The sequence below is a fragment of the Xiphias gladius genome, chromosome 4 (assembly GCF_016859285.1).
Source record: "Xiphias gladius isolate SHS-SW01 ecotype Sanya breed wild chromosome 4, ASM1685928v1, whole genome shotgun sequence".
In the NCBI taxonomy this organism is placed as follows: Eukaryota; Metazoa; Chordata; class Actinopteri; order Istiophoriformes; family Xiphiidae; genus Xiphias; species Xiphias gladius.
In genome coordinates, this window is record NC_053403.1 from 21929849 (window position 1) to 22001937 (window position 72089).

The 72089-nt window shown below is 39.2% G+C and overlaps 1 pseudogene; it reads left to right on the top strand.

The window, feature by feature from the left end:
* The first annotated feature begins 22195 nt into the window (after positions 1-22195).
* Positions 22196-37746, top strand: LOC120789370 (annotated as a pseudogene).
* The last annotated feature ends 34343 nt before the right edge of the window (positions 37747-72089 follow it).

Genomic DNA, 72089 nt, shown 5'->3' on the forward strand with positions numbered 1-72089 from the left:
TGAACATACGCCCGTACCAAAGAGCTGGTTGTGGGGAGGTCCGTTTGCAGGAATGTCAGCTATAAGGAATGGGCGATGGGTAAACTATTTGTGATACAATCAGCAAAGATTTATCAGTTACACCATGCAAGCGATAGAGGGGGTAAGAGAACAGCTGCATGCCACCAATTCTATGACACTTCAGAATAGATTCATCCTTGACACTATGTTAGCTGAAGAGCAAGGACTGTGCATGCACATTGGGAATGAGGAAGAATGTTGCACAGTTATCCCAATGCAAACTGGAAAGGATTGTGATATTACAAAGGCGTTAGCAAATCTGAAAAACCTAAGAGATGAACATCTCAGAAATATAAAGGGAGAACCAGAGAGGTGGTCATGGTGAGAGTGGTTATGGACCTCATCTTGGAAGCCCTGACCAGGGCTTCCAAGATTCCCTTAATCGAGTCAGTTATAAGAATGGTGACTACGATAGCTTGCCAATATATGGTGTTTCCACAGAAGAAAGCGCTTGATAGTCATAAAGACAGGGATGCCACTGATAGTGACATTTGTGCAATGGAATCAGGTGAGACAATTAGTCGGCAAAAACTTACCTAAAACTTCAAACTTATGGAAAAAGAAATATCATATGATAAAGATAAAAAAAATTGGCTTCACTACTATATAGGGGACATATCAGAGGAAAACCTATTGGTTGATGAATTTGGAAAAGGGGAGGTAGACCCCGTTTTTTTTTTTTTTTGCCCAATAAAAAGGATAGGCAATAACTGGTCAATAAAAACCCACACCTGGGTGGAAAAAAGAGATAATAGATTGTAATTGTAGGGAGCCCATAGTGCCCGAAGTCACAGTACTGGAGACAAGATGCTTGCTGAGATGGCTTATAACATTCCAGTATCTAGCCTTTTCAGACTGGTGCTCTAGAGACCCCAACCTCTTTATAGGGTATCATGTCATTACCACAGTATGGAAAAGGCTTAGTGTGATCAAGTTTATGATAGGGAAGACATCATCTGGACAAACACTCCACGTGGTCTGGAAACCAAACTGGAGCAGTTCCCCTCATAGATGGACCCAAAATACTAACATTGCTGTGCATCATAAGTGCTAGTAACCTCTCCAAAGCAATGGCCTGCAGTAGTGTGTAAAATACTTGGGCTGAAGACAGAGACAACGGCATTGACTACTAGTTGTACTAAAGCAATTGACATTTTCCAGTGAGGCAATAAAAGGATTAAGTTAAATCCTATATGTAATAACCTATGATACAATGTAATTGTTTGAACCTTATCCTGGTGATTTTTGCCATGTCTGGTCGCTCTTTTACAAAAAATAAACTTGTTTTAATGTTTTAATTGTTACCAATTTACAGTTTGCTTGCTTAACATATGTTAGCAAAAAAACAGTATTCCCGCAATATTTATGTTTATTGATTAGGGACAACACAGCTTTTACTCCATCCACGCCAAACAGGGAGGAGATCAAGATCTTTTAGTTCAGTTCTCTAGATATTTTTTCATATCTCTGTCCACTTTTGCTTATTTCTGCTTTTATTTTGTTCATTCACACTTCAATGATTCAGCTTGTCTTGGATCTAAGTTTTATTAGTTCATTCTTTATCATTATATCCACTATATCATTCTGTATAGTGGACTGCGTTACGACACTGTTGGAGGATCATAACTGCTGTTGTTGTGCTGCTGACATGGAGCTTTGCATGTTGTTAGCTAGCTAGCTGTAGTGTAGGTGCAGCCTGTGCTGTGTTTGTATGGAGTCATAAAGCCTAGAGGTAAACTCGAATTTATAGATTTATTTGAAACATTTTCAACATGTCTCATTTTGTGCCATCCAGTGTCTGTTTGCATTTACTTGCATCTTTGCATTGACTTGATTTCTGAATAGTTTGACATTGTGGGAAATACACTCATGGGCTCACGGTTGTCACACCAAAGACCATAGTTTACATCCAAAGTCTCGCCTGTGGTTACACTTTCTGTATTAAACCAGACCATGATCTCCCAAACCTTAACCAAGTGCTGTGAGTGCCTAAACATAACCATAAAAAGTTTAATAGGCCTAAACTTGATAAACAAGCAAATGCAGTAGGTGTTATCTTTTTTCCATCTTGACTTCCATCATTTTAAAAATTGTCATTTCTTTTGATGGTGTGAATCTATCATTTGTGAACATGGGTCATTAGTTCACAGCATGGATATTTCATATTGTGGCTACATTGAGAAGATTGATTGCCAGAGGATCTTTAATGATTGGGATCAATCCTGACTCCCTCTCTGAGAATACATTTCTTTCCTCTTTTTCACTCACCCTTCAATTAGCATTATCCTTCAGACAAGCAAGATTCATGAGTGACTTTGAAGTATGACACCCCCTGTTGTAATATTTCTGACATGGTGTAACACCATGTGACAGAAACACTGAAAAGCCCAGGTTTGCCAAGGGAGAGATTCAATGTAAATTTTAATCTCAGTAATTTCATTAGTGTCTAAGAGATGAATGATAACACATGCAGAGGAAGCTGTGTCCTGCAGCTCATGTATCAAACTTCCAATATCCCATATCTCTCAGTCTATATCTACAGTATCTGTGCATTTGTCTGTCTGTCTGTTCACTCTTGACTCTCTTTGAGTGTGCTCATGTTCTGGAATCATGAGATGGTCTGTGTCCTTGGGATGTCCTCCCACGGGATGTGCTATTCCCACTCCTTTTGTAAGTCTTTCATCAGATAGAAATAATATGGATAGAACAATATGGAATACAGAGGAGGAGAATTAAAATGAAACTAGGGTGAGATAAAAGTAAGATCAAAGGAGTTTGCACTTCCATATATAATTTTTATTTGAAATCATGACTCTTAAATAAAACATTTTAGATAATAATGATATACTCTGTTGTATATGTAAATGAATAATTGAAGCTGTTATTTTGTAAAAACAATATTTTTCCAAAAATAATGTAAAAACCTTCATTGAGATAAACAGTTACTGGCGCTAACATCCAGTCAGGTACCGTTAAACCATTGATGATGAGGATGCAATGAGATGACAAGATTAAAAGAGCACCGGCCAAACCTCAAAAAAACAAAAACCATGTAGAAAACGAGATGGAAATATGAAATTTATGTTTGTTTCATGAATTAATTGGAAAAAGGTTATAGACTCCTCATTGCTACAAAAAGATCTGATGTTTTCATCTGCTGCAATTCTTCATTTCCTCAGTGGAAGCTTCAGGGGATATTTTAGTCACATATTTCATGTATGCCATGATTTATTCGGTAAATCTGTTTCTATTGCACTTTGACCTCAGCCAAGCATAAAACCTTTTTGCATTATTTCAAGTTTATACATATTTCTGGCCTTTCCCCTCAGGATGTTTTATGTACAATGTACACTACCTCCACAACACCCAACAACTGACAGACAGTTAGTGACTAGGTGGTTAACATAGTGCAGCATTTAGCAGACAAAGTGCCAGATATTTTTGTAATGAGTCGAGAAAGACCAGAATAGAGCTAAAATTCTTGAAAATTGAACTAAATTTGTCAGGTCATCAAACATGTGACTGTAAATGAATGGTAAGGTTACTTACTGGCTGGTAGCTACATGTATATAGGCAACTATCATTAACTCTATTACTCTTAACTCTACTTTTAACTCATTATTAAGATGAGCCCGCCTGCACTAGTTTGTAACAGTATGTGGTAGTGTATATGCATGTGTGTTTATATGTGTGTCTATCTCCATTCTTCTGTTTGCTTGCTCACACAGCTACATTACATCATTGCAGATGCACTTTTTAAGCAATATCTTGTCATTGTTCTGCTACAGTACGCCGCATGAATTCCTGCTCTTCTCTCTCATGCTTCTCTACATGCCTTTCAATCTGTTTGGGCAGCAGCAGCAGCAGCAGCAGCAGCAGCAGCATTTAGCAGCGCACTGGACCCTTTGACAGCAGTGATTCCTTAGCACAACAGAACATAGAGCCCAGGGGCTTCATGTACAAAGCCTTGTGTAGCGTTCATACTGAAACATAGCGTATGCATGAAGCTGGAAAACGCACCAAAAAAATTCAGATGTATGAAACCATGTGCATGCAGGATCTCATGCACATTTTCTTTGTAGATCCCAATCAACGTGAAATTGAGTTCATATGCATGAGCACCACACTCCACCCTCTCTCTGCCCTAAATTTAATATGCTAATGACTATAAATAAACCTGGGCTACCCCTCATTTCAGAATCAGGAAAAACTGCAAAAGCAAGCAGCTGTTCAGCAAAAAAAAAAAGTGTGTGCGATTTGGAGGTGCCGCTTTCAGAGGTTGGGTTCAGGAAAAAGACTTTATTTGGCACTCTGTCCTCTGGAATTAATAATAAAAGAAAAAAAATGTGTGTTATTGTGGTGGTTTAGGAGAATTGCACAGTAAATGAAATAAAAAAGAAGTGGTTCAACATTAAGGTCGATGTTAGGCGGAGGACTGGAGTCGAGAGGGGCAGGAGTCAAGCTTATGCCATTTGAACAGAGGGGTATTGGCGGGATGTGAGGGAGACTCTAATTGCCTACAAGATCGTAGTGAAGGAAAAGAAATATCTATTTATTTGGGAAACCTACTAGATTTTCATTTATAATATGCTTTATGCAATAGCCTTACCACAGCATTAAAAGTAAAAAGATTTTTTTCAGCTGCTTACCGTTTATATTGTTGTCATTACATGTAGACGGGTCAGGCAAAAGGTGAGACTATCCAAATCTTTTCCAACATTATGTATTAATTTATCGAAGTAAATGACTCAAATGAACAAGAAATGGCTACTCAGAAAGTGCTGATTCTTTAGTTTAACGGGAAAAAAATAACATGTCTGTAGCTTAAACCAATGAGGAGTAATGATGCTCTAAAGACAACGTGATATTTGGGGGCATATCCCATGGGCTTCAAAGGGTTTCAAGTTGCCTTTGAATTCATTTCTGTCGCATTTGTGCATCTCATTTTATTTTCTATGGTTATCCCATACTGTAGCTGTATATCACGGATGATCCCGTACCATACAGTTGGCATGGCACAGCTCAAGGACAACTGGCACAGTCCTGACCAGTCTGCCAGTTCCCTCTGGAATGCCCCTGTTGCTAAGAAGTACTTATACTTGTAAGGGAACAGGCAATGTGTGACTCCTCACGGTTTCCCTCTCCAAAGCCGGACCCAACTCAGCACACAGTTCCAGTTATCTATAGATGCTCATTTATCTAGACTGACATTTTAAAAACATTAATGTAAAAGTGTCAGGGTTAGCTCAACAGATGAATAATGCTGTATTTGCAACTTCAGTCCTAAAAGTCCTACAGCAGGCAAAGACTCAAAGCACAGAACATGAAATATAGTCCTATCTATAAATCTATCAAAATGGGTGCCATTTCGGTCTGTGGGTCTGGTAACATAACTGTAATATATTACCAGATGATGCATATCATTCTAAATTTTTTTTCATTTCTTGACTGTTTCTGTACAGTATCAAAATAAAGGCCCTAAATATTACTAGCAGGCTGTACAAACTACAGTACATTGTTGAACAAGTTATACTTTTACAAACATTCTTACATGAGCTCAAAATAATTTTTTCAGAGGAAAATCATGAACTCACTCTCTCTTCTGGATGCAGCCTGCATGCTTAGACACACACACCTGGAACTCAACACAGCATTCTATCTCCCCTCTAAATTAGGCAGAAGCATGCCAAATGGACACAACTTATTGAAATAGTCAGCAAACACAAATGTGATTCTATCAGTCAGTGTACTGTATCACCACTTATGCTGCCCCATTGCTCAGCGTTACCCTCAGTGTGGTGGGGATATCACACACCTAACACGTTCTGCCAGTATACAAGAATCAATCTTTATGATCTACAAGAACCATACAAAATCATCTTCCATCAACCTTAGTTTGCTAGCTTAATTACTGGTATCCATTTTTGTATTTTATCAATGTTTTTTAAGATATTTATCCTACACATAGGCAACATTACACACCTCAGCAGTCATTGGTTCCTCGGTACTGCTGCTTCCTTGTGCCTGACGTCTTACAAAAGTTCTGCAGTCTCATGTGTTCTACCTTTCAAGCTGATCTGAAAATGGCAGTGTTAACTCAACAAAAAGAAACAGCTATTACAGTACCAATTCCACAAGCTAATCATATCACGCTATCTCAAAAGCCCCAAAACAATCTCTACCATTGTTCCCCTATCTACAAATATTTGCATATTCGAATTAATAGAATAAACTACACGTTGTTCTTAATTCAGTGTGAAAAAGCATTTCAACATAATGCCTTAGTATGTATAAAAACATCTGGTAATAGAAAAACTAGTACGTGAGAGTTGACGGAATGCTAACAGTTTCATTCCCTGTGCAGGGTGGTCATCAGAAGGACATTTTTTTTCTCTTAGGACAGTACAACACAAGTGTGTGTGTGTCTCTGTGAAGGCAAACTTATGAAAATCAATCCCTGTCCTTTGGTAATGCAGGAGGAAGTTCAGGCTTGTTCCATCGGACTGTCTCCACCAAGAATTTTCATAGCAGCTCTTGGCCAGGGGCATACATAGTAAAGAAATTATCGTGTGACGTTGTGCCCCTGGAGACCTGCTGTCATGATCAGGACCACACACTTGGCCTGGTTCTTTTCTGGAGCTCCACCATAATACCTGTGCACACTACATGTTTCAGACGTAGCTGGTATCGGCATCACATGCTGCCCAGATCTTGATCCCTTTTGTCCCAGGGTTTACTTAGCATATACTGTGTGAATGGGCAGTGACCTTTGAAAGTGACCAGACATTCATTCACCATAATGTCTGGACTGATATTGTAGATGACTGGCAGACACTTCACCCACATGTATCAAACCTCTTGGATTGCAGCAAGCTTGTTGTGTCAACAACAGCTAAGTCAGGGATCTCTACGGTAAAAACGGATCACCTTATACAACATATGAAATATCTGAAAAAATCCCTGACCAGACTCTGCATGCCATAATGAGAGGTGAATTCATCTGTATAAACCAGACAGAATCAACAGACCTGGTATATATCCTTCCAATTCTCTTTGAACACCTGTCTCCCCTCCAAGTTTGTCACATGATTTAATGTCTGAGAATGTTATCAGTCCTGGTTATGGCATACATTGTTGGTGCTGGGATCATCCAGATAACCTTCTTAGTTGAAAGTTTGCCTCTCCTCTCAGATGGGATAAAGACCAGGACAAATCTCCCATTCTTTGACCTGAAGGTAAGAGGTTTAGCAGGGCCCTCTTCCTCATCACTTGATAGTTCTTCATCAGTTGTCTCATGGCCTGGATCCTATTATGTGTTCTTCTGACAATTCCTTTTCTAATGCATCTTCATTGTCAGTTTCATCCTGTCCTCTCTCCTCCTCACCGGTGTCATGATCAAAGATCTGATCAAGAGCCTCACGCAGAGCTGCGAGATAGGATGATTGAAACAATGTTGCAATTGTTTGAGAGAATGACAATATTCTCATAACCTATAGGTATAATATTTTATCTGGATGCGGTGGTTCACACGGGGTGGTCCTGGGAAATGCCAAAGGGAAGGTCTGTGTTTGCGTGTGTGTGGGTGTGTGTGCACTTTTGTGGTGGTCTGGGAATAGAAGTCTGTCCATTTGATGATTAGATATGTTTCTAAACATAACTCTCAATTTTATACTCCGCTCATAATTGTAGTCTTTGAAATGGAGAGGAAAACACTCCCACATTGCTCAAAATGGCACTGTGCTGGTCATGTTTTGGAGCTCACCCAGTCAGTGGTGTCAGGTTATAAAGGCCACCATGATTAAATGTTTGAATGTGATTGGACACTACCAGTAATCTGGTAGCCAAGGAGCTGATGAATTAACCAGCGATGGTAAAGCATGAATGAATCAGCTGATGTCAGTCAGATAATCCAAGTATGACTTCATATTCTGCATCAACAAACAAAATACTTCATAGATAGTTATGGCTACAATAATGGCTATGGTTGAGATTAGGGTTCGATAAATTATCACCAGTTAAAATGATGCCCAATGAAATTAAAGCTATTCTCATATAGATACAGTGAACACTGAAGCACCCATGAAAAAATACTAAATTATGACTCCAATGGAACTATATATATATATATATATATATATATATATATATATATATATATATATATATATATATATATATACACAAACACATTGAGCCACAACATTAAAATCGGTAACTGGTTTTAATATTATGGCTGATCGGTGTAGAGTAATGCCGCTTGCCTTTAACTTCTTAAACTTTAAGACAATATTTATCCTAGTCATACTGTCATTTATACAATCACATTCACACTGTGCTGCCTTGCTTCTCCTGCTCAGTCATATTTATTGTATGAGCTGGTATGCTGGTATTGTCAACACCGCCCTCTCGCAGAAACATCAGTGTCAGCAATCAGCAACTATTCCACATCCTATATATCATGTCTCAGGCAGACTGCGCACCAAACTGCTTCACTTGTGGTTAGTTTGACATTTTCACTGCACCCCTGATCAAAGAATGACTCTTGTAAAATACCAAGGGTTATATAAAGGCCTATCCAGATGGGATTAATTGTACCAGAAGAGGTCAAGTTAGTATTGTGCAAGGAAGCATTATTTAATAAAGGAAAAATATGTGCCTCAGCCGTCTGGGGAAATATAACTCTAAATGATTCATCCAAGACAGAACATTAACTGAAATCACTGTCCTGCCGTAACAAACTCAACACCATCTTGACATACAGCCCTGCCTGTAAAGGGTTCAACGTTTGAGAGTGGGGAGAAACAGTCAATTATAGCAGTAAACAGCCCAGCAGTATTGCCCTTTACACCTTGAGAGTACACTGTTAACCCTATTGAGAATCATTGATTTTCCTCCCTAGTTACTGACATCAGCATCTGGCTGAAAATACATTATTGTTTTACTCTCATGTTCAGCCCCCATCCTGCATGACCAGCATTGTTGTTTTAAAGCTGTTGTTGAACTGGTATGTAAATTATAAGCTGATTTAACCCACAGCACCTGTGTCAGACTAGTGTAAACACTGCGACACAAACAATGGGAATTGTGACATTCTAAAGATAGACAGAATATATTTTAATTAGCTGTGTCTTCTGCTTTCTGTGTGTCAGATTTTAAAAGATTAAGTCAAAAGTTCAAATATTTAAATAGTGAGTCACTCATGGTGATGAACCTACAGAGAATTATCCCCTGAATCTGCAGCTCATGACAGCTTTAAAGTGAGTTTCAGCTCATTGTTTAGCTGTCCAGCCCACAACACTATCCTTACTCTCCATTTTTTTTTAAATTACATCAGCAGCATTTACGAAATTAATTAATATTATAAAAACAACTTGCAGATTTAATAGAAGCCACAGAACATTGATCCCAGGGTATAAATCCTGCAGGAGCCATCCGAGATACGAATGCAGTGCAGTCACAGAGTCGAGCATGTCCAACCTTCAGCAGTTCCTTCTCTGGTAAAAGACCAGATTCGGGTCAGGGAGCAGACACATCCTCTGTTAACATCTGGTCGGAAGGTTCAGTCAGAGAGCCTGTTAGCAGCCTACCTGAATCAGGTAAGCCAATAAAACGTTTAAATGCTTAATTTTAAAATACAGGATTAGTTTGCATGTAGCCTGCTTGCTGTTTACAGGAGTTGAATAAATCTACTTTCTGCTGCTTACAGTGTATGAGAGAGGGTGAGAGAGAGTCTTTCCTGGTGACATTTAACATAGAAGTTAAGAAGATAGCGCCATCCGAGGCAGGGGATAGTAACTGTGTCTTAATTGGGTACAAATGGTCTACATTTGAATGTATGTTATACGATACTGATGCGCCCAGGTAGTGAAGTCATCATCAGGTTACCCTGTATAAGAATGTTTTTCCTTTATTTTTCTCTTCTGTTTCACCTATATAGACTTTCAACTGTCAGTAAGACCAGTAAAATAGCTGCGTGCAATTAGATCCGCCGGACAGGCACCCATCGCAAGGAGACTGGTCAGAGGTATGTATATTTATTGTATAGTAACCTTTTTAACATCTACACTTCATTTACGACATATATATATATATATATATATATATAAAACATGTGTTTTCAACATATTTTAGGTAGCCTCAGTCATCGTAGGTGTAAGTTAAAGTAAAAGCTAAAAGTATAATTATGACGTGCACACACACACACACACACACACACACACACAAACACACACATAGGTTTAACTCGACAATTTTGCTCACTCTCTTTCAACACAGAGGCAGTACAAAGAAGAGATTGGATTCAACCACGTCACTTCAGAGAAGTGAAAGAGCCCACTCCTAAAATCAGCAGCAGCTAGATCTAGTCAGAGCACTCCTTAATGTGAGCCAGACCCTTTCTTCCACAATTCCAGTGATATTTGAGAAGTTGTTGTAAAGTAAGGCATGACATTTTAAAATGGATGGATGAACCTAACTCTCTGCATGCACCTCAAAATAATATAAATTTATACAAAGCAGATCCCTCTCAGCAACATGGAGGAAATTTGAGGAAGCTGAACCAGATGCCTAATTACGTTTCATTTTACTCAAGCATCATGGACAGCCTTCAAGATCTGGCTGGTAGAGCAATCTCAAAGGCCAGAAGTGATGATGTAACACAACTGGAGTCGATAGCTGAAAACGAAATCAGGTTTCTGTCACTGTCAATGACACAAGTGACACTGTTTTGTCAGCTCTTCAAGCCTTACTGGACCGTTTAGTACAATCAAACATGTCAGTTATGATGGACGCTAGCTTAGAATTAGTCATGCAGGTGGTACAGAATCCCAGAGACGGTGGTAAACAGCTGAAGGAAAAAACTAAAGACAACGAAATCTTAATTTAAAAATCTCACCATTTCTATGTTACAAACAATTGGCAGGACCAGCTCTACTATGCCATCAGCTTAGTTCATGTAATTGATCCTAAACTCACCGAAAGCCAGGCCGCGCAACCAGGGAGTGAGTTTCAATGTCTCGATCAGACAGCCATAACCTTTGGTAACGTCAACAAATTTGAAAGGGTTCTGAAACATAAAACAGTGTTTTTTTACAGGAGCACAGACAATTGACCCCTTTCTCAATTTGAGACTAACTTCTCCAAACCTTCAAATGCTCTGTCTCTGTTTTTATTTCAAAACCACTACTACAACATAAAAAATATTAGAGCCTTTATAGGGACCAGATATGTTTGCAATTACTGTTACAGAGACTATGACGATCTATATGTATAAAAACGCAAAAATTGTGCTACGTTGCTATGACTCAAAGTTTAAAAAAATGTACGTGTGTGTCACCAAAATGTAACTGAAATCACTGTGACATAACTGTTACCAATCATCAGTGCTACATTCAACCTCTACCCACAGCCACAGAGCACACTGAGAAACTGATTTTTAAGATTTTGAAACATTTGCACGTCCCCTTTCTGATGTGTACAAAAACGCTGAAAGGTTTAGGGTGGGTGGCTTATGGTTTATGTTGTGTCAAAGACTTTCTCCTGTATTTCAGGAGACCTCTGTACGGGGGAGCTACATTTATAGCGCACAATTCTTAAGAATTTGAAAGCTACTTGATAACTTGATTACAGATGAAAGTATTCGCTCTTCAAATCTTCCCCGCGCAAAAGGACGACCTGTCGACCATCTGATGGCTGATCGCGAACCGCACAAGGCTGTCCACGACCACGCTGAGTACAGTGCAGACTACCTCGCTTTACGCTTGCTTCTCCCAACACATTTTCTTTCTTTATGGTGTCTTTTTCTTTTAGATTCTGTTGAAACACATTGTCCAGGCAGTTGCTTCCTCAATCTACGCAATAAAACCATAATATCCTCAGATTCCTCTTGTTTCCAGTTATTGACCATTTTCCCCACTGTTTGGCTTATTACATCGGAGGCAATGTTAGTAACAACGATTTAAGATGAGGTTTAGTGAAGGCAAAATCTTTATTCAGCAGAGGGTATATAAAATTAAACATTTTTTAGAATATAGACCCTACTTGTACAACTGTACATGACGGGTGCTCCATATAAACCGGGTAGAATGCCCCTGTTGTGGAAGATTTTCTACATAGGACTCTGAACACAATTAAACACACAAAACACTTATAGGGGTAAAGTGAAATATATTGTAAATTACAATGTAGGAGACAAACAAATCTTATCACAGGAAGTCAAAGGAGAGTCTCTCAATAGAAAGAGTCTTACAATCATCTTTATAGTCCCAATTGGTAATCTTTACTTCAGCCCAAACACATTATCCAATATGTTAGAAACACATATAATGCTCACTTGCTGCCCAATGTTTATGCCCACTGGCCATAAATTGAAGCTCAGACACAGCATAACTTGGCTTATTTCCATTTATGGTAAGGTAGCAGAATGCTCCATAGGTAGCCCCCCCTGAGCTCATAAGACATCTGTCTAACGCCCCTTAGAAAGACCTTGAAACTTCTGTAAGACCATCACCAAAAGTGAATAAATGATAAGCCAACTTTTCTTTCACATGTCCACCCTTTTTATCATTTATCATACTTAAGACCCATGATACCAGAGTCCGTCATGCCGCTGAGTAACACGCTCAAGCAAAATAAAGATTACCATAAAACATGAATATCATCCTGAAGGAGGTCAAGTATCACAGTTGCATAACCTGGAAAACATTTCTTCCCTAATTGCGATGAGACAAAAACCAATATGATCTTGAATGAGTAAAAAAAAAAAGTCCCAAAGCTTCAGCTGGTCAATCTTAGTCACTCCAAATCAGTATATTTTAAATCCTTTAAAGAGTAAGATACATAAAATAATAATAACATCATATTGCTATAGCAAATTAAATTTTGCAAGGTAACATTGATTTTATTTCACACTGCAATAGTCCATTTGTCCCACGATGATCGAAAACTTCAAGCACCTTAAACAATACTTAGATGTCTTCAAGTACACTTTCAGCTGTGGAAAATAACTTTCATCATCAATATTCCCATATTTATCACTAACTTTCACATCAGGCTGAATTGCTACAGCAGTTAAGGAGGAGGTAACAAATTTACGTATCATGGCTTTAGCACAACTCAGAAAACACATAATGATCAAGAAAAACAATAGTATGGTCACAGTAACAGGCAGGATTAGCCGTAAAATACCTGCTCTCTGTGATCCAAAGATATTAGTTGACCAGCTGTAATAAGGGTAAGTGGGATGGGATCTGTCCCACAAAACAGATTGGAAATGGTTTAGAGCAGACATAGCATCTGTTAAGTTATCTGTGGCATCTGGACTCAAAGTCAAACATGATCCACCAGTCAAATTTTATTTTGCACATAAACCCCCAGTCCTGGCTAACAAAAAGTCTAAAGCTTGCTGGTGCTTCAAGAAAGTCAATCTGTGAGATTTCAAAGTATCTCTGAAAAGCATAAAACCCTTTGTAGTTGCACCTGCAAAACCCCACATGGTATAAGATAAAACATCTTCATGTAGGGCCAGTGTTGTCACTCTTATTTGGGGATAGAAAAAATTAATTACCTTCTCATACGAGGAGACTTGTCGGTTAAAGGCTGCAGCAGGTATAGAATCTAAGGAAGGGATCTAGACAAGATCTACAAACACATTTGCAGCTGTATATGCTATAGTGTATCCCTTTTTTATTGCTACAGTTACATTCCCTTGGAATGTATGGGTACCAGGGTACACACCACTATATTCTACACAATCAGCCACTCCCATAAATATTATGTTAATTCTTTCACCTCCGATTGAATATGGAGGGTTCCCATCCTGAAGACAAAAACAATAAGGTGGTTTTTCAAGCACCCGTACCTGATCTACAGGCAGTGGTCTATTGCTAAGATCTGTTGATTTAAGAAGTGGGATGAGAGAACCATATTTATTGGTAATCCAATGTTCTCCATATAGTCTGTCTCCCAAGTTGTTTAATGTATTCACAAATGACATACATTGTTTCATCTTCCCGTAACGGCCTTGCAACAGGACGTAAGGATGAATCTATAGTGTCACAAAGGTGCACAATTATTGCCATCAAGGACATCATTGCATACCATGTGTTCCCTCTCACCTCTATTGGATGTAAATAATCATCGACCTCTTGCTCCTTCACATCTTCAGTTAGTATTGGCTCTGGTAATGCAAGTCTCTTGATTTTGCCAAAAGATTCTATTAGTATATTTTTTTCTGTCTGTGTTGGCTCCACTAAATCAGTCATATTTACTTTCTGGGTAACATTGGAGGTTGGTGACCCTGCAACAGGTGTTAAGAGACATACCAACATGGCCAAGATCAGAGGCTCCATTTTGGCCACTTCCTTGTAACAGTATTGGTGCCTTTTTACATGTTGATGAATGGATCCACTTTGTCCTCTCCTTTACTTTAACTGCCTAGTATGAACCTCTCCAATGTGGTGAGTGTCAATGTCGCCTCCTCAAATCTTTCATAAGAACCCAGTCTCCAGACTGGAAAGGATGTGCTGTTTCTCCCTCTCTCAGAGGCGATGGAAGGACTGCTTTCACCTGTGCAGAGATAGAACTCACAATACAGGTTAACTGCCTACAGTAAGCCACTATGGCCTCATCTACAAGAATCTGATCAGTAGGCATTCCCCTGTACAGGTTCTGACCCATTGGCATAATTCTGCTTGCCAAAGCTTCATGTGGCGATAGAGCTGTAGTAGAATGACATCTTCCCCTCATACACATTAATACAAGAGGGAGACAGGAGACCCAATCTAATTGTGTCTTTTCCATCATTTTTGTTAGCTTATTTTTCAACATGCCATTAGTTCTTTCAGCAGCACCCCCACTCCGAGGATGGTAAGCACAATGCTGCTTCAAATCAATGCCCAATTTTTCTGCAAAAAAATAGATAGTATTATTGACAAAATGGGACCCATTATCAGATGACAAATTTTCTGGAATTCCCCATCTTGGAAGAATGTCCTGCAACTAATGTTCAGCAGCTGATTTTGCATCTGCCTGTCTACAAGGGAAAGCCTCTATCCACTTAGAGAACATATCTAATACTACTAAGCAGCATTTATATCCTCTAGCTGGAACTAGCTCAATAAAATTAATCATCAATTGCTGAAATGGACTGTTAGGAATAGGAAATGCTGATTGTGTAGTGTTATGTGACTTTCCAATATTATTATTATGTTGAGCACACACCAGACATCTTTTACAAAAGTTTTCAGCCACCATACTGAACCCAATGGAATCCCAGTTCTGAGCAATGAAATCAATCACCTCCTTTTGAAACATGGTCTAATCCATGTGAGAGCTTAGCCATGTATGGAAAGAGTTTCTTAGGTAACCAAGGCTTACCCCGGGCCTCTCCAGACACCTTTTGAATCACAATGACCATTTTTCTTCTATGCTGACTTTTCTGCAGGACTTGCAGTTTTCTTCAGATGTGGAGCAAACTAATAACTCGTCCACATACTGAATCAAAGTATTTCCTTTGAGTGGCTCCTGTATCAGCCAGCATTTCATAGTTGGTACCATGAACTTTGATCTTAAACTCTGGGAGATCTTCAGACTTATAGCAGAGAGAAAGATAGAACAGTTCAGTATCTTCAGAATTACTTGTTTAAGGTTTTTCACTCTCCTCAGGACAAGTGGTATCAGGAGTTGAGACCTGTGTAGAAAGTCATGACATTGTGATGGTTGATTCCTGTATCCAAATGGTCTAATCACAGACACATTGACAGATGGTGGGCACAATATTCCTTTTTCACCATCCCACACCTCTGATATTGTAGCTGTTCAGTTTCTAGCAATGTGGCCCACTTGATGGCATCTCCAGCAATCATCAGCTTCCTCTCTGTTTATATAGGGGAAGCTCTTACCTCTCCCTCATCACGGCCCCTATCTCTGCCTCTGTCTCTGCCTCCGGCTCTGGCAGGTGAAGCATAGTAGGCCAGTTGAGTTAAATTGCACTCCTTTCTGCAAAGTGAGCTCCATGGCCTCTCTTGAGGTATTTGCGTAGATATCTTTAAGGCTTGGTCCAACAATCCAGTATATGGTGGAGGTGTATGGCCAGCAGGTGGCTTTGCAGCAGCTCCTTTGATTTCTTCCCCCTGCATTTCCATTCAACCTGTGGTTGGAGTGTATTCTTTGGTTAGCGCTGTTGTGGATGTTTTTGCCCACCACGGGGAGCTCCATCTCCCTGCTGTGGAGGGTGTGTTCTTAAAGGGCAGTCAATTTCATCAATTTTATGAACAATGACTACAACTGTTTTAGGGCAGTTTGATATAATCTGACCTGTGTGACTTACCTTTTTGACCAATGGCATCCCAGACCCAAAGACACTCTACCATATACTTGTAATCCCAGTTAGGAGGCCGTTTGGGATTAGGAGGATCTATAAATTCATGCAATAATGTCATAAAGGAGTTTTCAAAAGAACCATCTCATGGCCATCTTGGTTCAAACTCTAATACATGATCACAAAATGGTGTAGTTGAGCCTGTGACATCTTCAACAAGGGCTCTAGGAGTCATCTGCCTCATCTTATAATGTACTTCATCCACACACAAACAAATACTTTCACATTGTTACACACTTTCTCAGTTCTCTCTCTATGGTCTGCCTCTCTTTCCCACAATTTCAAACTTTCAAGCCCTTTTGTCCACTTAAGATTAGATTTCTTACAAGCACGTGCTTTAACCTTTTTAATTTTACCCTCAAATCTATTTGCCACCTTTTTCCTCAAAGTTCTAAGAGAGGCATGCTGAAATCTCCCACACTGAGGAAATCCTAATATTTTATGCCATTTTAAAAAAAAACTGCAGTAGAGCCATATTTATCATACATAACTTTAGCTGGACCCTGAAGGTTTTTCTGATGGCTGTTTTTGGCACCCATGTAGATCCTGTTAGATAAAAGGTATAATTGGCCTTATTTATTACCATTATTATTACTATTATTATTATTATTATTATTATTATTATTATTATTATTATTGAAGTGGAAAGCGAAGAATAAGATTCTAAAGTAAAAATAACAAACTCAAAATTAAAATTTTTTCATGGAATAAAGGAGCATCTCAGCAATAAAGCATCTCAACTCTGCTTACCAAGAGACTGCTTACCCACTTATCTTTAGCAACAAATACCCTCTATATAACTGGTATTCAACACAGTTTTTTTTCAGACAAATACATACTCAGCACAACCCCTCGAGGCTGGAGACCTCAAACACACACACAGACACATGAAGACCACAAACACAGACACTAACCAGGTCAAAAATTTGCAGCACCAGCACTGGTAAACACAAGATCCAGTAGCTGCCAGCATTTCCAGCCTTGAAATTCTTCAGCAGAAATCTGTCCTGGCAACCAATGGATACGTATCTCTAGGCGGGAATCCCTTTCCCCCTATTTCATGCGCGCTTTATCGGCTTCGGAAATCTGCGCTGACAACCAATGGATCTCTGAAAAAAAACCCTGGTGCAAGGATTCTCACTCAATGTCTTGGCCAGTGAATGATGTCCTTCCAGAAGACAGCCACAGGCTAATAATTTCGGTGGGGCCTCCAAAATGTTGTAGAAGATTTTCTACAAAGGACTCTGAATCAAAACACTCATGAGGTAAAGTGAAATATATTGTAAGTTACAATATAGGAGACAAAAAAGAAGTCAAAGGAGAGTCTCTCAATAGAATCATCTTTATAGTGTTTCTTCAGAAAAAGAACTTAGTCCCAAATGGCTCTCTTTACTTCAACCCAAACACATCATCGAATAAGATAGAAACATATATAATGTTCATACCCTGCCCATGCACTGGCCATAAATTGAAGCTCAGACACAGCAGACTGCTCCATAGGTAGGCCCCCCTGAGCTCATAAAACATCTGTCTAAGGCCCCTTAGACAGACCTTGAAATTTCTGTTGGGACATCACCAAAAGTGAATAAATAATAAATGAAAAATGTCATGCACTTGATACATCTTGTCTTTAACCATTTTTACTTTTTACAACTCTGCTTTGTAAAATGACCCCTCAATAGGTTCTCCATCATAATCCTTGAGTCTGTATACAGGGGGAAACTAGGTATGCAATCAGACACTGTAAACACATTGTCCAAAATCTCTGTTCGTATTTTTTATCAAACACAGCTTGGATGATTCTGATGAGATCTCACTTCTTAAAATTCATGTTTAATTTAGCCCAGTGTCCAGTAGGAAATGTACCATACAGGTTTTGAAACACTCAAAAGGCGTTCTCTGAGGTCATCTGCATAGGTGTCATTTTCATAATTTTGTGATAGATGTGGTTATAGCTTTTCACCAAGTTTTGTAGGATGTCGAGGTATTGTCGGGTTTTTTTAGCTGTAAAATATCTCCACCTTCTAGCTTTTAACATACAGTTAAATCTTTTAATCACGAGGCCTTCAGGTCGCTGCTTGTGGAAAAATGTATAATACCGTGTTTCTTCATCAAAGCCACAAAACTCTTGTTAAAAAATTCCTTACCGGCGTCTGTTTGTAGCTTTTCCAGCATATGACTGTCTTTTAAGACAGATTCAAAGGCCCTGACCACCTAGGCATTGTTTTTTTCTTCAAGACACGTACATAGGCCTTTTTCGAAAATACGTCTATGACGGTTGATGAATAATCAAACCCGTCGTTATGTTCTGCTATGGTTTGCATGTCATAAAGGTATGCTTGATATTGGTTTAAAGGCCCAGGGACAAAAACTCTGTTTCTGGTAAAATGTGTTCTGGTAGGCTTATGCAGAGTATAAGTGTCCTGCTCAGATAAAAAATCTTTGACATTTTCAAGCCTGTCTTTCTTGCCTGTTTCATCTTGCACACCCTAGTGGAGTTGTTCTACTCCTCCAAAGCTACCTGGATGGGCAGGGTAGTACTTTTTTCATGAACCATTTCTCAGCCATCCTGCCTTCTATGGCCTCTAAGGTTTTCCTGAAAAAAAAACAACAAGAGTGCTTCTTTTTATTTATTTTTGTATATCCGAAAAATAAAAAGGGCATACATCTTGATAGACATGAGCATAACACAAGATACAAAAGCATATTGATTAATGAGCTAAAACTACATTTTTTTTTACAAGAGCAATATTTATGATTTTAATGAGTCAAAGCATATAGCTAAAAAGAACTAACATTTTATTATCTTTACAGCTTGGTCTAAAATGGAGTTATCTATGGGGTTCTTTAAATTATAAATAAATTGGTTTAATATTCTCAATTCAGTCAAGATAATCACAGGCATGTTTTTTCACAGATTATAATTTACAACTTTAATAAACAAGGTGTAGAGGCTTAACAAATGGCAGGCATTTATATTGGAGGAGTTTTTATCGCATTCTTTCACAATTTCCAAAGGTATCTGACAGACAAGATATGCTTATACATACAGTGCTATGTCCAATCAGTTCCCAGGATGTATGTACAAAATGGGATCGTACTTTATCCAGAATGTTTTCCAGCTGTTCGATTTCCACATCGCTGATAAAAGCATCCATGTTTCTGCACATTAACACTATGTTCTTAATAGCATTAACTGACAGATGACAACATGGACATCTCCATATGTCCCAGTTTTTTCCAGTAATTGCCCATTTTAAAGGTGGTTAATTCAGGATATTATTTTACCTATGATAAACAAAAACATCCCTAATACACATTCCAACATACCATCATAATACAAAATTGGCCTATTTTCACCACATCCTGCCCAATCAGATTATCATACATTTCACTGACGGGCTCGTTCATCTTCCTCATTGATTTTAGCTCGTGTAGCAGCATCTCTGCCATGGTTTTGACTTTCACGTCGCCCGTCTGGACGTTGCACATGGTCAGCAGACATGAATGGAAGGAATAAATCAGGAAGTACAAAGTCTCTTCATCAGAGAATGAAAGTTGTCCTGGTAGAATTCATCCTCAAGCAAGTCCTTACGCTGTTGTTGTTTCTGGCTAGGATGGTTGGTGAAAACCGAGGATACCTACCTGTCGATTTCATCCTTGAGGCTTTCTTCTCCCGGAAAAGATGAAGGACAGGGAGGAGGCATCACTGCAGAGGGCGTGTCCGAGGATGGCGGTGGAGGTAAAGGGAGGCCCTTGAGAGGCAGGAAGGTGGGACTCCTTGAATCCGTCGCCTGTATCGTCCAAGTCAAAGGAACCACTAGGTGAGTCGCACAGATCCGGGGAGATGGGTCTGACGAGGGCTCTGATTCATCCAGGTTATGTAGCTGGGACATGGGAATTCAGCCCCTGTGAAACCTCGGCGCTCAAAGATGAGATGCTCAGGATCGAGGATGAAAGCCTTTGGGTCCCCGAAGCCAGTCTTCCAAAAGGTTGTTAAATGTTTTTGCTGGTAGTCCCAATTGCTAGTTTCCATTATCTGTTCCCCCCGATGCTCGATGAATGGATGCATCACGATGTTTCCTTCTGTCAACGGTTGATTGTGATTGAGTGTACCAGGCACATTCTCCTTATAACATGTAGAAGGTGTGGTGGAGGTGTGCTTAACTTGTAGAGCAGTGTGGTGGGGGCTAAAAAGACAAAGCTTTTTTCACTACTAGAGTGTCCCTCCATTGGCAATAGCTTTGAAGAGAGCCGTGAATTTCTCAGCTATTTCTTCCATTTTTTTTTCTTCCAAGCAGCGAACGGTAGGGCTAACAGTGTCTGGAATACACCGCAATCAGAATTAAAAGCCTTTCAAGACAAAGTCATCCACGGCTTCCTTTTCCCCGGACGTTTGGAATTTGGCACGAAAGAGCCATCGACTAGAGGTTGACGTTTTGGACTTCAATACAGTGCTGAAAACAATTTTCCTCTGAGCAAGCTCAACATCAATGGGGAAAGATTCCAGTCTCACTCGTTTAGTGGGTGTAGCAATGGTTTCATTTTCATCCATCACCCACTTACGTCCCTGGAGATGGATTGACATCACCAGCTTCAGCAACCCCCAGTCATTAGAAGTGTAGCTGTGGCAGTCACAGGTCCCAGTGTTTCAACCTCATCCAGCTAATACACACAGACATCCCCCCCTTTCGTACTTGAACACATAGCCCCAGGCTCTGCACAGCCTGTAGGGTTCTAAAGACCATTCCTCTATCTGTGTCCGGCACAGATAAACCAGGCTTTTCTGAGGAGCGTCCGTTATCGAGGTTGATTCTTGAAAGATCATTACAGCTGTTTCACAGATCATCATGGCTAGGGTGGCTCTCCTGGGCATCACGACTTTCCTGCATGTTGCTTCTCTTTCTCCATTGCTCGTGTCAGGAACCATCGAGGATTTGAATGTTCTCTTAGAAATTTTTTTTCAGTCTTAAATTTTTCTATTTCTCCTTTTCACCACTAAGATCGCGTTTTTTGTGGTTTTTGTATAAGACTGTAAAAAAGGGGTTAGTAAAACGATGTCTGCAATGGGGCGGGTGAGAGGAGGGGCGTGAGGGTGGCCGAGGGAGGGGTTAGGGCATTTGAGGTCCCCATTCTGTGATAATGTAAGTCAAATGACCTCATCAACGAGGCGAGACTTCTGGTGTTGATATTTTGTGAACTGATTGGTGAAAAAATGGCCAGAGAAGTGTGGGATTTCTGGTGCTGGCTTGGCGTGATCTGATTAGGACCTCTCAAAATTTGACGAAAGGGTGTCTGTATTCTCTAAAGTACATCCCACCAATAGAAATGACAGGGAGTGGACCCTAGATGCCTAACAAGTCCTCCAGCCTAAATGACCATATAGGTCTCTTGTCCCTAATCCCTCGATACAACCCACAGGAGCACATCAGGGGCAGACATACTTTGTCTTTGTCATCATGGTAACAATAAACGTATTGTGTCATTTCCTGTTGCCAGCGTCCATGTGACTGGTAGCAAGTTTTGCTGCTCTGCCTCTACCCAGTTAATTTTACTATTTTCTTCATTACAGTGGCTAATGTATGTTTAAACGTACAGCGGGTACGCTGTAAATTTAAACGTACATTAGTTCTGCTTAAGCACTTTTAGCTCTCTCTTTCTGTTAGTGATCTTCTTGCTACTTCACAGTTGTTTACACTCTTTCCACATCCTTTAGTTACTATAGCTTAGCAGTTAGCGATGGCTTCTCTCTCTCCTGCTCACTCTCTTGCTCTCTCTTGCTCGGTGTGTCTCATGTTTAGTTATTCCTCTGCCTCCTTTACTGGTACATGTAAGTAATGTAGTTTATTTGGAGTGATGGAGGCCAAGCTCAGTGAATTGGAAGCACGGCTCCGCACCATGGAAACCAAATCATTAGCCACAGTAGTTAGCCAGCCCCCAATAGCCGGTGCAAGCCAACCCAGCATAGCTCCCTCTCTCACCCTGGCAGCTCCCAAGCAGCCAGGAAGCCAGGGTGGCTGGGTGGCTGTCCGCACCAAGAAGCGTAGCCCTAAGCAGAAGCCAATGGTTCACCACCAAACAGTTCACGTTTCAAACAAATACTCCCCACTTAGTGACGCACCCGCTGAGAAACCAACTCTAGTTATTGGCAGCTCTATCTTGAAAAACATGAAGTTAGCGACTTCGGCGACCATAGTCAAATGCATTCCTCGGGCCCGAGCGGGCGAAATTGAATCATATAAAACTTAAGACTGTTATTCACATCGGCAGTAACAACAACCAATTATGCCAATCAGAGGATACAAAAATTCACGTTTAGTCGGTGTGTACATATGCAAATGACAATGTCGGACTCTGTACTTATCTCTGGGCCCCTGCCTAATCTGATCAGCAATGACATGTATAGCCGCATGTCAACATTCAACCGTTTGCTGTCGAGGTGGTGTCCAGTAAACGAAGTGGGCTTTGTAGATAACTGGCAAACTTTTTGGGGAAGACCTGGTCTGATCAGGAGAGACAGCATACATCCCACTAAGCAGCTCTCATATCTAGAAATCTGACTAAACTGAGTTTATCAGCAAACCAAAACCATGAAAACCCAGAGTTGAGACCAGGAGGCAGAGTTGCAGTCTTACACATTTCTCTGTGCTTCCAGTACAGCAGTCACCCAACCAAATCCCCATAGAGCCTGTTTCTGCCCCCTCTCCGCCTAAATTAATTAACTCAAAAATAAACAGAAGAGGAGTTGTACACAGAAACCTAATAAAGATTAAGACCACCACTGCAGAAGTACAACAAAATAGGAGAATTACATGTGGACTCTTAAACATTAGATCGATCCAATCCAAAGCCATATTGGTAAATGATCTAATATCAGATCATTATATTGACATATTTAGTCTCACTGAAACCTGGCTGTGTCATGATGGATATATTAGCCTAAATGATACCGCTCCCCCCAGTCATATTAATACTCACATTCCTCAAGGCACCGGCCGAGGAGGTGGAGTTGCAGCCATTTTCAACTCAAGCCTAATAATCAACCCTAAACCTAAACTCAATTATAAATCATTTGAAAGCCTGGTTCTTCGTCTTACACATCCATCATGGAAAACTTTAAAGCCTATTCTATTTGTTACACTGTACTGTGCTCCTGACCCATACTCTGAATTTTTATCTGAATTCTCAGAGTTTTTATCAAGTTTAGTCCCTAGTACAGATAAATTTATTATAGTAGGTGATTTCAATATTCACGTGGATGTTGATAATGAACTGCGTTTATCTCATTGTTAGATTCAATTGGCTTCCCTCAGGATGTAAATGAACCCACTCACTGTTTTAACTACACCCTTTATTTTACACACCATTATTTAATAACTTTTGAATTCCTGTTACTCGACTACAAACTATTAGGCAAAAATGTCTTTTCTAGATCTGATAGTGCTGTAGCTAAATTTAAGGAGCTAAGGAGCATCAGCAGTTAATTCAGTCCATGTTTCAATATGACAGAGGACTCCTATGCTAACTTTAGTCCCTCCCAAATTGATCATCTTGTTGATAGTGCTGCAGGCTCAATGAGAATGACACTTGACTCTATTGCCCCTCTAAAAAAGAAGATAATAAAACAAAGGAGGTTAGCTCCATGGTTTAGCTCCCAAACCCGTATATCAAAGCAAACTACGTGAAAACTTGAAAGGATATGGCATTCTACCAAACTGGAAGAATCTCGCCTAACCTGGCATGATAGTCTTAAAACATTTAGGAAGGCCCTCTGTAATGCCAGCGCAGCCTATTACACATCTCTGATAGAGGAAAATAAAAATAACCCTCGGTTTCTTTTCAGCACTGTAGCCAGGCTGACAGAGAATCATAGCTCAATTGATCCATGTATTCCTATAGCTCTCAGTAGTGACGATTTCATGAGCTTCTTTAATGATAAAATTCTAACTAATAGAGACAAAATTCCCCACGTCCTGCCCTCAACCAGCACAGACTTATCTTCAAAAACAGGCACCTTAGAAACAGCTCTTCAACCTGATGTATATTTCGAAAGTTTCTCTCCCAACTAACTTCAATAATGTTTTCCTCCAAATCATTAACTTGTCTCTTAGACCCCACCCCAACTAGGCCGCTTAAGGAAGTTTTACCCTTAGTTAGCACCTCTTTACTAGATATAATCAATATGTCTTTATTAACAGGCTATATACTACAGTCCTTTAAAACAGCTGTAATTAAACCTCTTCTTAAAAAGCCTACTCTTGATCCATATGTTTTAGCCAACTATAGACCCATATCTTACCTCCCCTTTCTCTCTAAGATTCTTGAGAAAGCTGTCGCCATCCAGTTGTTTGACTTTTTACATGATAATAGTTTATTTGAGGATTTTCAGTCAGGATTTAGAGTGCATCATAGCACAGAGACAGCACTGGTGAAAGTTACAAATTAGCTTCTTACTGCATCGGACAAAGGACTTGTCCCTGTACTTGTCTTGTTAGACCTTAGTGCTGCATTTGATACCACTGACCATCATATTCTATTACAGAGACTGGAACATTTAATTGACACTAAAGGAAACACTCTGCTGGTTTAAGTCCTATTTATCAGATCGATTTCAGTTTGTACACGTTAACGATAAATCCTCCATATACTCAAAAGTTAGTCATAGAGTTCCACAAGGTTCTGTGCTTGGACCAGTTCTATTCACCTTATATATGCTTCTTTTAGGCAATATTATTAGGAAACACTCCATAAACTTTCATTGCTATGCTGATGATACCCAATTGTATTTGTCAATGAAACCTGGTGAAACCAATCAGTTAGCTAAACTTCAAGCTTGCCTTAAGGACATAAAGACCTGGATGACCAGCAACTTTCTGCTGTTAAACTCAGACAAAAATGAAGTCATTGTACTTGGCCCCCAACACCTCAGAAACACTTTATCTAATGATAAAGTTACTCTGGATGGCCTTGCCATGGCCTCCAGTACCACTGTTAGGAATCTCAGAGTTCTCTTTGATCAGGATATGTCGTTTAACTCTATATATATATATATATATTTCACCATTGTTTTCAGTGATATATCATTTCGTGATTACCTCTTTTTGAACATTTGTATGCACAGAAATAGAGCTCTCAGAAAAAGAAAACATGAGATTGATTAGAGAGAGCAACATCACGCACCACAGCCTTAGAAATGTTCAGACCCTTGGAGATGATTAGGTCCAGAGTGTGCCCTTTGCTGTGTGTGGCCTCCGTCACATACATAGTTATGAAGAACACAACACAGCTCTTTAGTGCATCTGTCCTGGGGGTTGTCAACATGGATGTTAAAATCACCAACAATAGGTATGCAGTCAAAATCAATGCAGATTAGACACAGCAATTCAGTTAAGTTAATTTAGGTGGCCTGTAGATATATAGGAACATTGCTCGAGAAGAGGAATTCAGCTGAAGAGCCATAAATTCAAAAGAAGCTAAATTTCCATAAGATATCTTCTTATCTAAACAATTAATTAAACAAGATGGCAACTCTACTGCCTTTCTTCTGCACTCTAGCTTGAGAGTTGAAGAAGGTGAATCCTCTCAGGCGGTTGTTGGTAAGGGGGGTTAACCATCCGATTCACTTTTCTCTGATGTCTTACATTATTAAAGCTCAGTTCAGGCGGGGGCTGAGGTAGCTCTCTTTCAGGGTTTGTGCCGCTTTATGTTATCTTCCTCCTGTTTTGATTCATCTTGTCTTTTGTCCTTGGCAGAGGGAACAGATTGATGACGCAGTTAAAAAAAAATAGGCTATAGATGAACAGTTTTACTCCCGACTTGTTAAGGCAAAGTCCATCTACCTTAAAAAGATGTCTACGGTCCCAAAAAAAGTTTAAATTGTCAATAAAGTGCACTGAATGGACAGTAAATGCAGTTGAGAGCCATATATTCAGTGTAATTAATCTGCCAAATCTCTCAGCTCCACTTCTAACTGGAGCAGAGGGCCACTCATAAAAACCTCAGCAATCATAGAGCTGACTGTGTTCAACAGATCAGTAAAGTCTCTTTTCAGCATTGCAGACTGCTGCTTCACAACACCATTTGTCCCTGTGTGCAATATGATGTTTTTCACAGTTGGATATGCTACCGCTATGCAGGATTCTTTCTGTCATGTCAGGGACCATATCCTTGGGAAAAAATAGTATTTTGGTGTTTTTAAGGCACATGCTTCTCACATCTTTTACTGCAGTGACCCACAATCAGAGTTTGAGGCCCAGTCATTAGCTTTCCCTGTAGCCTTTTACTTTCTGATTTACTCTTAGTCCTTACCCTTCTCTGTGAGGATGAGAGGTTATCCAGGTCATCAGAATTAGATCCAGGTTCCTGCAGTAGTGGAGCAAATCTCTTCTATAGTTGCACATGGTTGTTCAGGACGTTTGTTGTTAGTTCACCTTTCATCAGTTTTGCATAGCTGTGTCCTGCTGTGAACAGGAGTTTAACAGAGTGATAATGCAGGTCAGCCAGTCATATCACAAATCTCTGGGCGCTGGTTTCTGCTTGTTACTCATCCTCTCATTTCCCAGGGCAATGATTTACATAAGAGTAAAGCTTTGCCCCAAGTCTCCCTTTTCCAGGGAAGACTGCTATTTTTAGATTTATTGTCTGATACACAGCCCTCCTGTTTCTTGGCCGTCTTGTTGGTAATTATTAGCTGTGTGTTAGCATGCTCCTGTCCACTGTTTTGAGTCCATAGTAAAGTGGTGTCATTCCCACACAACTCATTTACCTCTGCATTCACTTCTAACTGGTGAATTTTGGTTTCAAGTACTGCAATCTTCTGTAGGAGTTTGGGGTATTCATCTGTGGAGAAAGGGGGCATCTTGCTACCAGTTAGCTTTGGTTAAGTATTATGTATTCAGTCACTGCAGTGCATGCTTCTACTGTTGGTACACGCTCACGCACTACTAAAAAAATGTTAGAATATGGCAGTTGCCTACTATATCCACGAAACTTATAGTCCCAGTGATTTATCAGTATCCAGGAGCCAATGATCATATTTTCCCACAGCAGAAAAACGAGAATATCAGTAGAAGTATAAATTTTTATATAAATATTTTTATATAAGTATATAAATAAGCAGGGGTAAGAGCAAGCAGTAAAGCGTCTGCACTGTAAGACAGCAGGAAGGCAATCATATAATATGGCATAAAATTGAAACACAATCATTTTCAGGGATTTGCCAAATTTGGTTGTCAAGTGTTCCAATAATCTCCACAATCTTCTGGTCAAATCAATGTGCCCACCCCCTGTCCATCCTTGGATATCCTCATTCTCCTGGATGGCAACTACATATGTGGAAACTGTGCCCAGTGTGTCTTTAGACATAAATGCAAATCTTTCAGCCATCCCCACACAGGCCATAATACACCTACATGTTGTGATCACCTGTAGTACCACTCATGTCATATACCTTCTTTGCTGCCCATGTGGTCTGGCTTATGTAACCAAAACAACAAGGCATTAGACTTTGCACAACCACATTAACAAGTGCTACCCTGTAGCAGTCCATTTTCAGCAGGCAGACCATTCCATTAGCAGCCTAAGGTATATTGGCATTGAGTTCAAAAGTCTCACAGGGGTACTTATTTGGAGAAAAAAACTTCTCCAGTGTCTAACATTTTACAACAACCTGAGCACAGTGTCACACCGTGTTTTAAATGACGAATTTGACATAAAACACTTTTTTTTTTTAAAACAGGGAACATAAAAATATAATTTCCTCCCTCTTATGTCTCCGCCTGGTGCTAAGACATACAACTAAAACAGATTTGTTTCTTGTCATGTATAATCTGCACAATGTACACATTTCTTTTTACTGTTTTATGTATAATGTGAAATTTAAGAAAATTTCGTGCATTTCTTTTGCTGACGACATTATATGCTTTTCTCTGTTCATTGCAAAGTGATGGGGTGTTTTCTTGTGTCATGTAATCTCCTAATTGAAGATTGGGCTGTCATTTTTTGCCTGTACATATGACCTGTTTTTTGTTCACATCAATGCTTGCATGAAGAAAACCTCTCAGGTCGAAATGATGCAATAAATACTTGGGAACTTGCAAATTTCAGTCTTCTGATAGCTTCTCCTTTTTCATTTGTTGCTGTTTTTTGTCCTGCACCTTTTCTCTACTAGGGTTTGAGGTACATACTACCCACATTTTTTTCTTTAAAAACAAAAGTTATCTCAATCTATTGAAATTCCAACAGCAGTGATTGCCTAGATTTAATCATACTAATCACCTCAGAAGCAAGGTAATGAAATGCTGCTGATGCAATTTTTCCTCCACGCACACAACAATCATGCATACATTCTCACATGAAATAAAAAATACCTTATTATTCTGACAAAAAGAAGAAAATTCCACCCCCAGGGTACTTATTGGCCCATACTGGGGCTCTGCAAGGAGCATATTCACCAGAACAGTTTAACTCTGCATCATAGCATTATGCTATGATTGGATTAAAATAATTCCTATCTCGTCTTTCAATACTGCTGTGTGCCATGAGTCAACCTGCAGAATATAGCCACAAGTCATCTGAATTATCCTCAAATCAGAAGGTTTACCTCTTGTTCTGAGAATTGCACAAATGTGCCAGTGTTCAACACAAAGAGCCTCAAACTGGACAAAGTAGGAAATACATTTTACACTTATTAAAGTTAATTCTATATGACCTTACCTAATGGGAAACATAATATTATCATCTAAGACAATAATAAATCACCTCTGTGTGAAGATATATGGTATGCACAAAAAACACACATAATATACAGTTAGGTACATAAGTATTTGGACAGTGACACAATTTTTGTGATTTTTCATCTGTATACCACCACAATGGATCTGAAACGAATCCTTCAAGATGTGATTGTAGTGTAGACTTTCAGCTCTAATTTAAGGGGTTTAACAAAAATATTGCATTAACACTTTAGGAATTACAGCCATTTTTGTGCATAGTCCCTCATTTTCAGAGGCTAAAAAGTAACTGGACAATTTACTGACAGTTTCATGGCCAGGTATGGCCTGTTCCATCGTTATTTCAAGACAAATTAAGCAGATAAAAGGTCTGGAGTTGATGAATTTGCATTTGGTAGCAGTTCATGGGAACTCTCAATATGCAGTCCAAAGAAATGTCGATGCAAATGAGGGAGGCCATCATTAGGCTGAAAAAACAATACAAACCTATCAAACAGGTAGCAGAATCCTTTGGAGTAGTCAAATCAACAATTTGGTACATTCTTAAAAAGAAGGAATGCACTGGCAGGCTCAGCAAGAGCAAGAGGCCCGGAATACAACAGTAGGCAACTACAGTGGATGATCGCAGAATCCTTTCCTTGTTGAAGAAAGACCCCTTCACAACATCTAGCCAGGTCAAGGATACTCTCAATACTCTTTGTCAAAGTTGTTGGAAATGTGTAAATCCATTTATAAGTTTATTACTGATGTCATAGTTAAAGGTGGTGTTGTACTGGATTGCACTATAATGAGAGGAGTTTCAAATTGTGTGTCCTCTATTTATATACATGAATAGGCAGGGAGATGTAGTTAAAGAGATTGGTGAGTGAGCAAAAACGGTAAAGTTGGATGTCAAACCAAAACAATGAGATGAAAAATGTTAAAACTCTCCATACAGCTGAGGAAACTGTTGGGTAGTAATTCTCACTTTTAACACCTGTAATGTTAGGCATAGTCATTCAATCTGTTGTTGACATAAAAATATTGCTTAGTGCAGCTTTAAGCTTCCACATTGGCCAATGGAAAAATCTGGAATAGAACAATCTGACTCGTCATATATTCCCTTACCCCCTAGGCCACACTGGGGCTGAAACACCCCATAATAATGTGGGCAGCTCAGAACTGTGAGTTGCTAACGTTTGCATTGTAATATATCCTTAAGCTTGACCCTCTATCCTTTTAATTTACGTTATGCCTTGCAGTCTCTGCCCCAGACATCCACAGAATAAAACTGAAGTCTTTTTTGAGTTTTTCAGTAATCTACAATATGTTAACTATGCTGCAGTTAATTTCTTACTCATTGTTGACCCTGCAAAGATGTTTGTGATTTAAAAATGGCACTGAGAAATTTGGCATGGACTGTAGTTAGTGGGCCATAACAGTTAGACAGACAAAGAGAAATACTGGCTGGCATTCCAGCTGGTGTGACACGGCAACTAGTGACTAAATTGGAGGACATCAGGAGTAATACCTCCCCCTTTTCCTTTAGTAATTTCTCTTGAAAGTCTTGAACATCCAATGACACAGTTAAAGTCCTGGTTGAAATTATTGACACCCCTGAATTTTAAGTACAGAATTTAGAATATCTTCACAAATAAATGCAAATTAACCAATTTCATATAATCAGAATATTTAATAAAATGTCTGAAGTTACTGAACAACTGAAAAAGATGCTATGGTGAAATTAAAAACACAGACACAAATAACAAACAAAAAGCAAATAAGACTCACCTGTACTTAATTTTCAGTGTTTACCTGACCTGAATGATGGTTTTACTGCATAAAAAGGGGCTGATTGTGATAATGTTCTATAAACAGATGAAACCAGAGTAGAGCTCTTTGGAAATGCAGTGCATCCGTTTGTTTATAGGTGATGAAATGAAGCCCATAAAGAAAACAACACCCTACCTACAGTAAAACCTGGTAGAGGTTCTATCATGCAGTGCGGCTGCTTTGCTGCCTCTGGTACTGGAGGCATTAAATGTATCAAAGGAATTATGAATTTTGAAAATTACCAAGGCATTTTAGAGTGAAATGTGGTGCCCAGTGTCAGAAAACCAGGTTTGAGGCAAAGGTCTTGGGTCTTTCAGCAGGACAACGACTCAAAGCACACATCCAGCAGCACAAAAGGATGGTTGAAAAGGAAAAGATGGACTGATTTAAACTGGACAGCAATGAGTCCTGACCTAAATCCTATTGAAAACCTTTGGAGAGAGCTAAAATCTGCCATTGCAAAAAGGACTCCTGCAAACTTAAAAGAGCTTGAACACATAGCAATCAAAGAGTGGCAGAAACCAGCAGCAAGGAGGTACAAGAAGCTTCTAGATGGCTACAAGAAATGTTTAGGAGGTACCATTGTTGCCAAAGGTTCTGCAAACAAATACTAGTGAAGGGTGCCAATAACTGTGTCTGGGGTACATTTAGTGCTTGTATTATTTCACTATTATGCAAGTTTTTTTTTTTTTTTCTTTTGTTCAAGTAACCTTGGACATTAAAATATTTTGATTATAAAAAAAATTGGTTAATTTGCATTTATTTCTGAAGATATAAAATTTTCCCCAAACAGGTGTAGCTGAACAGGGGAGAAGTTAAGGCAGCTGCTAGAGCCAGACAAGCATTTCAAACTCCATACCTTTGGATGAAGGGATTTCTTTTACTCCAACTGAGATCAAAAAGCAGCTCTGCTTTACACTGATAGGGGAAAAAATCACACCAATGCTGCTCTGCATTCTGGAGATTACAGAAAACGTCAGCAGGAGACTTTTCAGAAGAGGGAGGGGAGCAGTGTTTGATGGGTTCAAGTCAGCAACCATCTGGAAAAACTACAAGAGCAGGGTCAAAGGCTGTGTCAGCATCCAACACAATATAGAGTGTGTATAAATGTGTATTTCCAGTGTGTATGATTTTCTTTAATGTTTGTGCAGATGCCTGTTTTTCACCTGGTACTATACAAACATACTGTATGTCTGTGCCTATGACTGTGTTCCCTCCAAATGTGGGTTTGTGTCTATAACTTTCTGCATGTGTTGATTGGCCACTGTTTTTCCTTTTCATGGCAATAACATTTGAATTAAAGCTGCCTTCAAAAGGTGTGTGGCAGTTTTCGACACAGGATACGCTTTGCATCCTAGGGGTTAAACTTGAGCCAAAAAAACACTGTTGCTAGGTAATGAACAAAAAAACTAATGCTGTAAAAGACTCACTTGCTTTCTTTAAAATGCTTTTGTGTTTGTTTGACACAATATTGAGGAGCTAGTAAAGGCTTCTGGCGTTTTTTACATGCTTATACTGTTTTTTTTCATTGTTGAAAAGTTGCCTTTCTAGTTTTCCCCCAGGCTAGTATACGATATGACTTTTAAAGGGATTATTTATAGTGCAACACTATAGCTAAAGGAGAAATCCTGTTTTAATTAAAGTTGCTCAAAGTACTCAGTAACAAAGTGAACTCATAATTTCTATCCCTTCATTCATTTTCCACCACTTATCCGGAGCCTGGTCATGGTGGCAGCATCCTAAGCAAGATAGTCCAGGGCTGCGGTTGAATAGTCCTATTTGCTTAGGTAGGTTCCCAACTGAGAGAAATGACCTGAAAGTATGTAAGTGGCAGCCATGATAAGAGCTGGTCGAATTATCTAAATGTTAAGGAAAGGAGTATCAATGTTTCCTATCACCTTCTTATCACTAAACTGGATTTTCCTTTACGAAAGAAAAGGAGATAATGACGTCCCACAATTCTTTGTGGCAGCAGCATTTAAAGGGACACACCATTCGATCATGACCACAAAGGGGATGCAGATCATCACATAAGTTATCATTACTTATTAACTTTAGACAATGTTATACCCACAGGCGAACTATGAACATTATGCTGTTGCCGTAAAATTATCAACGTGAAGATAATGCTGTAGTGTAACCTATGCTCAGTTTGGATTAGTTATACCATATATCTTCATTTTGAGCATTGTTGTATTGCCAGCCTATTAATTGGTTTTCAGTCACAGATGCTGACACAGATGCCTTATAAAGTCAAGGGTTAAATCGGATCATCTCAGTGGGACAAGTATTCAGATACTTTATTTAGGTACCAAAAATGTACCAGCAATGTAAAAATATTCCATTACAAGTAAAACTCCTGCATGGAAAATCATACTTAGGTAAAAGTACATAAAAATATGAGAAAGTGTGGAGAACAATGCCAGCAGCAACATTGCACTGCAATTATAGGTCAGACGGGTGGAACCCAAATCCAGGTCGCAAACCACAGTGCTGAAGGGCACTGTTGCTGAGGGCGGACAGATGGCGGCTAGAGGATGGAGAATAATCCTCCTAAATGCGTCACTGTGGCAGACACATCCAGAACACCCACCAACCCCAACAACCAGGAGCCAGCCTGTAAAGCAGAAAAAAGAGGACCTAGGTGGGGACAGGCAATCATATGTCCAAAAGCGAATGAGGTGGCAGTATGGCAGCATCTTGCCAAGGACCTCAGTGTTATTTTCGGGCACTCAATGCATAGCTGGGTGGAAGCCAAGCTAAACCATATTAAAGACATCCTGTATGCGGAGTAGAGAGGCAGGTTTGGAGAAATCACTGAAAGGCATGGTATTGTACCAAGGCGAAAAGGAAAGAGGGAGGGAGAAATTGAGCAGTTGGTGAAGAGGCAGCGTCAGCTCCAAAAGCAGCGGAGGAAGGCAAGGCGAGAGGAGTAGCAAGGCCCGAAGTCACTATAGGAGGAGGTGAAGAGGAACCTTGCCAGCCTGCGGAAGGCAGAGCACATTTGCAAGCGCAGGAGGCAGAAAGAGAAACAAAGGAATAGTTTCTTCAAGAATCCCTTCAGGCATGCTGGGCAATTGCTGGAGGACAAGAGGAGCGGGAAGCTGGATACTACATAATCGGAGATCGAGCTTCACATCAGAGAGCAGCATTGTGACCCAGCAAAATAAAACCCGTTAGGACTCTGAGGTTACGTTCCTCGCCCAGCCCCCCGGCCATCCCATTCATTTGTTGTCCGAAAGGAGTGAGCAGCCTCAGCTCCAGGCCCCAATGGGATACCATACAAGCTTTACAAGAACTGCCCTGGTGTCTTGAAAATCCTGTGGAACCTCTTGAGATTGGCATGGAAGAATCAAATAATCCCTTTAGAGTGGCAGAGAGGTCACAGTTTTCATCCCGAAGGAGCAAAACTCATAACATCATCCAGTTTGGGAGCATTGCTACGTTAAACATTGAAGGGAAATTTTTCGTTTCCGTCATGGCCATGACGATGACCATGTACCAGACATAAAACAGAGACATCATTAAATCGAACACTCAGAGATTATGGACCAAACTGGGTTTGCCCTTTCTACCCTCTTGCACTCAAACCACCCTTCGGACAGGAAACAGAAACAAATGAGCAGTATCCAAAAAACAGACTAGCTATAAGTCATGTCAGAGAGATATATGAGCTATGGGTCATAGGTCAAAAGGACACAAGGCACAATGGGATTAAACAAGTAAGACCCCCACGGAGCAGAACTGAGTTATTTCCATCATGACAGGACTGATCTTTGATCAATGTCTGACTGTTGCTTCTCAGCAAAGAAGGTAACATAAAAGTACTGTAGTTGCCAGCAAGGTGTGAAACCCCCAGTTAACACCATGAACCCCACAATCATCCCCCCTTTCCCCTTTCACCTCCTTAGGGGTTCCAAATGGTAGATCACAATCCCCTGCCTTAAATTACACCACATTCCAATCATGACTGAAAACCAACATCTTTATCCTTGCAACGCATATCTAAATAATGGAAACTCTGAATTCTGTAACCTGGTTAAGGTTATTCTTCAAATGTTTACAGGTAGTTTGATGCAACTCTTAAGTTTCTGTATACCATGTATGTTATACTGTCACCTAGTGACTATGTCTAACTAAGCATCTTCCATTTAACTGAATAGGCTTCAGACAATGTTTTCTTATTTTATTGTGTGATTATTATTAATCTACTCATTTATTGATAATGCTACAAATTGTTAATCCTTGGTGATTGGTCAGTTCGCTACCTGGATTGTGTTGAAGGTTTGTGAACAATTTACTATAGTGGAATCCCAGATTATATGGTTCCCTTCCCACCCCCCTTAGTTTATATATACTTTCCTTAATGTTTTTATGGGCCACGGTGGTGTAATGAATTGTGCTATTTTCACACCTAAACTCCTAATTAAACAATTTGAAAATAGAGAGAAAACATGCTTTTTGTCAGTTGAAAAGAAAGAAGAGCCCAAAAGATGGACAAATGGCACCACGCCCATGATGCATCCAGCATCCCCCTGGGGAGATAAACAGCCAGACCCTCGTGTTAAGGAGGTAAGAGTTTTTGTGTTAGTTCTGTTTAGAGTTTTAGTTGGTTATCTTGTATGTCTTGTGTTGCAGTGCTACTCTTTTGTCTTTTTTCTCCTTGTGTACTTTGTTCTTTAGTAAACGACATGAGTTTTTATCAACACATCCAACTTGTAGCTCCTCTATTTAGCAAGCAGAGTCAACAGTAGTAAGAAACAAGAAAGCGGAAGTTTTTCTAGAATATATTTTCTTTTATGACTTGAAGTCATCACTGTGGTTCTGCTTTAAAGATTTTTTAAGGTTTCGTGTCGTTTGGCCAATACCAATCTCTTCTTAAGTTACCTAGAGAAAGTTACGTACAGTAATTAGGAGCCTTAATTTTTCCGCATCAAACCGCAAGAGACACAGGCAGACAAGCCGTCTGCTTGACTGTCTACAGAGAAATCATCAGTGGTTTCAAGGAGGACTTTACAGGCAGACTTCCTAACACCTAAACAGCAGAGAACTTTGGCAGAGCATGTCGCCTAGGTAACTCTCAGGGAGGATCCAGCTGGAGGTTACTGACCACAGCTACCAACTACTTTGGTTCCAGCCAAAAGCCTCCAGACCACCAATTAAGGTAGGCAAAGCCATCTATTATTTTGCTCATGACTGGGCTAATGTGGAAATACTGGTAACATTTTCCAATCCATGAAATGTCATTTATAGATGCCCTAGGATCCATATAGTCATATAGCAATATGATCCATTCAATTTATCACATTACCCACTTATCAGGCATTGGCTACTATTATTTTTTCTTCCACCTTGCATCTTAATTATTATTTATTGCATTTATTCTTTGTTAATAGACAATACTTGATAAATTTTCCTTATTTTGAGCCAAGTCATTGCTGTGTGTTCCATTGAAGTAGAGATCAGAGATCCATTGAATTGGGAAATCATGGCCTCTGATAGTAGATCCATGAATTTGACCAGTCAATTCATTTGAATAATCAATTTCCTGCAAAAAGCACGTGGTACCCCTATGAGTGCTTATTTAATAATTATGATCCAAACACTACAACCAGTTAGCTCACATGCAATGGGTCAACAACCCGCTGCCAGAAGGCAGGCGTGCCAGGCTTCCCAGGGTGTATTGAACATGCAGCAACACTATGGGACATCACCTTACATCCCTGATTGTATCAGAAATCTGGTAGCCAGATACTTTGAAGATCTCCAAATGTGCTGCGCCTATCAAAACTTCACCACAGATTGGAAGCAGCTAGAAGTAGGCATCGCCATGGGATGCTCTATCTCCCCCATCTTGTTGTTTGCAGCTTTCAACATCATCCTCATTGGAGCAAGATAGATTGTTGGAGGAGTAAAGTTGCCATCAGGCAAAAGGTAACCACTGCTGAAACTACATTGACAACATCACTATCATACTCCAGACAGCAGCATGTACAGCAAGACTGCTGAATAGGACTGATGAGCTTGGGGCATGGGCAAGGATGAAAATCAAGCCCTTCAAGTAACAAAGTATGTCTCTTCGGAAAGGGAACAGAAGTGACCAAACCATCTTTGCAGCAAGTGGTAAAGAGATCCCGTTGTTGGCTAGTCAACCCATCCTTAACCTTGGACGAAATTTCTCAGGAAGGGCTCTGCAGTCAAGGAGCAGCTTTCAGAATGTCTGGCCAGGAATGCTCCAAGCAAGCTCCCTGGCAAGTACAAAGCATGATGTTACCAATTCACACTAAACCAAAGGGTGATATGGTCTCTGAAGCTTTGTGAAGTTCCCTCCTCAACAGCAAGCAAGATGGATGGGCTGGGAAACTCTTTCATCTGGAAATGGCTGGGGCTGCTGAGATGTCTTTTCAGGCCTCTTTGGTGGGAACATGCTGGGACACATCAGCTTGGGATACAAGGAGGAGAAGCAATGGCTGGTTCTGGTGCTAAGGGAGTCCACAGACCATTTGTTGAGAGCAGCAGACATCCAGGTATGAAATTGGAGAAAGTGGAAAGCCCAGGAGGAGGTCAATCTGGCGCGAAATAACAGGTTGCAGCCCCTCAAGGTTGTCGGCAGAGTACAGGAGGGAAAAGTAGGCCTTGGAAGGGGTTAGGCCCCCCCTCTTCTGTTTTAAGGTCTCCAAAGAAGAGAGGAAAGCCATGGTGGAGGTGGAAGTGACAAGGGCCGCAAAGGAATGCTATAAGATCAAAGCGGTGTCCCAGGGCTAGCAAGGAGGTTTGACGACATGGGACTCATCTTTCCATGGGTCTCATGGAAAGACCATTGTCATGGTCTGATCTGTGGAAGATCCCTTAAGCCAGGCTCAGCTTCCTGATTAGAGCAACGTATGACTCTTGTCCCCAAAACCTCCATCAATTGCACAGGGCCTAGGAGACCTGCCCCCTTTGTAACACCACCAATGCTAGCCTTAAGCATATCTTGTTGGGCTGCAAGATAGTGTTGACCTAAGGACGCTCCAGTTCCATAGGAGGAAGCACAGGAGTTGGCGACCGAGCAACACCTAGGACATTAGCAGGGGGTGGCGGGGAAGATCTCTGCCATCGCTCCTCCACCAGGAGATGTACTGGGGTTATAAGAGCAAAACATCAATGACTGGTGGTCCCCAGCTGATGACCCAATTAGGCCCCACAGAGGTGTTCGGTCTGGCTTACCATAAGCGGAGGCCTCGCTGGAGACCATCAAGGCAGGCAGAAATGCCCAGCAGGTAAAATGTAGTTAAAGTATTTAACTAAAAATACTGGTTTGGTTCCTATGTCTGTCTCTTGATTGTAGACTTTGACAATGATATGCCTACTTCCTTAAAAGAGTTCTTGACCTGGTTGGATGTTATGAAGGGCTTTTCTTCACCAAGGTAAGAATTCTGTGATCATTCACTTTAGGTTTACTATGGTTTTCCAGGCCTTTTGGTGTTGCTGAGCTTGCTATTGCATTCCTTCTTTGTAAGAATTTACATTGACACCTCTATGGACTGCATATTAAGAGTTCCCAAGAACAGCTCCGAAATGCAAATTTTGGTGCTCCCCTGCTGATGACCCGATTAGGCCCCACAGAGGTGTTTGGTCTGGCTTCCCGTAAGCGGACGCCTCACTGGAGACCATCAAGGCAGGCAGAAATGCCCAGCAGGTAGACCACCAATTCATATTGCAAACTTAGATGCAAAATGTAGTTAAGGTATTAAATACTGGTTTGGTTCCTCTGTCTGTCTTTCGAGAAAAAGGGATATGAGACGTTTTTGGCCAGATGATGTTTTTAATTCAACATGTACAGAAATTAAGAATGATGATATGTACAGTAGTAGTAGGCCTACCTTGCATGAATTTAACAATTATTTTTATACAAACATACTAATTGGGATTCATGTCAATAAATATGAGTGGACAGGAGGGTGAGTGTGAGCAACCCTTCTCAATGTGACACCGTTTCATTTCACTTTTGTGAGTGGTAGCCTATATTTCTATATTAAACAACAAGGCAAGAATGCACAGGGCGAAGTATCTATGATGTGCTTTTTATAGTCCATCTTTGGAACATTGTAGTTTCACCAATGGCAGACCCACATCAATAACATCCATCGTCACATAATGCATAATTACATGGCTTAGTGTAATTGCTAAGATTCTCTTGACACCGTGGTTGTCTGTTCCTAAGTCCTTATGAATTCTCCTTCACATCTTTCCTTGACCTCATGACGTTTTCCATTGAGGTCAAGAAAAAAGGGATTTTTTGAGTTTTCAACCACTGGCCAGATGTCCCTCTCCCCGGCAATGTTTTTCCATATCTCCTGAGACATTCCCAAGTCAGATGAGATATACAGTATAATCAGTCCAGTGGCGTCTGGGTCAACCACCAGGTCCCCTAGCAGTTGACATGCCCAGAAAACCTCCCAAGGAAGAAACCACCTCAACTGGCTCCTGGATCAGAATTTCCAAAACTTCATATTTGTTGATGTTATTATGTTAAAATCTCTCACTAATTCACAACAACACAGTGGCAGGGATGACATAGATGAGTGGACATTTAGAGTCATCTATCCATATATACACACACATATGTAGACACACACACACACACACACACACACACACACACACACACATATATATATATATATATATATATATATATATATATATATATATATATATATACACACACATATACATATATAGATATAAATATATACAGCTCTGTAAAAAATTAAGAAACCACTGCAATTTTTTCTGAAATCAGCATCTCTACATGTATGACAGCGATTCCATTCCAGTGTCTGTTGAATTCCAACACAAGCACCCCTCATTCTACCTAATGAGGTTCTGATTAGGTGATCACCTGAACCAAATCTTATTTAACAAGGAAATGTATAAAAAACCACTGCTGTGGTCATCACTATCCTCTTGCAAGAGGACCAGCTGGGTGGCAAAAACTGTGCTAGTAGGACTTCAAAAGTAATTGGAATCAAAAAATAACTATTGACCATGCCAAAAGAAAAGTTTTGAGTGAGGAAAAGAAAGGTTCAGTTCTGGCTTTACTGGCAGGTTGCTTTCATCCTTAAAATTTCTAAGACAGAGGTACATTAGAATAAGGTCAAGCAGCAGACATTGGGGATGACGAAGTTACATACCGGCAGAGGGCGAAAACAACTCTCCACTGACCGGGATGACCGTCAACTCATTCGAATGTCTCTCAGCAACCGTAGGATGACATCAAGTGATCTACAAAAAGAATGGCAAATGGCAACTGGGGTGAAGTGCACAGTGAGAACGGATCAAAACAGGCTCCTAGGGGCAGGGCTCAAGTCGTGTAAAGCTAGAAAGAAGCCTTTCATCAATGAGAAGCATAGAAGAGCCAGGCGGAGTTTTGCAAAAGACCATAAGGATTGGACCATAGAGGACTGGAGTAAGGTCATCTTCTCTGATGAGTCCAATTTTCAGCTTTGCCCAACACCTGGTCGTCTAATGGTTAGACGGAGACCTGGAGAGGCCTACAAGTGAACGGTGTGTCGCACCCACTGTGAAATTTTGTGGAGGATCAGTGATGATCTGAGGTTGCTTCAGCAAGGCTGGAATCGGGCAGATGCGTCTTTGCGAAGGACGCATGAATCAAGCCAGGCACAAGGTTATCCTGGAAGAAAACTTGCTTCCTTCTGCTCTGACAATGTTCTCCCAACTCTGAGGATTGGTTTTTCCAGCAGGACAATGCTCCAGGCCACATAGCTAGGTCAATCAAGGTGTTGATGAAGGACCATCAGATCAAGACCCTTTCATAGCCAGCCCAATCTCCAGACCTGAACCCCATTAAAAACTTCTGGAATGTGATCAAGAGGAAGATGGATGGTCACAAGCCATCAAACAAAGCTGAGCTGCTTGAATTTTTGCGCCAGGAGTGGCATCAAGTTACCCAACAGCAATGTGAAAGTCTGGTGGAGAGCATGCCAAGATGCAGGAAAGCTGTGATTGAAAATCAGGGTTATTCCACCAAATATTGATTTCAGAACTCTTCCTTAGTTAAAAGATTAGTATTGTGTTGTTTAAAAATGAATATGAAATTGTTTTCTTTGCATTATTTGAGGTCTGAAAACATTATTATTAGGAGTTATTTTGACCATTTGTCATTTTCTGCAAATAAATGCTCTAAAGGACGATATTTTTATTTGGAATTTGGGAGAAATGTTTTCATCAGTTTATAGAATAAAACAAAAATTTTCATTTTACTCAAACACATACCTATAAATAGTAAAATCAGAGAAACTGGCTAACCAGTTTAGGAATTATACCTTTTTATACATAGTCCCTCATTTTAAGAGGCTCCAAAGTAATTGGACCTACCAACATGATTATAAATATAAGGATTACTTTCAATACTTGGATGGAAATCCTTTGCAGTCAATGACTGCCTGAAGTCTGGAACCCATGGACATCGGCAAATGCTGAGTTTCCTCCCTTGAGATGATCTGCCAGGCCTTTACTACAGCAGCCAGTTGCTGCTTGTTTGTGGGTCTTTCTGCCTTCAGTTTTGTCTTCAGGAAATGAAAAGCATGCTCAGTTGGGTTGAGATCAGGTGACTGATTTAGCCTTTGGAGATTATTCAATTTCTTTGTCTTGAGAAGCTTTTGGGTTGCTTTCCTAGCATGTTTTGGGTCATTATCCATGTACTGTGAAGTACCGTCCTATCACTTTTGCAGCGTTTGGCTTAATCTGAGCAGATATTATAACTAAATACACTTCACAAGTCATCTTTCTACTTCTATCGGCATTATCATTGATAAAGACCAGTCACTCAGTTCCATTGGCAGCCATATTTGCCCATGCCATAACACTGCCTCCACCATATTTCATAAATGATGTGGTATGCTTTAGTTGATGAGCTGTTCCTTTCCTTCTCCATACTCTTTTCTTCCCATCATTCTGGGACAAGTTAATCTTGGTTTCACCTGTCCAGAGAATCTTGTTCCAGTACTGGCCAGGCTTTTTTAGAGGATTTGTGGCTAAATTTAATCTGTTCTTGAGTATAACTAGTGGTTTGCACATTGTGGTAAACCCACTGTATTTACATTCATGAAGGTGTCTCTTGATTGTAGACTTTGACAATGATATGTCTACCTCCTCAAGAGTGTTCTTGGCCCTCCTAGATGTTTTGAAGGGATTTTCTTCACCAAGTAAAGAATTCTGTGATCATCCACTTTAGTTGTCTTCTGTGGTCTTCCAGGTCATTTGTTGTTGCTTAGTTCACCGATGGATTCCTTCTTTTTAACAATGTACCAAATTGTTGATTTGGCCAGTCCTAAAGTTTCTGCCTGATAGGTTTGTATTGTTTTTTAGCCTAATTATGGCCTCCTTCATTTGCATCGAAACCTCTTTGGACCGCATAGTTACAGTTTCCATTAATAGCTATCAAATGCAAATTAATCACTTGGAATCAACTCCAGACATTTTATCTGCGTAGATTGTCTTGAAATGAGTGATAAAACTGATTGTCAATCAATTTTCCAATTACTTTTGAGCCTCTGAAATTGATGGACTATGTATAAAAATGGCTGTAATTTCTAAGCAGTTAATTCAATATTTTTGTTGAATTGAATTAAAGCTGAAAGACTACACTTCAATCACACCTTGATGGCTTTGTTTCAAAGCCATTGTGGTAGTGTGCAGAGGAATAATTACGAAATTTGTGTCACTGTCCAAATACTTATGTACCTACCTGTATATACATACTCACTGAGCACTTTATTAGGAACGCCTGTGCACCTGCTTATTCATTCAGTTATAAGTTAATCATGTGGCAGCAGTGCAGTGCATAAAATCATGAAGATAGGAAGTTCAGTTAATGTTCACATTAAACATCAGAATGGGGGGAAAAAATTCAGAGTCTCAAGGGAATGTTTCCAACATCTTGTGGAATCCATACCACAAAGAACTGAGACTGTTTTGAAAGCAAAGGGAGGCCCTACTAGTATCAGTATTTCGTTCCTAATAAAGTGATTGATGAGTGTATATTACAGCCATTTAGGGAACTTTTCCTGAGAATATTGATTGAAAATCTTAATATATTGAATGAAACTTGAAAATATTGATTTAAAGTTTAAGGCCTAGTTCACAAATACACAGTGTTTTCTTTTTTAAAACAGGGATTTTCCTCCTTCGTTCTTAAAAAAGTCTCATCCACATGAAAATGCAAAAACATGCTGCCTAGCATATACAGTATAACCCTAACCATAAAGCAATGTTTGCCCATCAGAAACCAAAAAAAAGGCTATTACTGGTTTCAGTAGGCTAAAAACAATGGCGCATTGAGAAAGGGGGGAATCATGTGTGGACGGATATAGAAGTGGAGTTATTCCTCAACATCACACTTGATTATAAACTTAGCAAAATTCAGGAAAATGCTTGACCTCTTGGTTTCAAAAATGGCAGATGTATGTGATCAAGTACAAGAGCTTGATGGCAGCAATTCCCCCCCCCTCAATGGTGAAGGAGAGATGAGAACTACTTCGAGTATGTATCGCCTAAACACTGATTCTTAAAAAGTGCTTGTATGTTTAAAAAGGTAGAATCTAGACTACCCTGTATGCCTCCCGGTAATGTGCCTGGGGCAGGGGTAGAAGAAGTGCTCAGATCTTTTACTTAGGTAAAAGTAGCTATACCACAGTGTAAAAGTACTCTGTTACAACTAAAAGTCCTTCATTCAAAATCTTACTTAATTACCCATTTCAGAAAAATATATATTTCAATAATGGATTATAATTATTCATGCATTAATGTGTTAATCACTTTACTGTTGCACCTGGTAAAGGTGGGGCTCATCTTAATTTATTATTAATCAATAATATTACATTCTGATTAACTAAATGATTTATATTAATAATCTGAATGACGAGTGACGTTTATTTGGCTAATTTGTTGTGATGTACATTATCATCATCCAAACATATGTAGTTTGACTTTTTATTTAAGCTTACTTGAAATAATTATTTTGATCTACTTTTTTAAGGCAAAACTAAAGTGACGCAAACAGGACAGGGTTAAAAGAAAGCTTCCAGCTGAGATACAGTTGTCAAATGTAGCTGAGGAAGAAATCAAGATGAAAAAGAGAATTTTGGACATGATGGAGACATCAGAGAGGAAAGCTTCTGAAAATTTAAGTACATTATCTACTGGTCTTGATAGGCTGACCATCTAAATTGCAGATGGATTTCACTGCTGATTTTCACCATAACCATTCAACATGCCACCATATCAAACCAGGAGTCCTTATGGACATATCTATGCATCTGCACCACCACTACACACAGTACTTTGCATATTACCACCCAACACAACACCTGGAGCATTTCCACCCAGCACAACATCTGGCACTTTCCACCCAACACAACACCCGACACATTTCCAACACAACCGTAACTGTATCACCACGTCACCTTTGCAGGGATTGGGGCACATTTCGTTCGCACAATCCTTTTTTCAGGATGATATTTGAAATTCTTGACAAAATGTATTAAGAGGCTGTTGTTTGGGCTGCATATTTATATTTTATTATTATTATTATTTATTTTTATTTATATTTATTTTACTAATTACTTCAATGTGTGGGCAAAGCAGCTCACTCAAAGACAAGAGCGATGTCCTTGACGTAAAAAAATTATCTTGCCATATTTCAAAAACCACCACTTTGTTCTCAAAATTGTCCCACCAACTAGATGTACAACTGGGTCTTGTCCAAAACTGGCAGTGCTGGCAGTATGGTCTGTGTTGTGAGTGTTGGATGTAGCAGTAAACAAAGGAGATAATGGTACACACTCTGACATCAAACAAAGGAGATACGGCGCAGACTCTGATGTCACATGCCAAAAACTCAGTTTTCCCTGTCTACACATCAACACTGAAAACAGAGATTCTGAATATCTTCACCCTGGAAGGAGCTTTGCAAAAGGTCTTTTTTCAGCGACTCAAAACACCGTTTGCGTTTGGACAAAAGGCAAAAACGCATAGAAAAAGGTACGTCTTAAAAGAATACCTGTGTCCATGTGGACTACACCTTAATATATTGAATGAAACTTGAGAATATTGATTAAAAGTCCAAATTCATTGAATAAAAACTTTGAAATTTTGAATTAATATCTGACTGTATGGAACAAAGCTTGAAAATATTGAATGTTTTTGAATACTGAATAATTTTTTCAATGTATAATGCTTACCATATGCATCATGTAGCTACAGGCAGCATCAGAATGATTGAGTCAGCAATGATAATATAATTAACGCACTGGTGAGTGCGTGTATAGCCCAAGGTAATACCATAAATCATACTCAGTGACATTCCACTGATGAAGAAATGTATTAATTGTTTCATCATGGAAGGCCAAATCCAGTGGGCATCATTAGCCAGGCTGTTCCTGGCTATCAAGCTCGTCATAACATTATAGAAAGACACCTGCCTCCCACCTCACAGGAGGCCCACATAGCAGCCCCTATCTACAATCTTTGACCGTTCAACTAGAAGGGTCCAGGAAAAGAGAGGTAAGAATATGGAATAGAATTGGATTAGCGGGTGACAAAAACTGTAATTGATAATTTAATATTAGCCTCGCTAGTTTGTTTTTCAAGTGGCCCATTATAACAAAGATGTTGAACGTGTGTCAGCTGGAAAGCCGTGGTTTAGGATATTATGCGCTAATGACAACAATAGTTATCACATTTAATTCATAAAACATGGATTTAAAAAGCTGAGTCCCTGAACTTTCCATCTCCGTAGTTGACGTTTCTCAAATACTAAGTCTTAAAAAGCAGTGAGAGAATGTCTATTATTCAATTGTTTGATCTGCTGAATTTGCAATTTATCAGTGTATCTCAAGGCATGTATGCAGTAGGTAACATTAGTAACAATATTGTCACATTTTGTCCACTACTCCTACCACGCAGTACTGTTATAGCCAAGGAGAAGTCTATCAGGAGTGAAAAATGTATACCCCCTTACTAAAGCAAAAGTAGCAATATGATAACATGAAGATATTGCCAAGCTAAGGTCCTGCTTTCAAATAGTGGGAACATTTATTTGCTTGTATTTTTTGAATTAATAATTTTGATTGTGCAATAGTATCACTATTATATAATATCCATAATTTAATTCCAATTAAATTACAATTGTAAAGTTACACAGCTGAACAGGAATAAAAGTGTACAATGCCAAACATGACTGTTGCCTTCTACCACATCCTTAAATGCAAGAAGTTAGTAATCTATAAAACGTTACAGTACACTCTGAACACATTTGCCTGTAAATGAACAATCAAAATAACTGCATATATGTACAGTAAATGTTAAATCCAACTGGATGTGTTTTTTTTCTAACATTTCTAAGGTTTCAGGCAGATTGAAGCATTTTACATTCTTTCAGTTTTTCACAAAAGAGGTGGTTCTCCTGCTAGACCACACATCTACTCATGTGCCAGTGCATGCCACAAAATCTTGGCTATTTGAAAATGGACATATCAAGTCTTGCCTTGGAATTTAGCTTCAACTGGAACTCCACCAAACTAATACATGAGGTAACAGAGGTCTTACAGACAACTGTGGATGGATGCAGGTTAAAGTCTTTTGACAGTTTGGGAGAAAGCCCACAATATAAGGTCATGGCTTTTTGACCTCTCCTGGGAGCAGGAATAAAGTGTTGCACACTCTGGCTTATACACTTTTCTTTTATTAAGACAAATGATATTTCGATCCTCAGGCCTTCTTCAAGATGAGGGCCGAAACGTCATCTCTCTTAACAAAAGAAAAATGATATATATATCTTCATATATATATATATGAAGCCAGAGACACATTTTTCCAGCTCTCAAGTCTATATCAAGTGATCAGCACCTTACTACAACCCTTGGTGTGTTTTACTTTCCAGTATATATTACATATTTTTGACCTCTCCTGTTTTGTCTGTGTCACATCAGTTATCTGTCTTTATAATATTTTTATTAGGGCAAATAATAATAATAATAATAATAATATTGAATGGACATTTTTATTCAAGGTTCAGACACACTGGGTTACAATAATAATGATAATTATGATGAAGTAACTGATATTGGTGCATTGCCCCAGTTAAAGTCCAATCTCTTGCAGCTCATAATAGATACATTGCAAAAACAAAACAGTTCAATGATATATGGAAGTGTACTATATATTTTGCACGGTTAAGTTGTGAATCTAAATGTTTTTAACTGTTACCATTTGTACTGTTCATATATGACAAGTTTGCTGGGATTTGTAACAAAATCTAAGTTTAGGAGGTGTCCATGCATTACGGTACCTGTCCGTAAATAAGTCTTACCACCTCTATGAAAATAACCCTAACTATCCTTTTGAAGTTAAATTAAATTAAAATTGAAAAGCTGCATCAAGGGCTTAATTGACAGAATGTAAATTCCTTTGTGAGCACATATCTGACATATTTAAGTTTAAATCTTTTCCTGTTTTCCATTAGCTGTCATAGATGTTTGTTTTACATGGATATACCATATGTTTTTCCCCCTCAGGTTACAAATTTTGCTGCCATAACAAACTGGTTGAGCCATCCCTTAGCTCCAAACAGTCTCTTCAGTCTTGTGAAAAAATTGTTTCATCTGAAGTCCTTTTATGTCAGTCCTAAAGAATTTGTATGTAATGCTGATGAATCCAAGAAATGTATATACATATGACATTGTAGTACGCACAGCCACAACATTAAAACCAGTTTTTATTGAAATTTAAGCAGTTAAAGTCCAGTGATAAAGGACATATACTGGTGTGTATACTGGTTTTAATGTTGTAGCTGATGGGTGTCTATAGCCAATGATAGAAATTGAGCCTGTTTTATAAGTTAATCTCTGCAATTTTGTAATCATCCTGCTACCTATATTTGATGTACAGTTAGGTCCATAAGTATATGGACAGTGACACAATTTTTATAATTTTGCCTCTATACACCACCAAGATGGATTTCAAACAAAGCCATATCATTTTCAGAGGCTCAAAAGTAATTGATAAATTTATTGACAGTTCCATGGCGAGTTGTGGCCTGTTGCTTCGTTATTTCATGACAAATTAAGCAGATAAAAGGACTGGAGTTGATTCAAAGTGTTGAATTTGCATTTGGTAGCTGCTCATGGGAAATCTCAATATGCAAACCAAAGAGGTGTCGATGCAAATTAAGGAGTTCATAATTAGGCTGAAAAAACAATATAAACCTATCAGACAGATGGCAGAAACTTGACTGGCCAAATCAACAATTTGGTACATTCTTAAAAAGAAGGAATGCACTGACGAGCTTCGCAACACCAAATGACCTGGAAAACCACAGAAAACAATTAAAGAGAATGATCACAGAATTATTTTCTTGGTGAATAAAAACCCTTCACAACATCTAGGCAGGTCAAGAATGCTCTTGAGGAGACAAGCATATCATTGTCAAAGTCTACAATCAAGAGGTGCCTTCATGAATGTAAATACAGAGGGTTTACCACAAGTGCAAACCACTGGTAACACTCAAGAACAGAAAGGCCAGATTAGACTTTGCCAGAAAACATCTAAAAAAGCCTGTCCAATTCTGGTACAAGATTCTCTGGACAGATGAAACCGAAATTAACTTGTCCCAGAATGATGGGAGAGAATGGAGAAGGAAAGGAATGGCTCATGAACCAAACTATACCACATCATCTATGAAATATGGTGGAGGCAGTGTTATTGCATGGGCATGTATGGCTGCGAATGGAACTGCGTCACTGGTGTTTATTGATGATGTGACTGCTGATAAAAGTAGCGAAGTGTATCGGGCTATACTATCTGATGAGATTCAGGTGGTGGCATCAAAAAGGAACGTTTTAAGCCTAATTTTAAATGTAGAGAGGGTGTCTGCTTCCTGAACCCAAAGTGGGAGATGCTTCCACAGGAGAGGAGCCTGATAGCTGAAAGTTCTGACACACAGTCTATTAGACATTTTGAAGGACACTTAAAGGCCATTTTAAAAAAGGCAAAATACCTCCTAAAGGAGGTGAGATTATTACAGCCCATTTTCTTTCTAACACAGCAATAATAAGGGTTTTTGAAGACGCCTATACTTAAGGATATAAAGGCAGTTCCTGAAACAAAAGAAAATACACTCAGCCACTGGCAAAGATTTAAAAAATCCTATTCAAATACTTAAATAGTATTGAAGGATAACTGTAAACATTAAACATTAAAGAATAGTTAAACATTTTGGTAAACACGCTGATTTGCTTTCTTGCAAAGAGTTAAATGAGAAGATCAATACCATATCTCTTATAATATGAAGCTATCCAGCAGCCTATTCACTAAGCTTAGCATAAAGACTATAAGCAGGGGGGGAAAGCTAACCTAAAACTATAAATTACCTTTGTTCTACTAAGTTTTATAAATAAGTGAGCTTTAGAGATGTAGGTAGGTGGATTTTGTTACTTTTGGACAGAACCAGGCTAGCTGTTTCCCCATTGCTTCCAGTGTTTGTGCTAAGCTAAGCTACAGATCTAATGGCTTCAGCTTCATATTCAATATACAAATTTTAGAGTGGTTTCAATTTTCTCATCCAACTCTTGGCAAGAAAGTAAAGACAGGAAGCATGTTTCCCCAAATGTCTAATCAATCCTTTGAGACGGATGTTTTTCCACCATTTCTTAATGGGGTGAAAATATATACGATGACTTTGTTAAGCGATACCTTTTACATCAGATGCAGTCATGAGATGACATTAGATTAAAAGAAAAAAAAACATTATCCCTTAGAAGCAAGATCCAACCTTGCTTACTAATGTGCAGAGTTGGCAACTGCCCAAAGGCCATCGAGAGCTCTGGCCTGATTTTCCAGTTGACTGCACTAATTTAGTAGTAAATATGGTTGGGATTAGGCACTGTTAAAGTAAAAATATAAAGTGATATGAATAGGGGCTTAAGGTGGATTCGGATTTATCCTGTCTTGTTTAAGCAAATTACCACTCAGCAGATCTAGGGCCAGGTAGATTTCCCTGATAGAAAAACTGAACACATCCCACTGATAGCGGGAGAAACGGAACGTTCACAGGGTCCCAATAGCTAACTTTTGCTGCATATAGGTTCGTCAAGCCATGCTTACTAGTGTACTATAAAAAATCTATAGTGATTGTAAAGGAGGATATACAACCTGAAAGTCACCTGGTATAGACAATTTCTGTGGGAAACTAGGTTAGGAGTTTTTAATGTCAGAGCAAGAGCACGCATTTGACTCTAAACGATCATATGTTTAAGGAATGTATACAAATGATATAGACATAGCATGTTGCAGTCACTAGATGCGGCAGTGCTGTGACATAAGATTTAAGGAGATGTATAAGTGTGTATATACACGATGTGAGATGTGTGTATATGTCTCATGTTGTCCCTCCAGCTGTGATACTAAAACTTGAATTTCTGTGGAGTTTCTTTGAATATCTGGGAATATATGGAATAGCGGTCCCATGGGACAGTTTAGTTACCTTCTGTCCTCTTTTTGTTCTCCATTCATCTAACCAAACATAATATTAGACAATTGTGATCATGTGCAAACTCAAAATTTTCTGTCTGCCCATACTGAGCAAAAATCAGACACATTTTAAATTACTGTACATCAGTATAAATGTATATATTATTGGAATGAACATTTTTAATAACAAATGGCAGAGCATTGTTAGAGCATGTAAACATTTTTAAGTCAATAAGTTCACAACTAAACCTCCTCAAGCCAATTTTATGTGTGGAGTATAACTGCATAGACCAAAAAGTCTTTAAACCATCCTGGAAATAGCATTAGCATTAAGGATTTTATTACTCGCAAAACAAAAAACGTTCCCAGGGGCATGAATGAGGACTTCACAATTAATGACTTCTTAAATATATCCAAGTGTCTTATTTATTTGATTCTATAACATACCTCATTATTGTTCCTCTTTATGTGTTGAATAATTGTATTTTATCCTAGCTTTACATACATACAGCACTTTGTAAAGTGTTTTTAATGTATGCCACATTACAGTTTCTTACAATTGGTAACAAACATTTCTCTATACTGAGTTCACTTTTTCAAAACTCTCCACACAAAAATGTTCTCTTTACCAAAATGCAGCTCAGCACAAAAATTAAACTCATCCAAAATGCACTACTGCAACCAAGTCACTACACATCTTAGGATCAGCTCATCCACCAGAACACAGAAAACATTTGTCTCCTGACAGGAAAACTCACTCAGAACACACACAAAAAAACAGGTGGCACTGCAATATGGCTTTGTTATTGAAGTAACTCTTATTTACCTATTTATTTATTTTACATTCACTGAGATTCCATTTAGACATACAGAATGACTATAAATTATTGCATGGATTATGCTTTGGGTATGTGTCACTGAAATGAATAAGAAATGCTCAAATTTTTTTTAATACAATGTTTTATAGAATAATTCCAAGTGTACAAAATGAAACTAAAGCATCATCTTATGTTCTCTCTTGCACCTCACCTCACCTGGGAGTGAATCTTTGTGCATGTCTGGACCATCCCTGGCAAGCATTTGAAAATACAGAAGGGTGGCAAATTAAAGGAAAAACCGACATAAAGTCTCTTAGTAACGTGTTGGGTCACCATGTGCCGTCTAGCTTCAGTGCACCTTGGCATTGATTCTGCAAGTCCCTGGAACTCCACTGGAGGGATGGAACACCATTCTTCCAAAAGATATTTCCTCATTTGGCATTTTGATGTTGGTGGAGAGCGCTGTCTAACACATTGGTCCAAAATAATAATAATAATAATAATAATAATAATAATAATAATAATAATGATACTAATCTTTTTTATTGAGCACTTTTCTAAACCCACGTTACCAAGTGATTCACACAAGGAAAAAACATTGAAACAAGCAAATCATAAAAACAATTTCTGATAGGGTAATAAGCAGATAAAACAAATAAAACCAATTAAGATGTTGTCAGCAAAAGGGCAGTCTGAGTAAACTCCAGAGAATGTTGTCTGGGAAAATCCCAGGAGTTCAGCAGTTTCAGAAATACTCAGATCAGCCCGTCTGGCACCAACAATCATGCTACGGTCAAAGTCACTGACATAAAATTTTCAAAGTCTTAGTCTCTAAACTAAGCTAATTACTTCCCTGCTCTTTCTGCATACTTAAAAAACCCTGTCCCTTAGAAATAGCGTTTATTCAAATCTAATTTGCAACAGTAGTACACATAATTGCTACCAGATTAACATTTTCTATTAGTGTGATGACAATATTTTGATATTGAATGTATCAGTAAAATGTTCACAGACAACATATTTGTTTTCAGCCAAAATATCTGATGTTGCAGTACCACTTGTAGTGACTAAAGCATTATTAATCCTTGTTATGGTTATCTTTAGGTACTCAAATTACTTGACAATACTTGAGTACAATTGTATACGCAGATTAACGGATTAACTAGAGTGCTTTTGTTGCCATAACCTATCCACAGATGGGACTGTGGTTTTGAAGTCCCGTCTCTGGTATGACAGTTGTGTGCTTTCATTCAAATGTTGCCTTTGAACATGATTCACCACAACATTGCCACCACAATGTAACTGGGAGAACAGTTTAGTATAATATTAACATAATTACTGGGACACAGGGTTGACACACATACTTAAGAGTGGTATTATTCTTCTTCTCTAACCTCGGAGGAAAGCAGCAATGCGTATATCACAAAATGTTGTATTATTGTTAAATTTCTCTCTAACTGCCTGTTTAATCATTTGAATTGATCAGTTTATCATGACATTACAGCTCACACTACAGGCACACAAAGCTATGAGCTGAATTATTCTCAACCAGACCTGAAAACTGCAGCTTACCAGAGCAAAGGCAATTGCAGAGCAGCATTATCATTAATTTGGAGTCATGTGTGTAACCACCTGATGAATGTAAGTCAATTATCTTTTATCTCTATCTCTTGATTTTCCTTAAATCCCGAGGGAACTATCTGGCTCTTTAACAGCTAAATTCTCTACTGTGTTCACCAGCTAGTTGCTAACTGTGTCTCTCTGCCATTTGATGCGGGGCAGGTAGTGTACAGTGGGTTTTTAGACCCTTTTCACTAAAAATTATGTTATGAGAGCAGTGAGATTGAACCGAAACAGTAAAGTTGCAGGCCGGACAACTAAACAACGAGCTGGAACTCACTATAAAGTGCCATAAAGCTGAGGTGATAATTCAGGTGATGATTCTCTATCACATGACAACGTGACAATACTGTATGAGACACCATTCACATTGTCATATTGTTTTTGCATTGTTATTTAATACACTGTTTTTATAAAAATAAAAAAAGACAGAGTACTAAAATGTTGTTACTTTGAGTGATGAGAAATACCAGACATGTTTCTAAGTGAATCAGGTGGTCACACATCAAAAAATGCTTGTGAGCTTACTGTTACTACTGTTCAATTCAATTCAGTTCAATTCAATTTTATTTATATAGTGCCAAATCACAATAACAATAACAGAGGTTATCTCGGGGCACTTTTCATGCAGCGCAGGTCTAAACCATGCTCTTTATAGTTATATTTACAGAGACCCAACATTTCAACTTGAGCAAGCACTTGGCGACAGCGGCAAGGAAAAACTCCACTTCAACAGGTAGAAACCTTGAACAGAACCCAGGTCATGGTGGGCAGCCCTCTGCCCCGACCAGCTGGGTTGGCTGGGGGTCATAGCAAAGTAGACGTATAACATAAAGAAGGATCGTGGGGGCAGTAGGTGGTTTGCAGTTACAGATCCAGACTCTCTAGCACCAGGGACAGAAATACCTACAGAAAGCGACAGGAAGAGAGAGGAGACAGACGATAAAGCACAAAACTACGGGAGAGAGGAGAAGTCAAGTTAGTAAGAGCATTGATGCCATATGAATGCATGCAGATGGAGAGGAAGAGGAGGAGAGAGGAGCTTGGTGCATAATGGGAAGTCACTCAGCTGTCTAGGCCTATAGCAGCATAACTAGGGGATGGTTCAAGATAAGCCTGAGGCAGCCCTAACTGTAAGCTTTATCAAAAAGGAAGGTTTTAAGCCTACTCTTAAACGTGGAGAGGGTGTCTGCCTCTCGGACCAAAACCGGGAAGATGGTTCCACAGTAGAGGAGCCTGATAACTGAAAGATCTGCCTCTACCTCTACCTCTGGAGTCTCTCGGAACCACAAAGAAGCCTGCATTCTGGGAGCTCAGTGTTCTACTGGGGTAATAGGGTACTGTGAGCTCTTTCAGATATGATGGTGCCTGACCAATAAGGGCTTGTAGGCAAGGAGGATTTTAAATTCTATTCTGAATTTTACAAGGAGCATTTGCAGACAAGCTAACAAAGGAGAAATATGATTTCTTTTCCTGGTTCCTGTCAGTACTCGCGCTGTTGAATTCTGGATCAGCTGGAGAGCATTTAAAGTTTTGTTGGGACAGCCTGATAATAAGGAATTACAATAATCCAGAGGTAACAAAAGCATGGACTAGTTTTTCAGCGTCTTTTTGAGAAAGGATGTGCCTGATTTTTGCAATGTTACGTAGGTAAAAAGGCAGTCCTTGAAGTTATTTTTAGGTGAGAGTTAAAGGACAGAGAACTCCGTGGTTCCTAGCGGTTGTGCTGGAGGCCAGGGCAAAGCCGTCCAGAGTAATTTTATCATTAGATAAGGTTTTCTGAGGTGTCCTCTAAAGGAGGAGATTGAAGTAGGATGCAAGTGAATAAGGGAATAAGGGTAAGTTACTGATTTGGTCAGTATGTTGACGACAAAGTGCAGGACTGGAACATCGAGGGACAAAGTGATTAGATGACATACAACAAGAAAATAGTAAAGATGACTGAGTATACAAGACACTCAGGGAATGAGGGAATTATAAAATACAGTGTGATAGCTACTAGAGTGTAATTATGCTGTGCTGATAACCAAGTAAGTTATAAATACAGCCCATCTGTGGGACGTGTCGGCATGTTCTTTGATTTGATAGAGGACAGACTCAAAATACCGTTTAACCGTTTATTTCAAATTACATCAATAAAAAACAGTTTGCAACCAATCACCCAGGAAAAAAGGGCAAAAGGGACAGCTGCTGGCAAAGCCATCACTCTGCAGCTGTGCCTGGAGTCGGCGTGTTACACATTAATACCATATTGAATATGAATGTGATTGTTGGACTATAGTTGGGGAGAGGCTGTGGTTTTGACTTAGCTCTCCCTAGTAGGTGCACAGGCTGGTCACAGCCTCTTGGCACCCGACCAAATCCAATCCCGGGAGACAGCGCCCTGTAAGAAAATAAGCTCTGCCTCTTTGTTTACTTCCTGGTTCTGACTCTCATGACTAACTGAGCTGTTTCTTCCGAAGGGGCGAGGGGTGCTGTCCTGCCACCTGCGTTCAAGGCCGCTCAGTAAACTCTAAGTGTTTTATCTTCTGTGAGGGAGTTTGGGATATGAGTGCAAACTGTGAACAATGCATTCTTTCTGTTACAGGTCAATACTATCACTGTGTTAACTCTTCACACCATGGAGCTAATGCTTAAAACCTTCTCATTGCATGTAACAAACTACTCTTATAATATGAACTTCACTGTAACGATGTGCAACAAACAGTATAAAAATAGAAGTGAAACACACTATAGAAAAATACATTCAGTGACTGCTACCTTAAAATATTTCAACCCAACAGATGCTAGTCTGTAACTTAGCTCTGCTGATAACCAGCTTGGTTACCAGTACAGTCAATGGCTGCTAGCATGTATATTTGCTCCGTTGATAAGCAGCTAAGTTACAAATTAGCGAGCTAATGAGCAAATATAATTCACATAGGTGCTGTTAAATGAATGAAAGCAATGGGATTCCTCTGGAAAATATGTGCGGTTTGTATTATCTGTAATGTTATGACAAAAATAAACCATTTTATGCTAAACTAAGTGGTAGTTTTTGTAAATATGCTTCAGCTAAATAAATTGCATTAACAATATTTTACTCTGTAGCAGTTAGCCTCCTAACATTAGGATAGACAGTAATAACATAAAAATGCAAACCCCAAACCAAATTGCCACTAAAACATAGTAAGTAATGCACAGTCGAAACCAATATAAGAAGTTACATTAGCTGTTTTTGTCAAATACCACTCTTCTTCTTAGTTCATGTTTTTCTTACTGTTGTCATTTGTGCAGATCCCCACTTCCTGTCCTCCTGTTTCACGCCACTATGATGGTCTGCCCCGCCCCTCATTTGTTTCATGCGTGTCTCATTGTCACTCCTCTCCTAGTGTATTTAGTCTCTGTGCCCCCTTCCCTCTGTGCCAGCTTGTCTTTGTTCCTTGTGACAAGCGTTTCAGCCTTCTCAAAGTGTTAGTGTTCCTGGTTTTTGTTTTTATTCTAGTTTTTTGACCCCCGCCCCCTTCAATTTGTTTGCTTGCTCTGCTTGCCTGCCTGTGTACTGACCTTTTTCAAAGTAAAAAACTTGAATCTTGCGGAACCCTAGAACTGTGCCCTGAGTTGTGCATTTGAGGCCTATTGCATTGTGGTTACCATTGTCACAGTCTTGTACAGCAGGCACCACCTCTGTGTCTGTCAACCCAGCTGTTGCTTTGCCTTTTCCACCATGTTATTGTTAGACCAAGGGTTATTCTTGGCTTGGCTTTTTTGGCCTGCTGACCCTCTGCCGATCTAACTCTCTTCTTCTTACTTGTAACACTTAATGCAACAGTGGATGGTGGTTGTGGCATTTCCTCTGACATAGTCATTGATGTACTGTTCCTTCTTATCCTTTTTATGTTTTATGGCAAAAAATGAAGTGACTCACTACCGCCCCCCTGCTATGGAGTATGTCTGTAGTCAGCCAAAGAAAATCTTGGTCGTCTGAAATCGTACCTACTCTTCAACCAATCGATCGGTCACAGGAGGGAAAAAATCTACACATTATCTCTAGATTAACTAAATCAACCACAGTGCACTGAGTGCACTCTACCTGGTAGCCTTATTAGACTAAATTAATTATAAATAAACATAAAAAGCTAGTATTTGCAGCATAACATATTGATATGCCAGTTCTGTTATGTTCACACTCAAAGCCTCAAACATTAAACACTAAACTTGATGGAGCATCCTAATGCAGACAAGTTACCCTGCTGTTTTTAGATGATATGCCATGTTGGTTGTTCCCCTCTATATGCAAATTGCTGTTTGCAAAGTTTACACTCAACTATTTGGTCATCCATTTTAACAAAATGCAGCCGCACTGACGATTTCTTTGACATGGTGTCAGTGTAATTGGAGCCGACTCCAATCTGTGAAACACGAGTGAACATTCAGTATATGTCAGTAAACGTCAAATAAGTTAGACCTATCAGCCGCCATTAGGTTGGGTGAGTTCAAAGTTGTGTCACTCACTGTGTGAGTGACAGATTCTATGGGATAGGTAAGGGTCAACGGCCTCCAACAGTTTTCTCCTGGTGTGAATTACTTTCATTGCTGGGGGCAGAAAGTGTGGGTGTAGCTGTGAGTGACAAATTGATGAAAATTGGAAAAGAGAGGATTGATAGTGCTGAGAGAGACTGTTTGAATTTAATTGAAAAACAGGTTGATAGAGGTAGGAAGAGAAAGGCAAAGAGACCCAAAAGAAAGGGAGCCAGATGCAAACAACTACCTACAGCAATGTCAAATTACTCTGTTGACTCTCTGAGTGCCTCTGTCCCTCAGATGCATGTGGCGGAAAAAAGCTAGCAGGGACGCAGAGGGAAAGACTGAAAAGAACCAACAGATGTAATAAGAGAGAACCCTGCCACAGCATCCTGAGCATATGCTGGGACATTAGAATATACACTGGGTACTGTGCACACTCGGATTTGTAAATTCTTTCCCTTGTAGTGTGGCGAGAGGTATGGGCATGCTAGAGGATTGCTTCGTCCGGGAATATAGCTTCCAAAGAACGGACAGAAAGAACATGTTCACTCTGAATGACAACCTCTGTACAAAAGGGAGGGCAAATACGAAGGTACGTGGATTGTATGGCAGAAGCACACATGTGCATATACAGAGAAGCTGAAACAGGCAGCTACAGCTATAAATCCTTTCAAGTGTTTGATATGATGCCCTCAAAGGCACAGCCACGGGGCTGAGCCACAGATGCAGCAACAAGGGAGGAGACAGTGGAGTACAGATGGAGTGAAGGAGACAGAAGAAAGGAAAGAAAGATGGAGGGTGACAAGAAGAGAGGAGTGAAAGGTATGAAGGCATGTTGACAAAGGGAACAACCTGTCCATATCTGAGCCACAAAAAAACCTACTATACGAGGAAAACCTGAGCTGCGTTGTGTTCCAAAGTCAACCCAATTGAACACCTATTGGGGATTTTTGACCAATGTGTTAAACAGTGCTCTCCACTACCATCATCGAAACACCAAATGAGGGAATATCTTTCAGATGAATGGTGTTCCACCCCTCCACTAGAGTTCCAGAGACTTTTAGAATCAATGCCAAGGCACAATGAAGCTGTTCTGACATAATGTGGTGGCCCAACATAATTTTTTATGTTGGGCCGTAATTTTGCCTCTGTTTGTAATTTTGCCTCTGTACACCACCACAATGGAGTCTACGATTCAATCACATCTTGATTTGTTAATTTCAACTCCATTGTGGTGGCATATAGAGGCAACATTTTAAAAAATTATGTCACTGTCCAAATACTTATGGACCTAACTGTATATATGTATATATTCATATATCTTCATCTTCATCTTGCCTGCTTTTGCCCCCAGGTCCTCTCTGAGACATCACAGTGAAGTATGAATGGCTCTGCAAAATCAGGATAGCCTAAAATAGGTGGTTCTGTTAGACAGTCAATCAATTTGTCTAACTAGTAGATGCATCAGGTGGTGGTCAGCCCTTCTGGCACTAACTTTTTTCCCTTATGTTGTTGTGCGAACAACAAAAGGAAAGGGAGCTTTGTCCGTAGGCAGGGTCAGCAGCTGGTACAGCAATTTGACTGCTCTCAAGAAGTTGGGAATGTAGGCCCTGTATTAGGAGACGAAATCAAGAACTCTGCTAGGCTCCCCTACTGTGGTTGGTGGCTGGTCTTTCAGTGTTTAAACAGGGGCTGTCTTGGCTGGATCCATGGTATACCCCTCTTCTTATACCAAAGGTGCACTTTCCTCTTGAAAACATTACATTTCTATGGTCTCTTTCAGATGTTGTCCACATGAATGTCAAAGGAGAGATTGGACAGTGTTGTCATCTAAATACGGCTGGCAGATGACATCACAAAGGCCCCTCAGAGAGTCATCCATTCTCTTCTGGAACTCTCCTGGAGCTGAGTTGAGCCTAGATAGTATGTGATTCCACTGATCCTGTCCCCAGGGTGTTATAAATTCAGTGAGAGGGCAACTTTCAGGGTTGAGGAATGCCCTTCTGATATGCTTTGCCCTGATCAAGGAATGAAAACCACGAAAGTGACATTAAGGGAGTCTAGCATATCTTGGATCCTAGGAATTAGGTGCCTGTCTAGTACAGATTTCCTGTTGAGTTGAAAACTGGGCTCTAGTATGTGCACGTACATATGTGGTGGTTATCTGTTCGGCAGCCCGGCATATTCCCCTCTCTCAATATGGGAAGTTTTATCTCAAAGTCACTTCTGGTGCTGTGAGGGGAGGCTGAGTGACTTCACCCCCTCTCTTACCACTGTTGTGCTACTAAACAGGGTCCCCAAAGCTTCAGTCTTCTCCTCCAGTACATGGTGTGCTTCTGCCTAAGCCTGGCAAAACTGTGCATACTATTGTTTAAATCTCTGTATTTTAATAGGTTCAGTGTATTTGTTGTATTTCTGCTTTGTCAGTAACATGTTCCAATAATGACTCTATGAAAGATCGTTGATGCTGGAACTCCTGGGATTCTTCACTTTCCTCAATCACATCCAAAGTGCTCTCTGCTAGCCTAATCCAGGCTCGATGGGACAGTCCTCTGAAACCCTCCCCTGCTATTTCACTGCACTTGAGATAATGACACCTTGATGAGCTCAGGCTTCCCAAGTGTCCACAGAAATGCACAGATCTTGTCCTGGAATTGCTCCATGTTTATCTTGTGTTCATTTCTTGAGAAGGGACTGCCTCTCTCTGCTGTCCTAACAGTCCCTCCTAAGCTAGCTCACCATATTATGTTGCACACGATGAATGAGTATACTTTTATTCAGATGTCAGATGATTTAAATGGATATTGTAACTGCAAAATACATTAAATAACAGTTGCAAATGAGCACAGGCTTATGTATTGCCTGCTTTCATGTTCTTAATTTACTCTGGGCTTACTTCCATGCTGTGCATAAACAATCAATAGTCTAACTTTATACAGTTCACTTAACTCCTATCTTCACATTAGAAACGGCTACAATAATTCGGTACGCAACACAGTCTATGAGTTTTATAATATGATAATATGAAATTAATTATTAATACACAACATGAAATGTGGAGCCTATTCAAACAAAATATTACTCATAGCCACTGAATAAAATTTTTCTTTATAATAAAACAATAAAACAAGCTCAGTTGTCTGTTATTTCTAAATTGACCCTGAGAAGAATAGCTGTCACCTCAGTGGTCCCTCCTCAGGGTTATAAAACACCTCTTAATTTTTCATTCCATCATTCAGTCCCTCATCTCGACATGTCTGTCTTTTCCTTTTCAGTTCTTCACAACTACCTCCGTGCAAACTCAAAAACACCTCCAAAAACTGGATTAGAAATGCTTGTCATAATCTGGAACTCATGTTCAAGAAGTCACACATGGAACAGTTAGTTTCGTTTTGTTTTGTTTTTTTTTCGTTAGCTAATCCTCTTGCTTGAGAAAAACAAATAAAAACCATCCCACACAATCAATCAATCGACCACCAGCCATTTTTTGTGATACTCAGTAGTTTTTTGAATCCAGCCTAGCTGTAAAATGCCATTCAGATATCATTATCTACAGCAAACTATGAGTCAGCTACTGTTGTCTTTGTAAGCTGACAATACTGTGAGTGGATCCATATCTCCCTGGTTGGATCCATCTCCCTGTTGAATATAATGTGCAACCAATCATATCGTATGTCTGTCACAGTCCTATCTTGTAATTGATGTTCATGGCTGAAGTTACACAGGAGAGATTCTGCTAATCCTGTTATCTCACAAATGGTGGGTTTTGTATGTTGTCTTGCTAAACCCCCATATGAGGAATGTTGGTTGCATTCAGTTATGCCATGTGCACTTCCTGTTTGGGTTTATTACCAACTACCCACTTCTCCAATTCAATTTCAACACAATTCAATTCAATTTTATTTATTTATAATCATAACAGAAGCTATCTCAGAGCATGTTTTAATATAGAGCAGGTCCAGACTGTACTCTTTATAGTTATATTAACAGAGACCCAACATTTCCCCATTAGCAAGCACTTGGCGACAGTGGCAATGAAAAATTCCACCTCATTTCACTAACCTTCCACCTCCTCACTCGCTTCCAAAGTCACATTACATTTATATTTACTCATTTGTCAGCCGGTGAAGTGAGGGACAACACTAAAGCTTCAGTACAGTAGGAGACCTTAAAGTAAGTATTAAGTACTAAATCTGGTCAGCTAGACAAAGAATCACATCAATAACACACCTCCGTTTTCTGCAATATCAAACACTCCAGTGGGAACATTACAGAATACAAAATGTGCTGTACAGAGATTGACTGAATTGAGATTGAATTTCAGTTCCCTTAGGTAAACAGATTCTCCCAGTGGTGCCCAGGCATGCAGATGGGTTTGAGTTATTTTTTCCCGGTATTATTTCATTTGTATCAGCCCCAAATGTTGGGGACATTTACAGCAGATATTTTTTGTAACTACAATTGTCTGAACAGTTCATGTTTCTTCTCTCGTCTCTTTAGCAATGTTGCCAAGTTCCCAGATCTTTTAATCATCTTAATCTGTCAGTATTATTAATAACAGCAATAATGGCCAAAGGTATGGGAATAAAGCAGTTATTATAGTAAATTGGAATTATCCATAATTTATGACTGTCATCTGTTTTTATTGGGTATATTTCTTTAATGGGATATGTGGAAGAGATGTCAACTCTAAAAGTTGTGTTAGTCTTTAGGTGGAAAAAATGTGTTTTGTTTTGTTTTTTCATCCAACTTAAACTAGTATGAGGCCAGAGATCAAGCTAATGGAAGACAAATACATAAAATAAAAGGGACAAAAACCAATAGTAATCAAACAATAGTCTGAAGTTGTCAAATGACGTGAACTCTCACAACTCATTAACATGGGAATCTTTCCCATCTCTATGGCCATGGTAGCAGCTTGGGGGGTCTACACAGCTTAATGCAAATATCAGCATACTATCATGCTAACAATGATAATGCTTGCTTTGCAGGTATTTGGTCATAAACAAAAGCATTACAAATTTTTAACATAATGATGACACTAGAGAACGAGTTATGGAATCACAAAAGGAATTACAAATTATCCCGGGTGTAACTTGAATGTATGTACCAAATTGCCTGATATTCCATCCAGAAAAAAATAACTAAAAACTAACCTACTCACTTTACAAAAACCTCGGAGAACACTGGAATTACATTAAGGGAAAAAAATCTAATTTTTGTTGGTACTTTCACCCTTAATTATTACATGCTCTCTTCAGTTAAATTCTTCTGTAATCTTTAATAGCATAGTCAGACATGCAAAGAGATTGTTCTACAGTCATTAGAGACACACTATTGCCATTCTCCCACCATAGTAGTCTTACAGTAATTCAACAGACACATTACAATGAAACAGATATAGAATATTCAACACAAAACAAAACGTGTAGACCAACTGAAAATAAGCAAGTGATTTGTCTTTATTAAAATTTATGTTCCTCTTTGTGTAAGGTTTGTCTAGAAGCTTTTGACATGGACAAGGCTCTCCGGTGATCAGCAGGGTGACCTGGGCTTATTTTTCTACCCAATAATAACCTCCCACTGGTGTCATTACAGGAGGCAGCAGAGAAACTAATACCTGCTATCATATTGGTCTGCCTATCTATCTACCTACCTATCTATCTATCAGTCTATCTATGCTCTCTCACTCAATTACCCCCTCATTCTCCTTCACCAACTTGCTCTCTCCTCATCCATACCCATCTGTCTTTGTCCATCATTTTTTCTTCCACTCTCTCTGCCCTCCTCCTCCCTCCCTCCCCTCGCCTCCTTCCATCCTTCCCATTATCCCTTCCCCACCAGTGTAACACTCTTATTTGTGCCTCCCAAAAATGCTGACAGACACAGTATGTTTCTGAAATGGCTTTTCCCTGTGAAAAAAATCCCACTAGCTGGCCAATTGCTTAGAGTAACTAAAAGTGAAAGGAATCCCCAGCTGGAAGCTTGATGACATATTTTTGATAACACATCAAGCAAAGAGGCAGTTCCCTGGTAAAATTCAAGGTAATACATGACATGAAACCTTGTAGTGAAATTCCATGTAGCCTAAGTGCAGGCAAAGAGCGTTTATCCATCTAGCAAAATGTGTCACTCCATCCAGCTCAGGGCTCACTGGGCTCCACAGGAGACGACCTCTCTTTTCCACTGTGAGGTCGCATGTATTGTACTATATCAGAAGGGCCTCTCAACCTCAAACAGCTGCAGAATCATGTAAAAGAAATGATACACAAGGCCAAGTGGTTGATAAAGGTACTCGTTTAAGTTTTTAAATGATGGAAGGACTTCATTATCCAGAAATTACATATTGTGACATTAGCAATTTACACATTTGTCTGGGTGACTTGGCTCTATTTAAATTGGACAAGGTTTCCAGACAAACTGTGACATAACCACCGGAAAAGGACATCTACAATGGTTGTGACCCATTTGCATTGACAAAAAGTCCTCCAAACTAAACAACAAAATACTGCAATTTTTGTTTGTTAATGCCTTCTGGTAAGGTACCACTATCAGCTGGACCAAATCATATGTCAGTGCCAATGCAGATGTTTCATGACTGTTTTGTGATTTGTCACCCCTTTGATTAAGGTTTGGTTAGATGTAGGAAACTAAAACTAAATGGTTCAAATAGGGGAAAGACTATCTTCTGGTTAAATGAAACCTTAATTTAGTGTTGGCATGAGATTGGATCCAAACCATCCCTCATGACCAAGTAAGAGAACCTTATTTACTCAGCCATTCCCCCTTACAGTCTATGCACTGGATAAGAGATGTTTTTGACTGGTCTCTAAAAGTACAGAGGTTTGAGAGCCTACTGCATCAATGCATTGTTATCACATCAAAAAGGTGTTACATATTACAGCTACCTCAACTGGCAGCCATGAAGAACAACTAAAGTATGCCTGAGAAAGCACAAACATACTGTTCAAAACTGGGCTGGAGTCTAAACATTTCATTTTGGGACCAACATTGCTTTAATATAAAAATTTCATCGAATGTGTGACTACTGTATGACTGTACGTGTTTTTTTTTTTCTCATGATCAGAAAAAGGCCAAGTCAGTCTTTAAATACTCAGTGTAAACAAAACAGATAAAAAGATCAGGAACACTTACCAGGATGTCAGTTTGCTTCAGGCTAAAGTCCACTGACAACAAATTTCATCAGTGATGTATCTGTACCTGATGAAGGGACAATTTGGGCTCAAAATGTTGTGCTCCCTCTAAATATGATAAAATATGTTTAAACAGGAGTTGCAAGTCCTTATTATAGAAAATGTCAACAATGACATGAGATAAGATGTGTTTACTTTTACAATACTGAACTAAAATTACAATCTTTCCACAATATTACCTAAACCAAAGTGTTCTTTTAGCCTAAACCTAACCACATGGGGAATTCAAGATGTGAACCTCTGTGTCAAAGTCCTGCATTTTGTATGCCCTACAACAACCACACGACCGTAGCATTTCATGTACCCAGGAAAAAAAACATGACTGGTGACCACAATCCAGGCGGAAAATTAATTTTTTTTAAAACTGGCAAAACCACATATAGCATATAAACATATTTTCAAGGAGACAGGGTTGAACAGGATGTTAAAGAATTAGAACCTTTTATTTGTGAAAAATTCCACAGCCTGTTGAAAATGAAAATATGAATTTTACATTAATATATAAATCTTAACATTAATCTTATTTTGTAGGAAGAAATTTACAAGCATTGGGATAAAGTAACCCCTATTTAGCCTTGTTTGGTCTTGTTGCATGCATGCAGGCTGAGCAGCCTAATGGGTCCAAATGACCGTATGGACTATATTAGAGACCCAACATGTAACGATCTTCATCGCATGAGTAGGCTTATATCTACATGATTGTGCCATACAGCCTTCATACAAAAAGGAAGATTGTTTCATAAAGCTTAGCATACAGCTATATAAACTCAATTTTGTCTAAAGCCAACATTTTCTTAATGATGACCCCAGGTCAACCGTAGAAGCTTATATGTGAGCGTACTAGTAGTTTTGTTGATGTTTGAAGTTAAAGGTAAAAGATTCATATAACAGGGCCCAACAACAGTGACCTAACGATGTTGTTTTACTCCTTATTTTCCTTGTGACCCCTCCCCTGTGAATAACCTCCAGATAGTGTTAATTACTTTGCTGTTGCTCAGGAAGAACTAGTCAAAGATAGGGCTGGAAACTGCTGACACAGACTGGTATCGTTAATAGTTAGCTTTAACACCAAAATCCCGCCTGCCTAATTTTCATTCCTTTCCAGTTTTCCATCAAAAGCCCCACTTTTATGAGAGCATTTCCTAAATTAAATATTGGTTCATAAAAAAACGAGGAGGCAGAGGAGATGAGATGTGTGTGACCGGGGAGCAGCTTGGGCAGAAGTAATACTGAGTTCAACTGTTAAGTTACTGTAACTCTGAGACATTTGAGGTGATAAAAGCATAATTTAAAATCTGTGCTTAACTGGTAATAGTTATCACTGACAATGGTCATCTTTCCTTGTGATTAGAACAGAATTCTGTTGGTGTTTCTCTTTAAAAGGATTCATCTGATGTCCTGACTGAGGAAATCTAACTAAAATCTGATCACTCAAAAATAATTCAATCTGTGTCAAATCATTTTCAGGATGTGGTGATACATCTGTGAGGATGCAGTGAAATAATGAGGCTACAGTGGTGCTCTTAGCATCACTGACTGCTGCCACATATACTGTATGTGCCTACTCTTGTAGGAGAAACACTAGAATATTGTACAACCTACAGATTACCTCACAGCAGATTCCCTTAAAGGTAAAAAAAAAAAACTATTCCACAACATTGGAGGTATATGTGTTCTTCTCATCCCAGCGTGAAATTTAGACCTTAGGGGTATATTTTTGATTTGTGAAATCTAAGGAGGATTTGTGGCCCTTTTTAGACACTAAACAGTCCAACGCAGTGTGTCCTTATTTACTAAGTAACCGCAGTTAGGTTTTTTCTGATAAAATGACTGAAAAGCAGCATGGTTGAAAATTGTGTGTTTTGGTATTTTAAGGTGTACCTGTTCTGAGGAGGGAATGGAAATAAATACAAATAGCCACTGCACCTCATGACTACAGCTGAGGAATTTTTGTATGTGTGTGGGCACAGGGTGGGCAGGTCCAACAATGAGAGAGATGGAAAGAGAGAGAGAGAGAGGGAGAGACGCAAATTAAAAGTTGCATTATAAAGTTACTTTACCGGAGGTCTCCACTCAGCACCACAACACAAGACAATAAAGCAGCAATTCATTACCTTGCTTCTCACACAACATCACCGTTCTTTTTCATGCAGTTTCCTCCTGCTTATTTTTTCCTGAGATTTAACCATACCAGTGACAGCAGAACACTGGCATCTCTCTCACTGTTCAAATGAGACTTGCACACGAACCGATTGGTGTATCTCACTGTCAATCAATATACCATAGCCCTGGTCCTTATAAGCAAAATGAGCTATTGTGCTTGCTTGTAACCCCTCCTTGAGTGTTATTATTGCAACCCAATTGACATGCGAGCATCAAAGTTAGGTTGTGTTCTATTCTACTTAATGGCAGAAGTGGGTGTAAAGAGCTCACTGAAAAGTTGCCTCTGTTGTTTGCTGGGTATGATGCTTAAGAAATTCACATTACGTAGTTTACCCTTTATGGAGTTTATATATTATATATTATATATTAAATATGTATACCTTATGAAGTTAGAAACATTGGTCACATGGTTTTAATTTGACTGATACCTGAATAAAAGTTACTTTGCCTAAATCTTTGTTTTTTTACTTTATTAGTTTTTGCCTACTCAATTTATAGGGTATGAGGCCGTTATAAGCTCATAGATCCTGTCACTTTCACCAAAAACCTCACAGATGTCACCAAATAGTTGGATTACTGTTCTGTAATGGCCTTTTATATTTGACAACTTCAGAATTTTGATCATTTTTTTCTAGGCCATCGTAAATTCTACATGCATATATAATTCATCATAAATCATGAAAGCAATTATTAACATCAAATTTTTCTTCATTTTCAAATAGTCCTGGTTATTCTGAAAAGAAAAATGTGCAATACGTGCACATTTTAAGCTAATGAAAGACTTAGAGGCTGTTAAATGTAGGGTAAGTATTGCAAAAATTCAGTTTATGGCTTCAGACTGGAAGGGTTAAATGCTCACAGCAGCTCAAACACAGTTGGATATAATTGAAGCAACTAGTAATAATTATTAAGTAGGCACTAAAGGTGGAAATCATGAATCGCTGATTCAAATAACTTTGTTGAGTTCAGTGCAAAGATTCATAGTCACTGACATTGTAATTTGTTACCTTTTTTCCCTGAGGTAAGCAGTTGCATCACCATTCAAATGCACTTAAGTTCAAACAACAGCAAGTGAATGCATCATTGTTCAAAGGAACTTCAGTACAGACAACAGTGAGTGAACACTTTACCATTCATATGGTTGCAACATTCAGTATTGACTCTGACTGTCTTCAGTTTAGTAGTACTTTATGTAAGTATACAAGGTTAATAGCTCAGCAGAGTAATCAGATTATGATTGTTTCTGTGGCAATGCACTATGAATCAACGCTGAGCTGAAAAGCTCCAGTGCTAAAAGCTACTGATTAGTCATGGCCAATGGTGATTCAGCATAGTCAGTTCAGTTTAAAACTCGTTGATAAAGATTCATTTGTACGTGTACTGAACACCTCTAGTAGAAAATTTCTTTTGCCCTCCATCAGGTCTTATTTGCAGCCCTTGATGCAAATCAGATGAGCTGTGGCTGGGCTCATTTAGTAAATAAGTAATTTGTAACAAGCTTAGTAAATACCTCCTCATGTCTGTAAGGTGACCGGGTAAGCAGGTATGAAGGCTGTGGACTGTACTCCACTTTTTACTCTCAAATTACACAGTAAGAACCAGGTTGTTAGCACCAGTTATTTCCCCAAACTGCAGTTTTGTTTCCCCGTACCCTGTAGATACCCAAAATTTACAGAAATACTTATGGTATAATTTCTCTTTTCCTCTAAATTGCCCAGTTCTTACTACCTTGTTTCCTATAGTCTTGCTTTCTTCCATTGTACTTACATTTAAGTACCAGTAGTAACCAATAAGTATTCAATTAGTATCTGAGTCCTACAATTAAATTACACTGTTATTATGTATGTACATCCTTATCCACATGTATAATTACTATAATTTATAATTTAGGAACGAAGGGTATTGACAGATAAAGGGTTGCAATTCCATCTTTATGTTTGCTGTTCAGAAATGCTGCTTTTAGAGTTAGATTACAGAAAGAGTTATATCCATGGAGATATATAGAATCACAGGATCCCAATGTCTGATAAGAGTGTAGGGCCTCTGGTTAAGAAAAGGGAGTGTTGTGACATGATGTATTAATATGGTCATGTTGTATTAATATGATCATGAATGCTACTGGACTTAAAGTCTATTAGTATAGTATCTTGAATCTTGAATGTGCTTTCACAAGTATTCTTTTTTAGAGATGTTTGTAATTGTCTCAAATAAAACGTTAGAGTGGAAAGAATGGAAGAGTATTAATTCACTAAGCTATGCCCATTATAGTGAACCATCAATAACCTTATTGCTAATCACCAACTTAGTGAGCATCTGCATAAAACGTGCAATTGCGCATCAAGTTATCATCATCATCGAAACTTTTGTCATAGCTTACGTTCACATATTTACAGTGTGTTTTTTCATTAATTTACAAATGGGGGACGTCAGACTCACTGCCGCCCTGGGAACTAATGTGTACCTTGCCAAAATACATGGAGTAGAACACAAGCAAAACACACCCTTTGATTTAACTTTTTACTTTCTGCTGTATTATGTTAATTCCCTATACTCGTGCTAACATGTGTACTGCACATGTTGCCATGGTTACCACACAATCTTACATTACAATACAGGATATCACCTCCTTGGCAGGCAACATGATCAGCAGATGTAGAATTCCTTAAGTTTAGCTTTTAAATTCATGCTAATGTCACACATCTACTATCAGTCCTGTGGTTGTGTTCAATCTTCAACTAAATGGCACCAGAATTCATTTGAATGCAGACTGAGACCCACCTTGTAAAGCTGTCCCAGTCTGGTTGTATGGTCAACTTCTGAGTTTGACTGACTGTGTGTGTGTGTGTGTGTGTGTGTGTGTGTGTGTGTGTGTGTGTGTGTGTGTGTGTGTGTGTGTGTGTGTGTGTGTGTGTGTGTGTGTTGCTCCTCCATTTTAGCCAAGTTTGGTTTTCTAGTTGCAGGAGTTTAGATGCAACCCATATATCTAGTAGTCCTGACCCATATATTAGTTTGAAGTCCAAAACTTCTGCTGTCTGCCTTTTTAAAAAGCAGAATCTAATTCTTAAGCTCAATATTCACGCCTCTCTCTCTCTCTCTCTCTCTCTCATTAGCAGTTATCCCTGGTGCCTGCAGAAGCTCATTGGTGCTCATCGTATTGATTCTGGAATTGGTTCAACACCACATCCCCAGCCCAGATCCCATGGCCCATATTGTTTGGTGCTGCCCTACTCTGCAGTCCAGCAGTATGGCAGGCAGACAGAAGTTCTCTGTCTAAATTTATGAACAGAAGTCACTGAAACAGCAGGCAGAGTGGGTGAATAATAAGAGTGAATAAACGTCTGACTAGAACCAACTTTTCTTCTTTTACCTCATTACCGAGTTTTTAGAAGACTTACAGGGGGTTATGAGTATCACCAACAGCCATGACCTGGTTGAAATTATTGGCATCCCTTAATTTTAAGTACATCATTTTGAATATCTTCAGAAATAAATGCAAATTAACCAATTTTGTGTTCAAAATATGTTAATAAAATGTCCAAGGTTACTGAACAAAATAAAATAAAAAACAAAACTTGCATAATAGGAAAATAATACAAACACAAAATGTACCCCAGACACAATTATTGGCACCCTTCACTAATATTTGGTTGCAGAACCATTGGCAACAATGAAAGTCTCTGAACATTTCTTCTAGCCATCTAGAAGCTTCTTGCACCTGTCTGCTGATAGTTTCTGCCACTCTTCTACTGCTAGGCAACCACTGAATGCAACCACTGAGTGATATGTGTTGGTGAAAGAGTATTAAATGAATGTTGGATATTGTTTGTGAGCTAGGTAAACAGTTATTACTGTAACTCAAGGGCAAAGGTTTTTCTCCCTCTGGTGGTGGTGGAAGTTACCAAACAGCTTCAAGTGCATTCCCCTCACCCTCTGGACTGGTGTTGGCAAAATACTTATTTGCATGTAGCTTTTGTCCAGTTTTAAGACTGTGGTTGTCAAACCTTACTCTCATCTGAATGACTGGCCATCCCATCACTCCATGGATTTATGGTTGCGCATTTCTGTCAATGCCTTAATCTGTTCTCTTTTCTGAACTCCCTAATGTAGTCAGCACAAACATCAGAATCACTGCTCATCTTTTCCTGCAGGCTAATACACCTCTATACACTTGGACTGTAGCACGCTCTTAGATGTTTGGAAGGTGAGAGGGATGCAATTATTGCAAGTTACTTTGGATAAAAGCATCAACCAAATAAGCATACCGCGACTTTGACAGAATTTCCATATATGCATAAGGGAAATTGCTCTGGCTCCACATGATGAGAAACACTTTGTATGGCGAATTAATTAGTTATTTTGCAATATAGCATTATCTAAGCTTTTGAATGAGTGAATAACTTTTCCAAAATTATCTTCAGGTTACATAGCTAATGGGCAGCTGTCTCCCAGCACTTTGGCTCACATATCTGTATGACGCACAGGGAGTTCAGCTGTTGGCTGTCAAGATTAGTTTTCATACTGCTTTCTTTCTCTCTCTCTCTGCACTAACATGTAGTCTGGTTGCTATAGCCACACATGTCAAATGTGCAGCACAGAGCCCCTTTTAACAGGTTCTTTTGGCTCATCTAATATTTAATGCTCTTATGTGGGAGCTGAAATGTTCCATTATTTATCTAGAAGCCAAACACAAATACAAAAGTCCAACCTGGTATCCATAATGCATGTGATTCACTTTGTTCACTGTTTTGCTGTCTAAATCATTTTTGAAATCACAGAAGAAATTTAGTTACTGCTTTTTGCTTTATGTCTTTACATATTTTGAAGCAATTTATTGTTAATGATTTGTTCATTTCAGCAAGTCACAGAAATTTCCAAAAGCAACATATGTTATGAGATTACACAGCAGCTTTCAACACTTAAGGAATTCACTAGACAAGAAAATTATAGTAATTTTTGGAAGAATGCAAAATCGGGGTATTTTCCAAAAATAGCAAGCATTTAATACTGTCTACAAAGCTTTGATTCATTGGTTGTTTTTCCAACCGGGGAAAACAGCATCAGACAGTGAACACAACACCCAACCTTGTCTGTTAGAAATTACATTTATATATAACATAATGCCTGCTACTCTGGCGCACTTCATAAATGTAGAACTTTATTCATTCCGAAAAACGATGGCTCTGAATATAATCCAGCCAGCGATTACAAATTTTACAAGTCCTCCAACCTAAACGACCATATAGTTCGTTTG